Below are 72,089 nucleotides of genomic sequence, written 5' to 3' on the forward strand. Positions count from 1 at the left end.
TGCAGTGTGATGTTCAGGGACATCTTTGTAGATGAGGTGTTGTTAACACTCTTGTCTTGTTGTCTTCATTGCTGACATAGATCATGTGTGCAAAAATTCAGTATGACTTCCCTTCATGTAAGTATACTCAGAAAGGGTGATTGATGCTGTGTTTAGTTGTGTTTGCTTAGATTATACTGCATACTTTCATGTTTTAGTATTGCATGGTGCCTACATTTATCAGCCACCATTAGTTGACTTTGATTGCTATAGTAGGAGCATTATTCTGTCCAACACAGCATAATTGTATGTGGTTTGTCCCTTCATCAGTTATTCTCCTCAGGATGGTCAGGCTATGATGCAATCCTGGCCACTGCACAGATGTATCAGACTACATGATGTCAGGACAGTTGTATTGACAAGCTACATGGTTGTCACACAGGCACTTTAGAGTTATCTACTGCACAGTTGATGTGTTAAATAACACAGAGACATATTAGGTGTGCAAGTGCTATTTATTGATAGGTGCTGTAGTGCAAAATGTACATTGTCCATATTTGCTGAGTCCGTTCTGGTGCATTCTTACATGGTGATCCTACAGAAGGGGTGTGGATGATGCTCCTGACATGCTGGGGTGATGTAACAGCCAGTGCAGAGGGACAGGATTTGCCGAATAGTAGGAGAGAGACATTCACTCGCAATGCTGACAGGTCATACAGTGGTTAGCAGAACAGTCATTGAGTATAGTTGTAGTGAGACTGGCAATTGACAAAACGTAGGACCTTGGTCAAAGTAGGCCATGGTGCAGGGACTAGTGCTTCCGGGTACTCTTCCGTGTAAATGTGATCTGTTCCATGTCTTCTTCTTCTGATGTGTGTGTTGCCTGCTTTGTCCTTGTTGTTGTTGGTTGTGAAGGGGCAACACACACCTCAGTTTTAGAAGACGTGGAGTCAGACATCCCGGTGGCTGCTCCCTGTGAAGTTCTTAAGGGCAGTACTGCAGCAAGGAGGGTCTGCTGGTTTTTGAGAATAGCAGCTACATCACGATGGTAGGCAGCCAGGTCAGCCCTGAGGGAGTCATGATTGCATTCGTGCATGCAGTGGAAAGTTTGGGGTGCGAGGTGTTGTGGCAACTCCCTTACTGCAGTGGTGAATTCCTTTATAGTTTCTTGTAGTCCTTGCAGTATGGATGTTAGGGCTTGCATAGCTGCTGCCTGATCTGCAGATGACATCATGCACGAGCGCACCCCCTCAAGGCTGGCTGCCATAGTTTGCATCCCCACTCGCACCTCCTTGGCCAGCTCCAGCTGTACTCCAACTACAGTTCTTTCAAAGCTGGTGCCAGTGTCGTCAGAGTCCTCAGCTGTGTTGGAGCTGGCAGGTCTTGCAATTGGGGTGGTGGGTGGTTCTTCTGTGATGGCTGCTTGTTCTGTGCTCCTCCTTGTGACTGAAGGCGGGGTCTGGAGGGTTTCAAGGACCTTTTGGATGGTCTCCTGGGGAACGTTTATGGGCTCGTCATCCATGTCATCAGGGAAATCAGGGACAGGCATATCGGCAGGAGATCCATGTTCCTCTGCAATGAAACAGGGTACAATTAGTGTGTCTGTGTTGTGACAATTTTGCCGTAACATGCAAGCCTTTGGATGAATTTACTTTGTGATCTTGTTTGGTATTGGTATCTGCTGTCCTTCATATGGGCATTGTTATAGGCCTATGGCCCACCTGTGTGTCGCATGTATGATATAGAGTTATCAGACTTGTCTGCCTAATCGTCTCTAGGTGTTGCTTTGTACCAATTAGGGAATAGCCATTTTTTTGTCCTACTCGACGCTCCGTGTATATCTATTCTTATGGTGAGACCTTTCACTGGCTGTGGGTGTTGTGATTGCCCTGGCAGCACACTTGCCTCTCAGGACCTGCCCCAATCTCTGATTGTTCAAATTGACCTAATTGTAATTGTTATGTGGCATATCCTATGCATGGCAATGTTACGATGTGATATGGATGTAGACATTGTTAATGTTTCCAGCTGATGTTGGGTAATGTGTGTTTAATTGGATTGCCCTGTTTATAGTATCAATGTCCTATTTGGTCCTCTGACTGTGCAGGTGTATTTCAGTGACCAGTTGCATGTGCCCCCTCCTCAATGTTGTTGTCTGAGCAGTATGACATTTGTGATGTTGCCTTGTTAGCCAGGCACGTGAAGGACCCTGACATATGCAGCATGTGTGTGTCCTTAGTGCTGTGTGGCTCCTATTGCTGTTTACTTTGGCTGATGTATGTGACAACTATGGGCATTGACATTTGAGTGTACTGGTGCCTTTGTCTTGTTTCAGGAGATTGTTGCAGATGTCATCCTCACCCCCTAATTTAGGTATGTATGTTCCATGGGGAGGTTACTGCCATTGGCTACTATAGCTGCACACAGATCAGAGGTGTTAGTGTCAACTGTTGTTGCAGTTACATTGCAGTTGTTGTTTTGGCTACTGGATTACTGATAGGGAACTAGTTGATGTAGGAGATATTTTGGCTGACGAGTGCCAGGATGTAAGTTTGACGTTTTGGCCTTCCCACCTGTCGAGGATTTCCCTTAGCTCCATTGTTGTCATGACAGGATGCCCCCATGGGACTGTTGTTGGTGTTGTGTAATGTCGTGCCCCAGCTTCTGTCTGTGCAGGGCATGCCCCCCTGCCGTGCCCCTTTACCCATGCCACTCCATATATATGCTGACTTACATGCATTGTGTAGTAGGTATTTCCCCCCCTGCTTACAGTTAACATTAGTGCATTTCAATTCCCCATGCGACTTACCCTGCATGTGCGTTGTCTCGTGGTAGTCTGCGCTGTCCTGTCCTTGAATCCCTGTGACGATCTCCTCAGGGATGACGGCTGCGACCATCTCCTCCATGTGGTCCAGGGCCTCCTGGTGTGCTGGACTCCCCCCTCCAGTCTGCAGTGCTGCCTTCCTGTTCCTGGCCATTTTTTCCTTTGTCCTACGTTTGCAGTCATGCCAACGTTTCTTACACTCGGTGACTGTTCTGCGTACTTCAGCCACACTGTTGATCTTGTCAACAATTTGTTGCCATATGGCCTCTCTCCTGCTGATTGGCAACTTAGAGGTGATGAACAGTTGGTGCTGGTGTTCCGTCACCTCTTTAACCAGGATTTCCTGCTCCTCTGCACTGAAGCGACACTTTCTTTTTTTTATATATATGTCCTGGTTCCTGTATGGATCATCCTGGCTGGTTCCTGGTCTGCTATCATCTTCCTGGGGTCTGTAGTGGCATCTGGGATCCATTTTGGCTCTCCTCTGCTGAAAGGGCAGTGTTCGCGGGTAATTTTGACGCTATTGCGTCAAAAAAAACGGCGCTTTCCGGGTTGCGCTGTCGTAAATCGACCCACAGTCATTTACGTCGCGTTAAGGTCGTTTTCCTTTACGACTTGACGCTGCGATGTGCGTAAAAAAAATGACTCCCACCTGGTGGTTGCGCCGCCGTGCGTCAAAGTATAAATTTGACACCCGCACAGCGCATCGAGATGGCGTTAGCCGGTGGTAAAATTTTGGACTCAAAACTGCGCCGGCGCAGCTTTGCGCCAAAAAGTATAAATATGGGCCTAAATGAATTCAGAGGAAAGTGTCAGCATCACAGAAAACTTTGGTAAAGGTTCTGTTCACAGATATGAGTAGCATAAAGCCACTTAGTCTAATAAAGGAAAGGAGATATATGTCTCCCTTAAGGGTCTGCCCTAGCCAAGTGGCAAAGGGAATCTGAATCTCAAGCTAACTAAACAACACTTTAATCAACCTCAGAACCTTCCAGCAGCTGACGTCACAACCAATGAAATTTCCACTAACAAGACACTATTGTGAATTATATCCAATAAACTTTTATCCTCTTCTGAACACATCTGCTCTACCTTGGATTACATCCAGACTCAGGAATTTAAAATGGGAGTCGTTCTTACAGCTCCTTGCTACCAAGTCACGTTCTTGGCAACCAAGCTCACACTTCCTTATCTATCACCTGCAGAGATAAGAAAATAATGCACAAAGAAAGCAAGATTTATGTCAAAATTAAACACAGGGATAGTATCGGTCTTAAATCCAATCTGAATAATGGAACTTAAATGCACAATTTAGTTATACCCTTACAAATGCAGTTCTCTTAAACACAAAAAATGAAGAGTGATTATAAAACATATCATTCATTAAAAATCTATGATATAAATACATTTGGTTAACATTGTATAATGGCAGTTTACATGTAACACATATCTTTACTCAGAAAGGCACTGTAATGTAGCGGTCTTTTAATATGCCACATTTACATGGATGTAGTTCACACAGTATATATGGAATTATGGCCCAGATTTATGCTGGCCTTGCACCGTTCCATTGTCACATTAGTGTAATTTTTTTTATGCTAATGTGGGGTTGGAAGGGGAAAAAACGCTGCGCCATATTTTCAAAGTGGTGCAATGCTTGCATTGCTCCACTTTGTAACCCCTTGTACTACATTATGTCTGGTCCAGGCATAATGTATGCAAGGGGGGCGTTCCGGTGCTAGGGGGGCTGTAAAAATGGTGCAAAGGAATCTGTGAGATTCCTTTGCGCCATTTGTATCAGTATTTGTTTATGCCTGCTAAGTGCAGCCGTTAAAAAGAGGCTCCCTTTGAATACAATGGGCCTCTGGGTGCTTTGCAGGACTAGTGTCATCATTTTTTACGCTAAAGCTACAAGGTGCCGGCCAGCATACAAAATTATGACCCTAGTCACCCTAACTAATGCCATGGTGCACCGTATTTTAAATATTGCGCCCCCATGGTGGCATTAGGGGGGCGCTGAGGGTTGAAAGAAAAGTGGTGATGCACTAGGTGCAGCGCCACTTTTCATAAATCTGCCCCTAAATGTTTCATTACTCTTCTTCCACCAAAGCATAATGGCATATCCAGGTTATGCTCTTTCACATGCTTACAAAGTACCCACCATGGATCCATGCTGCCCCTGCCCAATTTCTGTATGGATTGTTATTAAGAGTTAAAAACCTCAGTCAAAGTGGGTGACTCTTTGAACAGGCTCCTCCCTCCTAATATCCTATTGATTACCCCCTCCCTCTCTCTCTCTCTCTCTTCGTTGTGTTAATCTTTGAGGCAAACTGATTGTGTTACTCACCTGGCTCTGGAAACGCCCCTTGACTCCTTAGTGCCTCAAATTTCAAAATTAAGCTTCCAAACTTTTAACCTACGCATATTGTCCCTTTACAGTTATATCAATATCTTGTCGATAAGCAACTTAAAACGGTCACCCTGCAATCTGCAATAAGTGTATTTCTTTAAAGTATTACACTAAACCAAAGTATTTATTAAATCACACTAGTTTTTGCCAGAGACCTACATAGTGTAATACTTAACTATAAATGTCCAGTTTCAGTGTAGCCTGAAAGTTTAGGCCTATTCTGCGGTTCTGTTTGTGTATGTTTGGAAACAGAGGTACTAAGGAAGGAATATATGTTTTATTGATAAGACACTGTATACAAAAATACAATGAAACTTTTTGGAATCGCAACCAGGATTAGCAAAGCAAGAGATGCTCATAGGACATGAGGCATTACCCAGCCTGTTACGTTCCTCCTTTGGATGCTCCCCCAAGAGTTATTGATTTCACAGGTATTGGCAATTGCTTGGGTAGGGAGAATGATCTCCTTTTACAAATCGCACCCCGAGGGTCCTATAACAAATGGGGAATTGCTGAGGGAATCAAGATGCTACAACCAACTCCTGCGGCAATTTACCATTTTCTTCTAGTGCTGCAATCGATTTTCCCTTTCAACAGCTGAGGTGTCCGGCTGGAAATACTAGGCACACAAATAACCGTGCGATTTCCCTACCCTATAGGGCCGATCAAAGTTACTGTGGAGCTCATAATGTGGCCTGCGTGACATCAGAATTTCCCTGATGTGGCTACAGCTGATTATGACAAATGGGTGCATATCTCCTGTTGTGTGCTTTTAGGTATAGAGTGGGGTGCCTTGATGGATGCATCAATAAAGAACATTAAGGCCCATATTTATACTTTTTTCATCCGTATTTGCGCCGCTTTTTGACACAAAAGCGGCGCAAACTTGCAAAATACAATTGTATTTTGTAAATTTGCGCCAATGCGGCGCTAAAAAAGTATAAAAATGGGCCTAAGTTTTAATAATTAGAAATACGGACATCCATGTAATGCCTTTTCCCTGCTCCTTTGACTGACACCTTTGGAATCAGGTAAATCATAGTGGGCAAAGACCTGTTTCCAGGATGTACTGTTATATCCTGTACAATTGTTTCATTGGTTCTCCTGTACAATTGTTTCATTGGTTCTCTTTGAGGGAAATCTCATTCACTATTAGGAAAAGAGGGGAAGACAAAGAGAGTGAGTTAGAATGAACGCATTTTTGCAAACCTGAATTACGAATTAAAATTGTAAGCATATTGCTTATGATCAGTTTTATAGCAATTGTAATATGGTGTGGATTTGAAATAAACATTATGATAACCACATAGCTAAATACAAGTGGACATTACTTATATCGCAATCAAGGCCAGTGTTTAATCAGTCTCTAAGCGCTTTCACTATTTGAGAATTTATTAAATGAAGCACATCATTGTGAGGCATCGCACGCAATGTTCAAGTAGCCAAGCTGGATTCAGATTTAAAATTTCTTCCTTCAAAACCAGACCTTATGCAAAGGTAATATTTACTAATTAGGGTAATTTAAAGACCAAGAGAAATATAAATTGGGTACTGAGAGTTCAAGGTTACCTGGAGTATTCTAGAATGTTACTCTGACAGTGAGTAATGACTGCATTAAATAACCACGTCAGTACAAAACAATTCAAAACTCAAAAGTACGAAGGCGCAAATAACAAAACGAACACACAAGCTGTGTTTTGGTCAAAACAAAACAATCCCCACTGACCGCAATACCACGAAAAAAGAACATTTCTGTGAGTGAAATGTTAGTCCTTCCGATGTGAGAGCTGGAATCTCATGCCTTAAGGGAATGCTTAAGGTTTGAGGTCACCAGAGGGTGGCAAATTCTCAGCCTTGCATCATTTCACAAGCATTACATGCATGTTTATGTTTTGTGTGCGTGATTGTGTTGTGCCACTATGTCAAAATGCATTTCAAATAGTACTAGAGAGGACAGGCATGGCAGGCTAGCCGAGGTGACATTCTTCCTTCTGCCTATGAAACAGCTAAAACACTGCCCATAACGATGACTCTTGTTCAATGCAATTTTGGGGATAACATACCCTAACAAAAACGTCCATGCAAATGAGGGCGTCAACTCCCATTCTCTCCAATCACACTACATTTTGTAGTGTAGATGATCCATAATAAAATTAGCAGAAAGAGCAATTTGCGGTACAACTGTACAGTCTATACATTATGGCTATTCTTCCTAGACCAGGGCATAAGTCCTAAAAAACAGAAGTGGGGGAACTAAAGAAGTTAGGTAGTATGCAAGTAACATCATGGTGCGTGACATCAGATCACGTGACATCACAGCGTGTGACATTGCACGTGGCATCAGAAGATATGACATCACAGGAAGTATCGTTAAAACTCATGACCTCACAAGAAGTGACATTATGGCCCTCATTCCAACCGGAGGGCAACGGAAGCACCGCCAACAGGCTGGCGGTGCTTCCAGGGCCATCAGAAAAGGGGAACCGGCGTTTCCCGCCGGTTTTCCCCTGGCCCAGGGAATCCTCCATGGCGGCGCTGCTTGCAGCGCCGCCATGGGGATTCCGACCCCCTTCCCGCCAGCCTGTTTCTGGCGGGATGGCGGGAACGGGTGTTGTGGGGCCCCTGGGGGCCCCTGCACTGCCCATGCCACTGGCATGGGCAGTGCAGGGGCCCCCTAACAGGGCCCCATGAAGATTTTCACTGTCTGCTTTGCAGACAGTGAAAATCGCGACGGGTGCTACTGCACCCGTCGCACCCCTGCAACACCACCGGCTCCATTCGGAGCCGGCTTCTATGTTGCAGGGGCTTTCCCGCTGGGCCGGCGGGCGGCCTTTTAGCGGTCGCCCGCCGGCCCAGAGGGAAAGCCAGAATGGCATCCGCGGTCTCCTGACCGCGGAGCGGCCATTTGGCGGTGACCACATGGCGGCCGGCGACCGCCGCCCGCCGCGGTCAGAATGACCGCCTATGTCTTGACCTCACTCATATGTTTAGCAGATCTATCATGAGTACATTTGAGCACCTTATGAGATTTAACAAATGAGATTTGTGTCAGGGTTGTGCCAAAAAAGTGACGCAACACCCACACAAAATCTGGGCCTCAAAATATACATTTATTTTATAATATGGAAAAAGAGTACAGAAGCACACATAGAAGACCAGTATGAAAGATCTATGAGCCCAAGGACAAATTCCAAGAGGTAAGGGTGATCAAGAATTGTTTTTATTCTCCAAAGTCTTCGTTTTAGGGTACAAATCAAATGAAAAGGCAGCCAAAAAGTGTTTTGCCACTTTGACTTTTTCAAGGCTGAAAGTCTGTCCTTGGACTCACAGATTTTGCATACTGAACTTCTATGTGTGCTTTGGTACTCTTTTTCCATAAGTCTCCCGTTCTGGTACTTTTTGCTTCACGCCGGGCGTCTCACCCTTGGTGCTGTGGCTGGGTGACTGTAGCATGGGAGCACCAGTTTATGGACAGTCATAACAGTTGCTCATTACTGCACCACCTACTTTGGTTTATTTACTGAAATGCGAACAGAAGGCATAGCCACCATTGTGTGGTATGTGTATTTATTTTATAATAACTCTATCACAAAGAAATTGGCAACAAGGGGAAACTTGCCAGTAAATCTGTTCTCCTTAATTGGTTGCAAAGTTTGCATCATAAAATATCCTATGGGGTTAAAGTACATGCTGCAGAGATCTTTGTGTGCCTAGTAAATCTCAGGGAATAATAATAATGGTGATATAATTCTGGAGGTTAACATATTTGCTAAAGAGATCTGTGTTTTGTCTAGTCCTAGTTTTGAATCAAAGTGCCACAGAGGGTTGATGTGTCTCCTGAAAAGCACATCATGTAACATGCAGATTTGTATTTCATGTAGATAGGAGTGGGTTACTGTTTTTAACACAGAAATGTTTTTGTTACTTGCCGTTTATAAACTGTAATCCTTCTAATAAAGCACAGTGAGCTATGAAGAACATGTGACTCCTACACCTCGTAACCCTCACTGTCTTATGTAACACGTCTTGTACATTGTTGCAACACATATGATTTATTGTCAATGTATGATATGTACATATGATGTAAAGCATTATGACATCCTGCATTGGGATGAGGAGTTCTATGAAAGGAATAAAAACATATAGTGTTATTTAATTTATTTGTGTAAAAACTAGGACAGACCAGCAAATCTGGCATTCTTACAGTGCATGTCTAACTGTCATATACAGGGAATGAACACATTCAAAACCATTCCTCTCTTAAGTACTTATGAAGTAATAAAAAGTTGTGTACATTTGTTTCCCTTCCATTGTATTTGCTTATAGTGTGAGGCTCCAGATAGATCCAAGCGAGGATGCTCAAACAAAATGATGCCTGATGGCCCCTTTAATTAAGTTATTGTTTTGAGCCCACCTAGAATTTAAAATAACGAAGCCCCCTCCTTGCCTGCATGTTGCTCCTCGAAGCAATGTGCAAGCACTGCTGAATGTATCCTGGTGTCGGAAAATTACACTGGGACTTGTTTAGCATACATGGGAGGACACCATCTACCTATGTGTACCTCCAACTTGTGCCCTGCTGTAGACTCAAATCTTCACATGAAGTATTGCTAATAGCTGATGGGCCACACCTGGCTTTGATCTGGAGGCTCTATTTTGAGTACCGGGTCCACATCTATATGGCTTGTTTGTGACTGATTTAGACGTACTGCATGGAGTTCTCAATGTCCAAACGGTTACCATGTCTAAAGGAATCATTTGCCATACTTTGTCGCAATCTTGGGCAACCTTCATCTACTGTGTCTGGTACCGGCTGCCCCTTTTGGAGTGCTGTTTTCGAATCTAGAAGCCAACTCGGTGTATTGCATCTGGTTTTGGGGACCACATCTGAAGGTTTGCATGCAGTTATGAAGATCACCCCTGTTCTGTTATCTGCAGTCTTGGAGGGGTCATGTGCAGAATTGTGGCAAGTCCCTTAAGCCATGTCACGCGTGGTGAATCAATGAATCGACAGTAAGTTGATCTATGGCGGATGCATGATGTTGAATGGATGATGGAAGGTGAATGAGTAATAGTCGCAAGTGAATCGATAGTAAATTCATTTTGAATGGGTAGTGGATGGTAAATGGTGATTAGATGTTTGATATGTTCCGACAGCATGCAGCAAACTTGACCCACTCAGTGGGAAAGCAGCGCACATTTGTGTCCATTTGGTCGTGGTCTTTAATTTGAGACTGCCAATACGTGATCATTTGCCTGTTAGCGGAATGTCTGTAAGGGATCACCTGAACACCTGGAGGCACCTCCAACTCATTTCACACACGCCACCAAAGAATGCCGACTAGCAACAGTCTGGGGTTGCTATTCACATTTGCAGTCTGTCTCTGAACGCCTGAGGAGGGAAGTTCGATGCACGGTCACGAAGTCAATTATACGTCATTGCCAGGAAAAACAAACTACCGTTGCCATTCAGGGAAAGGGAAAAACAATGTTATGCCAGCATTCCAATTAAAAAAATACTTCCTCATTTAACATTTGTTAAGTAAGTGTAGGGCGAGCCATCGAGGAAAAGGTGGCAATGGTACTGTTGAATGTGTTTTTTTCGTTCTGTCTTGGGCACCCATAAAATCCCTATACATTTGATTGGCCAGACCCTTCATTGGGCATTTGTCAATTTCAAGGTGTGGTTTAAAACACCCAGCTAAAAGTATACAGGGGCATATTTATACTCCGTTTGCGCCGAATTTGCGTCGTTTTTTTCGACGCAAATTCGGCGCAAAACTAACGCCATATTTATACTTTGGCGTTAGACGCGCCTAGCGCCAAAGTATGAGGAAAGAGCGTCATTTTTTGCGTGAACGCCTTCCTTGCGTTAATGAGATGCAAGGTAGGCGTTCCCGTCTAAAAAAATGACTGCGACGCAAATGCGTCGTATTTATACTTCCGGGCAAAAATCACGCCCAGGAGTGGGCGGGCCAAAAAACCCCGCATTTGCGCCGGATTTTAGCGCCTGGGTCAGGGCAGGCGTTAAGGGACCTGTGGGCTCAAAATGAGCCCACAGCTGCCCTGCCATGCCCCCAGGGACCCCCCCTGCCACCCTTGCCCACCCCAGGAGGACGCCCAAGGATGGAGGGACCCATCCCAGGGACATTCAGGTAAGTTCAGGTAAGTATAATTTTTTATTTTTTTTATATTTTTTTTTGGCATAGGGGGGCCTGATTTGTGCCCCCCTACATGCCTCAATGCCCAATGACCATGCCCAGGGGACATAAGTCCCCTGGGCATGGCCATTGGGCAAGGGGGCATGACTCCTGTCTTTACTAAGACAGGAGTCATGTAAATGGCGTCTGGGCGTCGTTAAAAATGGCGCAAATCGGGTGGAGGCGATTTTTTGGCGTCAACCTGACTTGCACCATTTTAAGACGCCCTAACGCCATTTTCCCCAACGCCGGCGCTGCCTGGTGTACGTGTTTTTTTTCCACGCACACCAGGCAGCGCCGGTCTGCTAGCGCCGGCTAACGCCATTCAATAAATACGGCGCCCGCATGGTGCTTCAGAATGGCGTTAGCCGGCGCAAAACTTTTTGACGCTAAACTGCGTTAGCGCAGTTTAGCGTCAAAAAGTATAAATACGGGCCCCAATTCTTTAAACCAGGCATACCAGATGGTGCCAAAGAGGCACAATGCAATGCCAGTTGTGCATATACCATTGTATATTATCTGAAACTGGCACTGTGTTTTGCCACTTTGTAAATACATCACTGTTTCACATGACTAGCATATGGCGTTCTCTTGCATTTATTTTATATACAGCTGTGCTACGTAGAATGCTCTTAGGTCTCCTGCGGCCATGCTCAGTCTGTTGTCTTTTTTTTTAAAACAGGGAAAATAAAAAACCTTAACAATTGATGTGTCTATTACTACGGAATTGTACCAAATAAGATTTTGCAGGTGGAGGAAGTGATGGAAAATTGAGTTTGTCATGACAAAACTGTGGGTGAGGGCGGAGGAGGACCTGCGAGGCCTACGCTTGCTAGTGAACATGCTTCTTTTTCCTTTCAGAAGGGTTGAGGAGGATGAGCCATGGACATCAGGTAATCCCAGAAAAAAAGTACAAACTTTCTAACTCAGAAGATAATCCAGGAGCTGCCAATACCTTTCCCAAAAGTGCATGCTACCTGTACTACAAACGCTGGCTCCCTTGGAAGGTATGACCCAGGACAGCAAATAAATATGGTGTGTAATGTTATAGACACAATTGCAAAGATGGTATATAAGTGGTGGCTGCAGAAAGTGCACTACGAGAAGAGGTGAGGCTTGAATGTGAGAAGGAAGGCACTCTCTAAACCCTTTTGCCAAGGGCACTGCTCTGGTGACAGGAACAAGAAGAAGCAGACATCTACGTTTTTTGCCAAGTAGACAGCTTTAATCTTCAGTGTCTGGTTTTGGTTTGAGCAAAGGTACTACGGTATTTGAGTAGAAAGTGCAGGGGCATTCAAAAAAAGTTGAAATTAACTGCATCTGCTACTTTCCAGGTCAAAGAGCTCACCACTTAGAAACAGGGTTGCCTCTGTTCAAACATACGCTTGATTCTGGAGAATGTGTCTGAGGCTGACTCCAATTGTAGTAAAGCTAATACCAAGCCACAGGATGTCCTATTCCTCCTAAGTACCTCAAGTCAATGGGCTGTGTTCTTCTGATTGTTGTGACTTTTTTCAGATGTAGAAGCAGAAGGGACCACATATTCCTCCTTAAATAAAAAATGGAGGTGGGCTGTGATACAGAAGGAGCAGTGGAGTGGGAGACAGCACATAATCTATATGGGTCCACCAGTTCTCTGTCCAATATGATAATAACTAAAGCTATGAAAGTGAGGAAAAGCAATTAAGTTTAGTAACTTTTTAAAAAATAGTTTGGGGAATAAATGTTAATCTGGTTGGGCCAGATCAGAAGTGGTTGAAATTTTTCAATAGGATAGCTGATGCTGAATAGCAACTCTGAAATGTGGAATTCAACTGCCCCCTAGGAAAAAAGCAACTGATATTGTCCATAGGAAGCTGTTACATAAAACAGAGGACTTAGAAAATATAACTTGAATGTCTAATCTCCATTTTACTGGGGTTCCAAAAACAACCAAAGAGAAATTAACAATGAAGGAAGTGATATCGAATTTATTTATTTTTTTAAATACCCTTTCACCAAATGTTACAGTTGCCAGTGCTGCTAGAGTGGCCTTTGTTAAACCTAAAACTAGCCCTACTTTGAAATATAATTGCGTAATTTCAGGATTTACAGGTTACAGATTGACCAGAATTATGTCTGGGGGTATGCAGTAGTGCAGCCGTTGGGACGTACTAGTGCTTAGACAATGACAAGAGGCTATGGTGTTTATTGTTTGATACTGATATGGTTTTTGTTAGTAGTAACAATGTGATAAAAGGTGGAATAGAAGTCGTGGGTGAACCTGCTGCCCACACTTTTTTCCTGGACGAAACAGCAGCATTTCTGGGTCTACAACATGGAACTGCAACGCCAGGCATAACCAAATCCAGGGTTGCTGTAAAAGCAGAGAATGTAGAATGGTGTGTGATGAGTGTGGCCGGGGGAAAGCAGAGGAAATTGAGTGATGGATTTAATGGTAAAGAAAATAAAATTTAAAGGATAGGTAAAGTTTATTATAGTGAACGTTAATGACTAGAATGTGTCAAAAAAAGAGAAATCTGTTAATGCAGATGCTGAAAGACACTAAAGTGGAGATACTTTTACCACCAGAAACTCGTCTCCCCTTTGGGCACCGAGATGTTTTGACAAAGTAGTCCTACATATTGGAAGGCAGGGACTCTAACACATCAGCACTTGTATATGGATGGAATAGTAATTGTGATTAGAAAGGGAAAACTTGTGTTAAGAAAAAAATGATAGGACAGGCAGGTGGCTTTTACTTGTGCTCAACACAGGAAATAAATACGTTTCAGTAGGGTGTTACTATGGAACTATTATTAATGTCTCATATGCGGTGGAGGAATTACTATTGAAGCTACTGGATTTCTCTATTCTGGTGATATTTAGTGGGATTTTGAACATGTTTTTCCAGAAGTGTAATACGAAATCTATAGGGAAAATAGGGGCACTTAAGCAAAATATTATAATGAGAAAAAACTAGCTCCTTGTTGAAGAAAAATGGTAGCTTGGAAGCAACTAGACCTTATTGCGGAAGGCTTTACTATTTTTTGTGGCAAACATAAAAGCCAGGTGGGTATTCACTATTTTTTAAATTAATCGATTTTAAAGTGTTGGGAAGCAGGTGGGAGCTTCAGTATTTTTGGATAATGCACCTATTTTATTAATTGTGAACTTGGGGAAGTACATATTAATAGGGGTAGCTTTAGGTGGTATCTGGATATGTCAATACTGCAAGAGCAGAAAGCAAGGGATAATTGCAGGGACCAAATGTAATAATTGTTTGAGATTAACAATGGATCTCTCAGTATTGGAATGATTTGGGAAACCTTTAAGACTTCTCACTCATCTCCAAGGAACTGTACTACTAAAACTGACAGAGATTGAAAGAAGAAGAGAGAACAGGTAATAATTCTAGCTGAAGACCGCAAACATCACAGATCGGCACCCCAGGTGAAACCTAAGCCTTCAACCAGTCTAGACCCACACCCGCAGCCATATGCTGACGCAACCCATAGACAGGGTAATTGTAAGGTCCCATTGGGGTATCAAGCCACATGACGCTCCAAATCGATGGGGAAGGGTTGGAGGGGTGGACGTTTACAAACTTTTTGTTACACATGGAAACAAATAATGTTTATCAGTTGAAGCTGGTGTTTCCGACCCATCCTTGACGGAATAATGTAAAACCTACTAAAGCTTGGCTGAAAAAAAAGAAAACTATTGAGTATTGTGGGAGGTGGCATCTAATCCCACATCAGAAAATGTTGATCAGATCACAAATTAAGGGCTGGCGTTAGAGGTAAAAGACCCTGGGAAAGCTGAGTATACTACTCTTTTTGTTGCCTTTCTTAAAGAGGTCCATGATGAGATTCTGTCATGGGGAGAATGTCCAGCCTCATTCAAGAAAGGAGCTTCAACAACTTTTCTGAAGCCAGCCATTTATATAATTAAATGTAGACTATACAATTCTTTCGAAGGAACTTGCAATGTTTTCTCACAAGAAGTTCTAAAGGGATTTCTACGAATGAACCTGGGTTTATCTGTGGTAGACATTTGGCTTCAAACATTTACTATTTCTGTTAAGTGTTCGATTACGCTGAGGCTACCAAAGAACCCCTGGTGGTCTGGTTCTTGAATAAAGTGAATGCTTGTGACCTTGTGAACTGAGCATTCCTGGTAAGAGTTCTAAAAGCCACGGGCCTACCCACCCAGTCCACCAGGACACTGACAAATGTTCATCAGAGGTCAACAGCCAAACTGGGATAAGATGGACCAGTTGTGAGCTTCATAATAATCAACAGGGAAATAAGCAGCAAAACCCCATGTTTTATGCCCTGCTCTTTGTACGATTCATAGAACCACTTTCAAGATTCATAACTAAAAGATTAGTTTAACCTAGACCAAACATCCCTTCCACAATCCAGATACTCCTGTTGCAGATTATGTTTCTCTTATCCTGGCTCCAGATAACCAATTTTTGAACACTGAATTCAAGATAATCAACAATTTGTTATTTATTTCAGGTTATCAAGTCAATAGAAATAAAAACTGAAGATATTCTGATTAACGCACCGAAATCCGAATTAAATCTGAATCCTTAGCAAATAGTAACAATTATCCTAGTGAGACTGATAGGGCTAAAGTTGAATGGCCAGGCACCAGATACGCATACTCATCTGTTACTAAAGAAAGGGATTTCAGGATATGGAGATATGTGATGTTATGAGAGATTGGACAGATCACCTTTGTAAAAATGTTGACACTTCCACAATCTTCATACTTTTTCCAAAGCTTGCCTTGCAAACAGGAGAGTATATTTTTTCTTGTACAGCATAATTTCCTCCTCCTTTTAGGCCAGTAACATGCTCCGATTGTCACGGAGGACTTGTTTAGCTTGCAGGAACATTGGGTTGGGCATTGCCAGAACTAGAGGGCTATTATTGGTTCGCTTCTGCTCTTTTTATTCAGAAAGAGGTTGTCCCCCGATTTGAATGCTGTTGTGTTTCAGAAATATTACTTAAACTGACAGAGGGTTAGGACAGTGGAGGTGAATCACTAAACTTCATGGGCAATACTTGAAAAATATCGAAAAATAGTCTAATGAACAGGGACAATTTTTTTAATTTCTGCTGTCAGACCCCGTATTGGGGACAACAGGTTATACTGAGTCCCAAGTGTGGTGGTTGTAGTTGTTTAGCCCCTGCGGTCCTTGAGCCTGCCTTTCTATGGTTCTTCAAGCAGGGCCCCGTACAATACTTTCTAGACTTGACTCTCATTGTAGCGGGACAAGCAGTCAAAGGCTTCCCAAGACGACAAAAGCTCAGACCTCAACAGTCATACAGCAGACACAATAGTATAATGTCCAGCTCAGGGCTTATGTTTTATGAAAAGAGAGTACTTTTAATCTCACAACAAAACGCAATACAAAACAAGCCATTTGTTTCTCTTTAGAAGATCATCACAAGTTGCGCTAATCGAACAAGGTACTTACCGTCGGTAATGCATTATCTGGTAGAGACTACGGGCCTGATTACGACTACGGCAGAGGGGATTACTCTGTCCCAAATGTGGCAGATATACCGCCTGCCGAATTACGAGTCCATTCTATCCTATGGAACTCGTTACCGCGGGCGGGATATCCATCACATTTGGGATGGAGTAATCCCCTCTGTTGAAATCGGAATCAGGTCCTATATCTTGCTGCAGATTTCTTACCTTTGAATTTCCCAGGTGTCAGTCTGGATCCAGATGCTGTTGGGTGAACAGTACCCCTATGCGCCATCAGGTGGCATAGTTCAGTTCCACGCATCGGCGTGGTTGGTGCTGGAATTGACATTACATTCACCTATTTAGGCGTCACCCAGGAGCACAGACGTCAGTTACTTTTCATGACTTTCCATGTCAGGAGCACAGAGCCATGAAGTGAACAGACAAATGTGTGTCCAAAGTCGGGCCCTGAAAGGGATCAACCTTAACTCTAGAAATCCTTACCTTTGAATAGATACCCAAGCCGTATCCTCCTGGGGGTGGGCTTCTGACAAATTTTCTAAACTAGAAAGTCCTGCAAGACCAAATGGGCAAAATGGCCATTCCTGCGGACCCAACTGTCCAGACAGTAGTGTTTGGCAAACGTGAGCGTGAGCAGGGACACCCACATTGCTGCCTAGCAGATGTCCAGGAATGGGACTTCACAAGCTAAAACCGCGGTCACAGCTTTTCCTCTGGTGGAATGGGCCCTTAAGCCCTCAGGTCGCTGCTTTTTAGCCATGGAGTAGCAGATCTTGATACAGAGAATGACCTAGCTTGAAATGGTTAATTTCTGAACTGCCTGACCTTTTTTAGCTCCTACATAGCCCACGAAAAGTTGGTCGTCAACCCACAACCCTTTTGTTTAGTCAAGGTACAACGACAATGCTCTTTTTGGGTCCAGATGGTGGAGTAGCTCTTCTTCTTTAGAGGGATGTGGAGGAGCGTAAAAGGTGGGCAGGGTGAAAGACTGCACAAGATGGAATGGGATCACCACCTTTGGCAGGAAAGAGGCCCTGGTGCAAAGCACTACTTTGTCTGGAAACACAGATAGATAAGGAGGCTTGGATGATAAAGCCTGCAGCTCACTCACCCTCTGGGCAGATGTTATTGCCACTAGGAAGGCTGTCTTGATGGTAAGCAGCCGGTGGGAACAATTGTGCAGCAGCTCGAAGGGAGTAGACATGAGGTATGTGAGAACTAAATTAAGATCCCAGTGAGGCATGATAAAGGGCATACAGGGAAACATGTGTACAAGCCCTTTCAGAACCTTACTTACAATAGGGGACTTAAATAAAGAGGATTGGTCAGCCAGCTGCAGTAAGGCGGACAGAGCAGAGAGATAACCCTTAACAGTTCCCAGAGCAGAGCCCTCCTGGGCAAGGGTAAGAATGAAGAGAATATCAGAGAGACAGGAATAGGGTTGTTAGACTTTTCAGCACAATATTTTAAATTTTTTTGCCAAAGGCAGGCTTATACCGTTTTAATGGAGGAACGCCTGGCTGCCAAGATAACATTGCAGACTTCGGGAGGAAGGTCAAAAGTTATCAACTGTTGCCGCTCAATCACCATGCAGAGCCCTCTCCTGCTGCTGCGACAAAAGATTCTTCTGAAGGGAGAGCCTGATCAGACTATCAATGCTCATTTTCAGAAGCTTGGGATACCAGACTTCCCATGCCCAGTGTGGAGCCACAAGGATAACTTGGGCCCGGTCATTCCTGATCTTGTTGAGAAATCTGTGCAGAAGTGGTATGGGCGAAAAGATGTACAGGAGGCTTAAACTCCATTCATGATGGAAAGTGTCTCTGAGCGATAGCTGCCTTGTAAACTCCAACGCACAAAACTGCTACCATTTTGCATTCTCTTCGAAGGTGAACAGTTCTAACTAAGGCTCTCCCCACTGCTGAAGGAGTCCTTGTGCCACCTCCGAATGGAGATGCCATTCATGATTCGCTAGGCACCGACAGCTGAGTCTGTCTGCCCTGGTATTGAGAGAACCTGCCAGGTGTTGAATCTCCAGGGTTTTGCCCTGCTGCTCCAGCCATGTCCAGAGACACAGCGCCTCATGACAAAGTATCCACGACCCCACCCCGATCTGCTTTTTGCAATACCACATGACAGTGGTGTTGTCTATGAACACTTGCACTAACTTCCCCCTGGCTGAGGAAAGAAAAGCTTTCAATGCTAGCCGGATCGCACCGAGCTCCAGCAAGTTGAGGTAGAGTCTGGATTCCGCCAGAGACCAGAGTCCTCTAATCTCCACTTCTTCCAGATGGCCACCTCATCCCAGAAGTGACACATTTATCACTACTGTCAGATCTGGTGGGGGAAAGGAGAGGAGTCTGCCTCTGACCCAATTGCAGTTGTTTAGCCACCACTGCAGGTCTTTTGCAGTTCCCTCCGAGATCTGGACCATTTCAGAGAGATTCCGCTGATGCTGCACCCACTGGAACTTCAGGTCCCGCTGCAGAACCCATGTATGCCATCTGGCATGATTCACCAGCAGGATGCAACAGACCATGAGGCCCAACAGCCTCAGAATCACTCTCACCAAAATCCGGGATATAGGCTTAAACATCAGAATCGTAACCTAAAAATCATAGACTCATCGTTAGAGGGGATAGGCTACAACTGCACTGTGTCCAGAATGGGCCTGATGAAAGGGAGCATCTGGAAGGGAGCCAGGTGTGACATTAGCACATATATAGTGATCCCCAATTAATTCAGGAGGTCTGCTGTAGTCTGGAGGAGGGAAACAACTGCTTGGGGCAACCTCTGCAGATGTGAGGCAACCACCACCATGACTTTTGTGAACATCAGTGGGGCGCTGGTGAGGTTGTATGGGTGTATAGCAAATTGGGAGGACACTAGGCCCACCATGAACTGCAGGTAGAAGCTGTGGACTGGTAGGACAAGGATCTGTAAATATGCGTCCCCCGAGTCCAACACACCATCCAGGCTCCAGCGTCCAGAGAAGATAAGACTTAAGCTAGAGTGAACATTTTGAACTTCTTTTTCAGGCCCAGGTGTAGGATAGGACTGAGACATCTGTCCTTATCGGCACCAGAAAGTAGCAAGAATTGCAACCAGGACTTACTTCTAATATCAATACCCTCTCAATGGCTTCTTTGGCCAAAAGAATCAATGGAGCAAGGACAGATGGTCCATCGTTAGCAAGTCATACGTGGGTGGCATGGATGGAGGGGTTTCCAGGAAGGGGATGGAGTAGCCCATCTGGATGACTTGTCTCATGTTACCAACTTCCAGTGGGGCAGGTGATGTCAGACCCTGACTCCAACTTGATGCCCATGCTGGAATAATGGAAAAGTGAAGGAGTTTTGGGGCTGCTGTGGGAGTAGTGGTTGACCTGACCTCTGGCTGGCGGCCCCACATGATCTGTAGGAACCATGTCTACAGCCACAAAAGGGCTGGAAACCCTGTTGCTTTGGTGGCTGGGCAGGAAAGGACGCAGTTGGTGGCCCCCAACATATCCCCGCAAATGGCAAAAAGCAGGCTGTGGTAGGGAAGGGGCCATGAATAGGTCCAAAGACATGGCCTTAGCTCTATCTTTAAAGCACCCAGCACTTGAGTCTGCCTTCTGACCAAAGAGGTGAGCGCCATCAAAGGGCATGTACATGAGCGAAGCTTGGACATCCCCCGAGAAGCCATTGTTTCTCAACCAGGCATGGTGCCTCAGTGCTTCTGAAAATTACATTTCTCTGCCAAGTGAGTTGGTCATGGCAAGCCCATATCAGATAGTAACATTGCTGCATCTCTCCCATCAGCAATTGCTTTAGAGAGTATGGCTCTGGCCTCCTCCAAGACTATGCGTACCACTTGCGCAACCGAATCCCACACAGTGTGTTGATGTCGGCCCAAAAGGTACAAGGTGTTCACCGGCTATAGTGCTAGGCTGGCAGAAGAGAAAATCCTCTTTTCAGTGGTATCTCGCATTTTGAATTCCCTATAAGATGCATTGGTAAGGAACGTGCTGCAGTTGATTCTGGAAGTGGAGGCTTGGACCACCAAGTTCTCCAGGGTGAGGGGCTGATTTAGGAAACTAGGGTCACCAGAAACGGAGCAATAGCAATGGGCAATTGTCCTATGCACAGGAGCCCATGTGCAGGGATTGCACCAGGCCCCAAGGAGGACATTTGTAGGGGCTTCATTAAATGGGAGTAAGGGTTTTGAAGGAGCGTCTCCCGACTGAAGCATCTCTGTCAAAACATTCATCTTGACTGCCACTGTGGATGGCTGAAGGTCGAGGTCCTCAGCTGCCCTCTGCATCACCGTTGCAAATGATGCACCCTACTCCATAGCCACGGTGGCAGGAGATAACAGACCAGTGCCTGGTAATGTGTCCAGAACACTGGCATCCACCAGTTCCTCATACTAGCTGTTCCCTGTATTATCCATCCAGCGAGTGATGGTAACAGCAAGGGTCTTCAGAACGCTCCCAATCTTCACCCTCCCCAAGCCTGTCAAGGAAAAAGGCATTGGCTTCAACTCGAAAGGCATGGTACCGATCTGCGCCAGAGTCAGCGTCGGGTGATGCCTGTGCTGCTGCGGGGCATCTGCAGTGTTGGGAGCGACAGCACTGGAATGGGCCGCAGGGATGGTCTCGGTCTTGTGGGCAGAACCACTCCAGATGCACCACTGGATCCAAGGGGCATGACTGGCACTGATGGTGAACTTGTCGGTGGAGATCCACTAGGGGCACCTCACATACCCGTGGGGCCAATAGGAGCTCCAGAGAAGTCAGACTGCACATATATGAGGTACATAGCCTCATAAAACTCTTTAAGTTCGGCAGGAGGTTCATTCCAGGTCTGGAAATCTCTGGGAGGTGCAGAGCTGACCCTGGCAGAGGCTCCACTGTAGAGCTAGGCCTACAGTGCCAACACTCCTGTACCAGGTCCGATAACTTGGACCTGCGCAGAGAAGTCGAAGAGTGCTGCAACCAGGGTCAACATGATGATCATAGAGAGTAGCTCTGCAAAGTGGTCCTGTGACCTTCTTCCCAAGAGCTTTGTAGGGTCATCTGATGTCAGCCAGTGAGGTGCCTGAGGGACTGTTCCATCAGTGCCTTTGGGTTCATGGTGGGCAATCCTCACTCATCTTGGAGTTGTGGTCCCACTCCAGACACCATAGGTAAACCAGATGTGGATCTGTCTCAGACATCTGCCTCTGATAGGCACAACATGCAGGCCTGTCACAAACACCTGCCTGTGACAGGCAGAACATGATTTGAAGCATGTGGTCTTCTTGGGGGACACCCCCAGCACACCAGAAGATGCAATCTAAAAAAAAACCAGATGGTGTGCAACGTTAATGTATAATTAAATGTCAAGATGTTTACGATAATATATACATAAAGGGGCAGATTTAAGAGCCCCTTGTGTCAACTTAGCGCTGCCATAGCATCATTTTTTTAATGCTAAGGTGGCTATAAAGTGGCATTTTCCCCATGCCATATTTACAAAGTGGTGCAATGCATGCATTGCACCATTTTGTAAACCCTTGCGCCACATTATGCCTGCGCCAGGCATAACGTATGCAAGGAGGGTATTCCCCCATTGGGGGGTGGGGGGGCAAAAAAATGGTGCAAGGAAATTCTGCATTATTTTTTCAGCACTTTTAATGCCTGCTCAGAACAGGCCTTAAAAGGGGGCTTCCATTATTTATAATGGGAAGCTATGTACTCTGCAGGACTAGTGCCAAAAGGTTGGCACTACTCCTTCAAAGTACATCAATAGCATAATATAAATGACACTATTGCCCCCTACCCTCCACCATGGTGTGCCGTATTTCTAAATACAGTGCACACATGGTGGTGGTAGGGGGCGCTAAGGGGCTCAAGGAAAGTGGCACTGCACTAGGTGCAGCACCACTTTTCTTAAATCTGGCCCTAAGTGCCCCAGCATTGCTTAATAGCAAGAAGTTTTATAGCACAGCTCACTAAAGAATCTAAGTTCTTCCTTGCAAAGCCTCCCCACCCCTTGAATCAAGGAGTGTAACAAGCTTGGAGGTTTTTATGTTTAGAGTTTGAAATGATGGCTATATTGGAACCTTTGATGTTAACTGTGGAATCTACAGCACACCATGCTGACATACGGGGTGCTGACATACGGGGTACAGGTAAACCCATCATGGCCCTGTAAGCAGTTCTCCTGGAGCACAACTGAAACCCTATACTAAGTCAAGGGATCGCTGGACGGTGGACCTCTGCCTCCCATTAACAGACAATGGTGCCAAGCTTTGAGGCAAGTCAAAGACTTCTCACGGAACTCCTGTTTTCGTTTCACTCAGTGTACCTACCTGCACCAAACCTACCTCACTGCTTGTCATGCATGTTTCTTACATCCAGCTCAGACTGCCCACGATGTGGGGTCACGGATGCAGGGTTCTTCCATATGTTATGGGACTGCCTGGGAGTGCGGCAAGTCTGGAAAGAGGTGGAGGAGACTACTTCTGCCCTGGTGGACACGGCGGTCTTACCCTCACCAAGTGCTGCTTACTCGGTGTCCGGCCCAGGGCCAAGGGAGACAAGTATCTCCATGGATTCATTGATCTGGCATTCGTGTTGTGTAAACGCCAGATCACAATGCCCTGGAATTTGCGGGCTGCACCAGACAAATCGGTCAGGCTCCACACTATGCTGCACTGGGCGAGGGCCGAGGCCATGGTACTATTGGATGCTCTGCGGAGCGGGGGGGCGAGCAGGGATTCACATCATGGGACATGTACTTGCAAGAGCTGGAGGCGAAAGGCTGGAGTGGAAAGACGATACCAGACAGCCATGGGTGGGACACGCATAGTAATCTGGCCTGGAGCTGCCACACAACGCAAAGGGGCACACCCACGGACTACACTGTGAGGGCTCAATGAATATTACACACTTGCTTAATGCACGACTGTTTCACCTGCTTGAACTGGGTCAATCTACCTCCAGACCGAGAATATGTTAACACTAGGATAGGCACAGGGGTGCGCACCAACACAAAGGGGCTGCTACTACAATCCACTGCTACACACGAAATCATAAACCCAACACAAACTAAAATTATGTTTACTGTGATGCGAATTGTATGGAAAGTTGACCGAAGGAGCCCACACATGTTTGTATATTTGTCGAATATGACAATAAAAAAAAGATTAAACAAAACTGTGGAATCCACAGACTGGAAAAGTGGGTTCACATCCATTGCATCAAAAGAATTTTATGGTGGGGTTGTGTTCAGCCCCCGGTGTGCATCTTAATTTTCTTTTCGGATTAAGTACTAGTTGTTGATGAGTGTTTCATAGATTGATGGCGATGTTATTTTGGATTGCATGGTGCAGAGTTGTAGTTACCAGTACATGTCAGACGTAATGTAGAACATGTTCTTGGCAACGTGGTATTGAGAAACCTGCAGGACAGTTTGTCGATTGGTGCTATGATTGCGTAGACACCAAGTCATTTTGCATGGCTTTCTTTGTAAAATTTTTGAATGACATAGTCTGGGGCATTTGTTGTCTTTTGTTGTCCTCTGTGGACAGAATTACGAATTTCAAGTTGATTGCACGGGGGTCCAGTTGAGCTTCTATAGAGGTCGTTGAGTGATATCGGACTTTCGGTTGCATATGGCATCTTATGAGTTATGTTTCCAGTGAATTCCAGACAGTAACAATTAAGTTAAAGAAGGTATCTTGTGTGGTCTTTGAAGAGGACTCAGGGGGTCGGGTGAAGTCATCAAGGCAGATGTTGGTCCATCTGTCAGAGGCTTCAGTGATGAGGACCACTATCTTGCCGATGAACACAGGATTTGCTTGGATGTTGATAGAGCAGGTCTGTGAGGTGGTCATTAAAAATTTGCAGTCGGGAAGTGCAAATTCTATAATGACAATGGCCGCTGGAGGACCAGTGGATGACACCAACCACCTCATGTACGGTTTAGCCCATCAAGGTGTTTAAAGACGAGGGTGACGGCGAACAATGAGCCGGGTTTATGCAATGAAGATTGGTCCAGATTAATGGTAGTGATGAAGGTAGCCATCTTTGCTTCGTTCACCAATACTGCATATACACCGATGACTGTGAGTGCACATGGCTGTTATTAGTGTTTCATAAGGGAGTCTCAGGATTAAATACTGTCTCACAGGGTTGAATCCAATTATGCAAATATCTGTGTTGCTAACGGATATACGAGGATGGAAAGATTAGGCAAACTGCACAAATTGTACATATATATTTTCAATAATGTGTGCTTAGATCTGTTTTGCTTTTTTCTTTAAAAAAAAAAAAAACTTAGACACTCGCAATTATTCGTTTCCTTCTGAGGAAGAGCCTCGGTCTTTTGAAACGTATGGCAATTTTTTAGATTCCCTTATAATATATTTCCATACAAGGATACAATGTTATATGGATTTATTTATCCTTTAAGAAAGGAGGAATAACTAAACGGAATATGGTTGGTGGTGTAAAGTGGCAAGTGTTGATTGAATTAAGTGGGTCGGTCACAAAAGAGACTTTCAGCACCGTAAGGGGACACAGCAGCTGTGCATGGGGGCGTTATACAGATGTGGACATAAAACACTGCAGTGTGTTTTCTGGGCGGCTGACTTGTGACCTGTTGGTGTGTCTTGTGCGAGGCTGGCATATCGCTTGTGGGTACACACATATTTGAAGTACAGCGGCAGTGGGATATAGGGGATGTGACTTATTGGACCTTACATAAACCTAACCGAATGGACCCAAATAGGGGATATCCTGCTCTTGTGTTCTCACCACTCAAAAGTCCATGGGATAAAAATGTTCTCCAGTACTAATGTGTGCATAGTGATGCGTTCATAATACATGTCATGTATATTGACATATAAAAAAGGAAACGCGCGTGTGTGACCCAAAACACAAACTGACATGATCAAACATTGTAGAATACCTATTGTTGTGTTAGAGAAGCAGGACTGGCCACCGAAAACTGTTTATTTTCTCTATACTGAATGGCTAGGCCTTTTTACAGTGTGTGGATGTGGAATTCACACTCTACAGACTCCAATATGTCAAGCCCTTGTAGAACTACTAAATCCAGGAATCGTGGTGGTCATTGTATCGTTCTCTTGACTGATCAGAGGCTGTATGTAGCAGGTGTTCCTCTCTATGTTGTGCAGCCAGGTTACACACACAGCTATGGAAGAGACGATTAAAAAACACGTGCAGAGCCGGCCATTATGCCACTCTGGCGTTTTCAGGGTATATGATTCAGTTAGGGTGGCTTTCAGAGATGGAAAGGTTCCTATAACCAACCCAAAGTATGAAAGCCCTCGGGACCCTACTGTAGATGAGGCGCCCTGGCTTTAACATTTGTTGACTTGGCTTTTTTTAGTTTCCAGTCTGGCCCTGTCATTGTAGGCCAGTTTGTAGGACAGTATATAAGCATAACCAGTGCTTTAAATGGGCCGGTACTGTCCGGTACTGAGTACCGGCACTTTTTTATTTTGAGAGGGAGAGTACCGGCACATCTCAAGAAAAGCGTAATGCTTTTAATTGCAGAGTACCGGCACTTCTCGGAAACAAGCAGGTACTCTGGCACAAAGTACCTGCACTTTATTTTTTCCATTTCAAGCACTGAGCATAACCGTTTTTTGCACTCGTGGGAACACAAAACGCTTGTAGCATACTTGGAGAGATGAACAGCGGATGTATTTTTCGTGATAGCGGGACCAGGAGGCATTTCCCTCCCCAGCACAGGAGGAGACTGCCATCAAGTGGCTCAAAAGAAAATTGCATAAAATGTCGTTTTTTTCAGAGCTCTCAGTTTATTCGCTCCACAAATCCCAAACGCCCGAGTAGAGGAATAGCAGAGATGTCGAGCCTTTCTGGATCTAGAAGGAAGCTTTGGGGGAATCATGCCACTCACACAGCACTGCTGCAGAGATATTTCAGGTCGCTAGTTAAAATTCCACAATATACTACCCAAGTAGATGAGATCGGTCCAAATCCACTGAAACAACATTAATACAAGCAGAAAGAAGGTTTTGCCAACTGAACTGTAAGGTAAAAGGGGTCACCTCGGATCAAAATCCCTTACCTGAAACAAACGAGTTCTTGAAATTCAACGGAATTAAAGTCCGGAAGCACTTTAGGAGAGTCTTTTGAACAAAACTCTTTCCATGTTGTCATGAGAGGGCCGTGTGAACATGAGCTTTCACAGCAGTGATAAAAGTGCATGCTCACCCGGCCCTTTATTAAAACAGGGACATTTATCTATTTTTGTTTAAAGTGTCGGGACGCCGGGACAGTTATTTAAAAAACGGGACTGTCCGGGCAAATCCGGGACGTCTGATCACCCTATTTTGAGCCCAAGTACCAATCACCTTCATAACACAAACCAACCAGCACGGATGAGGTACCTTTCACTACAACTGCACCATCTTCCTCCCCAAAGTAAAATATGTCCCAACCATCAGATCCTAGGTACCTGGACCCTGAAAATAACCAACAGGTAAAACATTTTTTCCATTACCTCACTCCACACTCCTAGTGGAGAATCTTCAGAGAGTCACCGCTGAACCCAACATTTAGAAAACCTTTCTTCTGTAATTCAGACTACCAGCTTCCAGGATAAAACTAATAATCAGGACCACTGGAATTATGCGAATGTGCGCCTGCAGCGATTTTCGCATAATTACAGACTTGTTGCATTTGCCACATAATCCATTATGTGCCGCAAAATCTGCAGATTTTAACAAAAAATGTTTCTAACTCAAACGGTTAACAAATTACTAAAAATGCAGCAACGTGTTGCAGCGACGTGTTGCAGCGCCGTGGAAGGCCCTTTTCATAGCTGGACTGGTCACCTTCCTGTTGCTGAATGGTGAAATAATGAAGTAATACAATTACAAAATGTGACGCATTATGCCACATAATTTGCCTTTTCTTGCCACAAAATTTGCTCAACACTGCCGCATAATTTGGACCTCTCCTGACGCAAAATTCCAGTGGCCCTACAAATAGTCCACCTATTTATCAAAGCTCAGCATAGCGTCCTTCAGGAAACAACTCATAATCCAGCTGTTTCTCAAAGGCAGTCTTATAACCACCAGACAGCATGTCGCTTTTCACAAAACAATGCAATGCACAACTGATTCCCTAAAACACCTGTCTACTGGTCTTCAGAATTCACTCAAACTCACCAGTCCCCTACCCACCATAACTTCTAAAAAGTCTATAGCCCTTCAGAAAAGAACTCCTAACTCCACAGTGTTTTAAAAACCCTGCTCACTGGCCTTCAGCAACAACTCGAAATCCACGTGTTTCTAAAATAAAAATGAACTTAACAGCCCTCTGAAAACATCTCAAAATTCATCAAGACCCTTGCCAGATAAAAGCCCCAGTACTGAAAGAATGATTGACCTTCTGAAACACAAAAACAACTCAAAACTTTGCTAAAAAAATTCTACTGGACTCCAGAAACAACTCCAAGATTTATCATGTGGAGTAGATCTTGGAATGCATCAAACTGCTACGCCTTCCCATGGGAGGCATGACAAGGAGAAATGTATTTATTTCTCCTAGTTTTTTCCTCTTTCTACATGTGCTGCATTCTGAAGCACACATAGAATGAGGGAACTGCCTCATATGATTGTTTTTGGGCAGAAAGGTGTCACTTCCTGCACAAACACATCCTGCTTTCAACGCAGGCACCCTTGCACTATGAAGCAAGGTTGCTGCAATGGCACTAGTCAGCCAAAAGTGCACAAGGAGAGGACCAGAATATGCCAGATAATGTTAAATACGGTGCATTCCTGCCCTTTGACGCAGCACAGCAAGGTGTCTTGCATGAAATATTGATAAAACGGCTCCCAACTGTATTGTACTGCTCAAGGGGGAAAAAAGCACAGAGCAACATCAACTAAGAATCAATTGTCCTGCTGCTGCTGTCATCCTCTACACTGGTGCTTTAATAAGGCTGCCTTGCATGACGTACAGCCTTGCACCATGGTGCAGAGGGGAGGGGAGCTGTTTAGTGTGGGATGTGTACTGGCAGCACACCCTTCCAGGTATATGCCTAGACAAACTCAGAAGAATCCCATGCATTAAATGAGTGTTGTGCACTGCAGCAAAAACATTTATCCGTGTTAACGCCTGCTTCAGGGAAGTTTTACTTTTTGATGCAAAGCCACCCAAATATTGTTCCCATGATGTAAAGCACACCAAAGTACTTTTTCTTCACTCAGAGCAACATCTACTAAGAATTGTCCTGCTGCATCTTTCCAGTGCAAAGTACCTTTTGCATTGGAAAGCAAATACCAATGCATCACTTTGCTTCACTTTGCAACAGCACAAAACCATGGTAAAGTGGTTTTTCTTGCAGATAAGCTTTTGTGATCAATAAATGATGATACCAATGCAAATGTAAAGGGTTGATTTGAAGATTTCATGGAATGAAGTGGTGCAATGAAGGTCATATATTGCAAATACAGTATACTATCTCGACACCGCACTCGCCGCAAAACAACGGCATTTGGCTGAACATTTCAGAACGAATGTCTGTTTATTTCCAGATGATCTGCAAAACAATTATATATGAATGCTAGTTTCCGTGTTATCCCCTATCATGGGTGCTACTGCACGAGCCCACAGTGCAGGCTGATATTTTGCAAAGGCAATCTGTGCACAATCTTCGTATTTGATCCTGGGCCAGTCCCTGATAAGCCATTGTGTGTTCTCTAGAGCTGTGCTCCCATCTGTAGCTTGGATAAGCAGCTCCCTGCTGTCGCCCACTGGCAGCTATGACAGGCATGAATAATGCAGGAGTTGGTTACATTGAAATGTGCATGTGTGACCGAGTTTCACATTGACTCGTCACTGGTGATTAATTAAAGCCACACGCTGGTCTCGCAAAGCAATCACGTCATCCAGCATTTTAATTCCAAAATACAACGTTGTGAGTAATATCTCACACTGCCACTTAGAATCAGTTTTCCATTCATCCACTCGAGGGGAGGGCAGAAGAATGCCTGCAGTCAGAATAGAGGCTCTCGGCGGGTGGGGGGGGCGGCAACTACACAACCAACTTGTCATTTGCATCTGGGTGGTCTTCAATTCACGTTACAACCTTAATACTGATGCTGCGTGAAAACATTCTTTTAACGCACAAACATGCCCCATCCTCAATAAAGTGTTTGGGCTGCCATCTCCTCTAGTAAAATGGCTATACAACCCCATGCCACCCACCCCTCCAAAAAAAAAAAAAAAGCAATGAGACGCTTTAAAACATGAAGGTCCTGCCGGGTACCATCTCCATGTCACTGGAATATGTTGCAAGATACGCCTCAACGAAGTCAAGGTCAAGGTAAGTAAGTACGGAAGTACGGACTGTGTGATTCTTCGTATCGTACACATTTTTATTTTTGTTAGTCTCTCTTCCACATTGTTCCTTTACTTCAGGGGGTGGGATTTGTGGGGAACTTGTCTCCACCCATGCGATCCATGTGCTTTTCTGCCCTATAGTGCCTGTTCTTGTACGTCACTTCCTGTCGAGCTCTCAAACAGAGATAAGCAGTGTTTTTCTGGTGTCCTTGCTGGTGACCTAGGAAGATCTTCAAGCTGCAGGGTCCTGGTGTCCACCTCACACCACAAAAAACATCTCTACTGTTTGCCCATGTCTTCTAAATTGGCAACTGTAATCAGGTCCAGGTTAATAAAATAATTATATCTCCGTGTGGGGGGGCGCGGGGGCTTGGATTAAGTTATTTCCTAAAGCGTGGAACACATCTACGATAAATGGGGGAGGAGGGGACGTTGACAAAGCTAGGCAGCTGGCATCAGAGAACCAAGTGCAAACGTCCTGGTTTCGGTAAGGTACTTAGCCAAATTAGCCTGAGTTCTGATGCAATGAAACAATGTTGGCAAGCTTCATTCTGTGAAGGGTGAAATGGGACGATTAAACATGCGGTCACATGTTTTTTTATCCCAAGGGTCAGATGTATCAGAGAGGTCCACCATTGAGCACGTCATCCAAGGGTAAACACAGAACTCTTACACTTCTGGTGGCCCAGAGGTCGACGTTGAAGAGATCTATGAGGAACAATGCACCCATACTTTTTTATTTTAACAAAAAAAAAACACAGGTCTTGCACCTTTTGTTAAAAGCTAACCACCCCTAAATAGTTAATACCGACCTTGCGATACCTCTGGCTGGAAGGAAAAGGAAGGGGTCTCCTGTTCTCATGAAGACGAAGGAGGGGCAGAGAGTTAAAGAAGTTGCTTGCCACCTGAAAGAAATGTAAACAGGTGCAATTGAATAACCACCAAAAGTAATGGTTGATCGGGAGCCAGTATTGGTTTTAATGGATGCAGTCACTTTATGGTGATAACGATGTATTCCTATTGAAACGTAATGTAAGGGTATTACCAGCTGAGTAGTGGAGTGCACCTTTTTAACAAACACTTACAAAAAAATGCCTGCAGCAGGTACAGTCCGATTGTGCAGTACTGAAATATTTGAAAGCACATTCTGTTACCTGAACCACTAACTCTTTTGTGGAGGAGGGAAAACAGCACCACTACCACCTTTTGAGTGTGTAAAAGGCCGCTTTATTGGAAACAGGTGCACTCACAATTCAATACCCTTGGCTTCCAGCCTTACAAAACTAAAACCTCACTATACATAAATTCACCTAACCAAAATGCTCCCCCCTCCCCTACTCTACCCTCCCCCTCCCTTCCCCTTAAACTTGCAGATCGTTAATCCCGTCCTCCTTAGCCGTCAATTACCTTACAGTCATTTGCTGCCGTCTATCTCGTGAACCTGCAAGTCTTCAACCCTTATTGCCCAATTTGTTATCTCTGTTTCCCTGCTGCAGTCCACCCACTTTCAAATCTGCAATTGTCTTGGCATATGTCCTGTCCATCCGTTATCGTTATCACGTGAACAGTCTCTGTCTCCGCCCGCACCTGTTCCAAGCGACGACGTACATACCAAAAGAACCCCCATGCACCCATGTCACAATAAATCGGCCCTTATGCTGCACTCCACAACAACCCACCCTTCCCAACCGGTGATCTCGTGGGAGGGAGGATGGGGAAAAACCAGCAGCGCATAGCCACTGTGTCACCACTTAAAATGGTGACCACACAAAATGGCTCCTCCTATTTAAACCCCCTTTTCCCGCCTACCAAAACAGCCCGAAAAGTGCCTAAACGGCGCCGCGGGCTGTACCACCCTCCACAATCTTCTCCGGGGGAGGGGGGGGGGAAGACCTCCTGTCCTCGGCTCCCCCCAGGACCCATTTTGCGCATTTTACAGCAACCTATCTTATAATGTGTGTGATACTATTTTTAATGAATGCCTTGCATATTCACAATTCATGATCTCACAGGTTGGGCCCTCTTAGCACTATAAAGCACAAGTCCCTATTCCCGACTGTGCCAACCAGTGACTCTCTGGTCACTCTCAAAGAGTCACTCTCTTCACTCCATGAGATGAACTTCCTGTATTAGATTTTATTCCTTGTTAATGCTAATCCCATTTGAAGAAATTTGGTCTATTGACTTCCCTAAAATTATTCAAGGAAAATGTCTCCGAATGGACGAATCTCCAATCGCTTGCCTATAAAGGAGTACTTCTTAAGTCTCATGAACTTAGGAATTAGTCACACATTGAACACAGCCGCAGAGTTCTTAGGTATCACCATTCACCAAAATATACTATGGAGTTACAGTCATTATCTGAGTCAGAGAATTTCAGAAAAAAACGCAGGTATGTAGCAACATATCAGCCAATCAGGATATGTGATTTCTCAAAATTCTACATCTTTTACTTCTAGCTTTGCATTCTAAACCAGCATTTTATATCAAGTCACGTTGATTGTTTATTGCTTTAAACCACACTTCACAGAAATCTGCAATAGACAGGGAACATCTCAGGTAACCAGAGATGTTTTTTCTGCCATCCTTTTGCATATCTATAAGAGCCTTAAAATAAGGTTAGTTCGCATGTTCGTTTTGCACTTGTCACGTTCCTATTAGTAGGCACGCCACAAAGCTGTACTATTCATCTCATTCTTCAGTGTATCAATATTTATTCTTTCATAGCTTCCACATGCAAAGTCACAGGACAGCGGACAGTGTATTTATTGTCTGTCCGTTTATGTGTAAAATCAAAGATCATCTAACCTGTTTTGCCCAATCGTCTATTTTGAAAAATAAAACAGTTTTTAAAAATATCGCTGTATTTCAAATTAATGTATTTTTAATGTCATGTTTTTATATTTGTTTCTAAAATATGCTTTTATTTTATGACGCTACAGACAGGGGACTCCTTAATGATACGTAAGCATCATTTTTGAGTTTTGTTTAATCAGAGGCCACTATTTTTTTTTTTTAAACTCCCTTTGCTTTCTGGACGCACCAGCATCTCTTTCTTCTTTCTTGTGCACCTGGCACATCAGTCAGAATCAACAACTAATACAAGCCTCTTTCCCATAGTTAAACTTCAGTTAACAAGGAGGTGAGATGACTGTCTGGACTGCCCCCGAATTATGCCAGGGAGACCTGGGCTGTAGTGTCTTATCTTAGCTCCTAGGTGGGAGCAGACATTGCCCCAATCCCTTTTTTTGCTTATGGTATTACATTAACATAAAAAAAACTAAACAGGAATCGGAAGAGGTGGCTGTTTCAAGTCGTTAATAGCCCGTAAAAGAATGTGTTCTAAACGTACCCAGGCCTTTGAAAGGCGCCCACCTGTACAGGCGGCACCAGATGAGCTGGACGCTTCTCCTTTGAGTTTTTTCCTTAATTGACTGGTTGATATTCGGTTAACAAAACATCTCTTTGCAGACAGGATTAAGAACTGTTACTTTTAACAGTTCAGTTCAGAAGGAAAAGGCCCCTAATTTAATGAGTGTATATAAATTTTCTGTAAAGCAACCTTTCATGTATGCACAAGCCCTTCTTGATAGCTTACATTTTCTGTAGTTTAATAAAATGAACGCCGTTTTTTAAAGCAATTTATCATTCTTTTCCCACTTCACCTAATATTGAAACTGTGTGCAGTTTAACTCAATGTTGCATTATTCTAATGAGTTAATATTGTAACTTCTTTTAAAATATTCTGTAGGTTTTGATGGCTAAGAAGGACCACGAAGGCGAGCTATTTACCTAGTGCTAAAGGTTCTTTTTTAAATTGACTTTATTGCTTTAATTTCCACCACTTCTGGAGTATCACAGTTCCAGCTTTTCCGTGACAAAAGACTAACAAATGTTACTTGTGTGTCCACCCCTGCCTCCTCATTTTTAAGTCTGGCTTGGCTGCACAGATACCTGGTTACCTATTGCTGCTAATGCTTTAAAAAATACATAAAGCGTGTTTAGGCTCCACCCAGACGACTATACATCTCTCCCTGCATGCCATTGGCTGTTTGGTATATCATTATGTCTCGCTGGGAGGGCTTGCATGGTACTGCATCAGGAACTAGTTTATACGTCAAAAGCACACTGAGTAATCACACATTAAATTAATTACCTAAAGGATGTGTTGTACATAGAAATTAATTTCTGATTAGCTTTTTTCACTTCCCCATGTTTTTTAAAGGTTTTACTCAAGACTCAAATTCCAAACCACGCCTACCAACTTTGTCATTGCTCGTTTAGATATTGCTGGTATTTGTGCAGAATGTGGATAAAAATGTCGGTGTTTCATTTCTCACCATTACCAAATATATAGTGATTGCATGGGCTTGCAATGGTAATGTTGCACAGCACCCAAAAATTATCACAGATATCTGCAGCAGCTTTCAGGTCTCCTCTTCTAGACAGTGCTTATGTTCTCTGTTGTGAGACTTATTGTGGGGTTATTAAGAACATGCAAAACCTTGTCACTCTCATTTGCCTGCTTCTTATCTGTGCCCCAGCATGTCAAACCTGTGTTTGTCCCTCGCACAAAGTATTACCTATTTACTATCACTTTGATTGGTTGGCCTGTATGCTTTCACTGTTGCTTTTCAAGCACTAGCTTTTGCTTTTTTGTTACGCTTGCCATGAGAGTGCATGTTTTTTTCCAGGTGTTTATTTCTCGCCACTTGCTCTCTGTCATCCATGGGCTTCTCTCTTCCCTCTTCCATGTTGCACTTGCCATCTTATACTGCCCCCGTTTCTTTCTTGCCTGTGTGTTTCTCCCTGTTTGCTTCACAACGCTTCTTCCCCCCACCGTGCCCTCCTCTCACCTATTTCGTATCTTCCCCACCAACTTATTTCTATTGTTGCTTGCTCAAGCGTGTGCTTCTCCTCCCCCACTGCCATCTGTGTTGCTTTCTCTCTCCCCTGTGTTGCCTCCACCCCTCCCTTTGTTGCATTTTGTACTCCATATCCACCTCCCCACCATGTCACATCAGGATGCTGTGCAGCATGGCAAAGAACCACTGGCAAAGTCAATGGGTCCCAAAGCGAAGACCTTTAAGGATTTGCCAATGTTTGTTCCTGAAGAAAGTTACAAGTCTCATTCCAAGCCCTCCAAAGTAATCAACTTCAATCTTAAGCACAGTCAGCTCACCCTATAACTCTACTCTTTCAACTTCCTAAATAAACAGCAATCAGGTTTTTGCACATGCCACTCTAAAATAGATGCCTCTCATGCTCCACTCTCTCATATTTACCAGCAGCAATTACCTCTCCTCTTTTCTCATTTTCCTCAACCTCTGCTGTATTTGATACAGTCAATGACTTCACAGTGATCCGGATTCCTGCCTTTCCATGTGTTAGGCGTAAAGCAGTAGTCTGGTTCTCCTTTTGCTTCCCCACCCAGTCTTTCTTTGGCTCCTGGGAATTCTTCTTCTCAGCACCATCTCCCTTCCAGTTGGTGCATCCCTAGGCTCTGTCTTGGAACCTCTACTTTTCATGATCTACTCTACCACGCTTCGTGACACCAGCTTCTCATTTGGCTTCTCTTATTTATACACAATGACTCTCAAATCTTGGCCTCCTACCCTTTCTTTATGCCTCGACGCCAAAACTGTATTTCAGACTGTGTAAAAGCCATCCAGCATTAAACAGTACTCCACTGTTTAATGTTGACCTCTTTCAAAAGGAAATACAGCATTTCTGTTCTGTAACAACTACAACCTTTCCCTAACCTCTGCCCCATCACTTTACACTTTAACCCTTTCTCACTCTGCTAGGAACTTACAAGCACTATTTAACTCCATACGGTTAAAATGTTTCATTACATCCACCAGTACTGCTGGTAGGCTCCAGCTTCTGAATAGTAGGACAATTTGTTAACACCTCCCATTCAATAGGCTAAGTACCTCATCAGTTTATTAGTACACAAAAAGCTGTAATATGCTACTAGCTTTTTGACCCGATTCTCCCTCGATGCGATATCTGCTTATGGCGAAATAACTTCTGTGCATTTCAGACATTATTTAGTAGGTCCAGAATATTACTCACTTCAGTTTACCACCCTCAAGCAGGCTTGTTGTTTGCTAAAAGTAAAGAACAGCACGAGATGCTCACATTAGTATTCAAGGCCATACGCAGCACTGCTAACCCACTAAGTCTCATAACCAGTAAGGTTACATCCCATCACTTTCCTAACTACAGACCAATCTTCATCTCTGTGCTGCACCCACGTCCTTCAAAATTCAGATTGTTTGAACTATTTGGTCATCACTGGAATGCCCTACCTTAGCAACTCAGAGCCACAGTCTTCTTTGTTGCATTGCAACATGGTGTGAAGTATTATATCCTCAATCTAGAAGGATCGTGCCAGTGTTAACTACTTCTCCATCCTGTACCAATACAAAAAAACAATAATTACAGTTAATACATGCCTAAATGTAATAGATTGTAATGTCAGTGTTTTTTATTACTTACCTTGTCTGTTTCCCAGAACTCGAATGATCATGCTAGACCACTCTAATGGTACCACTTTGCTGCTCTGCAAAGGGCAAATACAATTGTGGGATTTGAACAGCCAAACACGGAGGAGGAGCAGCTGCTTCAGTGAGAATCCGGGAGTGGATAGGCAGCCAGTGCAGTGACTCAAGTACAGATACAATGTGTACCCTTGCGTACCTGTGACAAGGTGAGAAACGGAAACGTTTTCTGACAACATCAGACAGATAAAGATAGCATAGTTGATCTTCAACTGAATGAGACCATTAGTCATCTTGATGTGCAAATTGGAGTCGAGAGAGGGGAATACTTTTTTGAGATTTAACTATTGGCCAAAGAAAGTATGGGCTACTTTCATTGCTTGAGCGTCCAAAAACAAAAATAAAACCAGAAAATCCAGGTTGAGTGCCACTTTAGAGGGCGCTGGAGGCTCGCCCATGGTTTCCAGATACAGGGAATTTTCCCATTCTGCACAGACTACATCTGTTGTTTTGTTTAGCCTCACAAAATTAGTGGCCATCCACTACCTGAAGATTGGTAGCGTTTTTTTGCCATACTGCCTGAGCTTTAGTTGAGTGGTTTCTTTAACATTGGGCGGGATACTCTGAATATAAGCTAGGCGTTATCTGTGTACATGGAAAAGCGAGCCCTACTGAGTGAGGCAGAAGGAGTCGCAGATATTGATTAAAACATTAAAGGGGAAATAATGAACTCCGGAGGGACAGCACAGCTTGATGTTCTCTCTTAGAAGGAAAACAGGGAAAGTGCCAAGGCTTCCAGACAGAAAAAGATTTGAAATGGTCAGGAACACACCGGGGTATCCCATCTCCACCAAGGTGTTGAACAGGATGTTATTGTCGGAGGTCAGCGAGATCAGCATTGCAACACAGCCAGAAACATTGACTCCTTAAAAGAAAGCTAAATGGAACTCTTGATTTTCTACTTCTGAAAACATTCCTCTCCCTCATGCTATTTGAGCCAGGCTGCTATGCGGTGATGCTGAGGAGGCACGAAGGAAAATTAACTCCTCAGTCCAGTCGCATCATTGCTGCAGGAATTTGAAAAACTGCCCAATATCCTACGATATTTTTATGAGTTGAAGTAATCCGAGGTGACAGTTCTTATTTTCTGCAGGAACCATTTATGTTATTTAAATTAAGCTTTTTCAAGAAAAATTACCCAAAAAATACCATAAGCCATAATGCTTCATACTAAGCTAACTTTTTCATACTGGTCTAGCAGACGCTTTTAATTGGCAGAACTGGATTTTGGTTCGGGTCTGGCTTTCTGAGAGACACTATACATACCTTTACAGTTTAAACCTTACGATGCTAGAAAGGAGGGGTAACGCACACATGTATTTACATTACGTGGTCTGTTCGTGTTGGAGCCCCTGAAACACGTTCAGGAGAAACCGTCCATTTTTCTCAGGCCATTTACACTATAGGGAACTTATTCGCGGTTCTGGGATGGAACGGGGTTCTCTCATTAACCAAAAGCTCTAAAGCGAACATCATTCCGGGGCAACTATACGTCATTTGTGCTTGTGTGTGATTTCTCTTCCACGAACATTAGCCAAAGAACCAAAGTGGTATGGACTATCACAACATTTCCAACGCATGGAAAATTCTAAAATCGGGGCCTTACAATACCTAAAAGTAAACGAGCTCTGGGTTGAGCTTGTGGAATGAGAATTCTAGCACAGACACTGAAATGTACTGCAGTCAATAGGAGATATCCACATTTCCAGTCGTTTTTCCACCATGCAAAGCTCATTTCATTCTATTGTCTTAAAAAATCTTGTCTGGTCACCTTACAGCTATTTCACATTGGCACCTGATACCACAAGAGCTGTGTTTTGTTCACTCTTCCATTACCCGAGCTGTCCCACCGTGGAGAGATAACTACCCAATCCAGACGGTGACAACTTGTGCCATATTTTTAACCTCGTCCATATCTGCGCTCATCTGGTTGTATAATGAGGGTATTTCGAAGTCTGTTGGTGTGCTAGGGCCCTTTGGACCATAAAGCCAGTATCCCTTTGTCCCCGAGTGAGGGGGAGAAGAGTAGAGGAGGCGGGGCTGCTGCTTTGTTCCAGCAGAGCGGAACGACTGAGCCCCTAAGAGACCGGAGGAGGCCGGAAAAATCACTCCCTTACCATTTATTGTAAATTATAAAACTGATAAGGATAGCCGAGATCAATTGGTATGAGGAATATGAACTTTGGCTCTAATGGAACGTACAGACTAGTAAGTGTCTCGATTACTATTTCTCTAATGCAATGGGCTTAATCCAAAATGGGTCTGGGAATGTACATGGCAGGCTTGAACATAACCAGCACACTGTGAATGAGGCACTAAAGACCGCCCGAGAGGACTATAATCAAACAGGTTAAGACTACAGCAGAGCTGCCCAAGGGAGTACACGGCTAGGCTGTAAGTGGGATGAAAAAATTGGGGGCGGCGGGTCTCTAGAAGGGACGTGTCCTATATAGTTATAGGTGTAGCTTAACCACATAAACTATATTTGTTATTCCCATAGTGTGCCATCCAACTGGTATTTTTGTGACGGTCTGAGCTTTCTGTTGTTGCATCCAGATATAAAAACACAGCAACTGACCTACACCTATATCCAGCCCAGATTATTGGCTTTGCCAATTGTCTGTGTGATCTCCCCTGAGAGGCCAAGGATTGGATGACCATGTTTTCTGAACACCTTTATGACCCACTGACAGACATTGCAAGAAAGCCGTACTGCCTTCAGTCTAAACACTAGATCACTTAATTGTGACAGTTATAAACACCTGGAGGCGACCCATTTCAACGCATACACTATACAAGAGTGATATGCTGCAGTCCTTTAAATAGGCCACTACTCACCGGTACTGAGTACTGGCACGTCGCAATGTTCTCCCTTTGAATACCACAACTTCTCCTTGTGCTAGGACTGTACCGGTACTCCTAGTGGCAGTTGGGCTCAGGCTCTGAGGTATGGATTGCGCAGCTCAGGTACTGCAGCGAACTGGGCTTTCTGAGTGGAGCATGTCCATGCGCCTCTCTGACACTCGATAGGAAGTCTATTCCAGTGCTAGATTGCTGCTCCAGCCTTACACACTGACAGTGTGATTGAAATAAGATGTGGCCTGACAGCTAGAGTTTCCAACATTGAAGCAATCGGGCTGTCAGTTAGAATGTAAGGCATCAGCTGCAACATAGCGCTGGAATACTGTCAGAGCACATAAGGCCTGTTCAAAATGGGTTCTCTAGTTGGCAGTGGTTTGCATCCTGTCCAAGTAGGGACTCTCACTCTAGTCAAGGTAATGGAGTCTCACACAGCTAAAATAGCCCTTGCTCACCCCCTTGGTAGCTTGGCACAAGCAGTCAGGCTCATATCAGAGGCGATGTGTAAAGTATTTGTACACACACACAGCAACACAGTGAAAACACCACAAAAGTACTCCACACCAGTTTAGAAAAATAGCCAGTATTTATTTGAGTAAAAACGACTGCAGGAGTCTGCATGTCCACAATGTAGGTGACATTGCTCTTGAGCTCCTTCACCTCAAAAGGCCTAGACCAACGTTCTTGGAGGACATGGCTCTACCGGGGCCATCCCCCACACCTTTTTGGTTGTACCATCGTTTCATGTCCTCCTGGCTAGCTTCCAGATTCTCCTGGGCGAGTTTCCAGAAGCGGGCTGACTGGTTTCCGGAGGCCAGCATGTAACTGAATACTTCCTGAGGTGGGTTCTTAGGAGCTTGCTCCCAACCCTCGTTAACCAGCCTGAGAGGCCCTCTTACAGGGTGCCCATACAGAAGCTCAAAATAGAGCGGGTTCCAGTGCTCCTTGCCCCTCCAATAGGCACCTGGGCCACTGTTTCGAACTCAAGGTCCTTCTGATAACCCTCCTTGGTGGCTATGGTCCGTGTGTTCATGCACACCCAAGCTGGCAATCCTAACATCTCCAAGTGCGACATGAGCTTCACCTCAATCCAGGCAGTATGCTCCAGGTTATTCCTTTCATGGTCCCAGCTCTGGGCAGGGCTAGTCATGCCTTAGTTATGCCTTACTCACCCCCTTACAAGTGATATCAGAGATGTTGTTATTTTCTTTTCAAACACAGTAGCAGTTTGAATTATGTTATGCCTTTGAAACCTTGTGTAACTTGACAACTCAGTTATCAACATAATGGCAATGATTAACACCTTCGCTGCCAGGCCTTTTCCCCCTCAGGTGCCAGGCCTTTTTTTTGGCTGTTTGGGGTAGTTCGTGCCTAGGACCTCATAACTTTTTGTCCACATAAGCTACTTACACCAAATTTGCGTGCTTTTTTCCCCCAACATCCTAGGGATTCTAGCGGTACCCAGAGTTTGTGGGCTTCTCTCGAGGACACAAAGAAATTAGCCAAAATACAGTGAAAACTTCGGTTTTAAAAAATAAATGGGAAAAAAGGGCTGCAGAAGAAGGCTTTTGTTTTTTTCCCTGAAAATGGCATCAACAAAGGTTTTGTGGTGCTAAAATCACCATCTTCCCAGCTTCCAGGAACAGACAGACTTGAATCAGAAAACCACATTTTTCAACACAATTTTGGCACTGTACTGGGGCACACCCCATTTTTACTATTTATTGTGCTTTTAACCTCCTTCCAGTTATTGACAGAAATGGGTGTGAAATCAATGCTGGATCCCAGACAGCTAAACGTTTCTAAAAAGCAGACAATTCTGAATTCAACACAGGGTCATTTGTGTAGATCCTACAAGGTTTTCCTACAGAAAATAACAGCTGAAATCAAAAAATATTGAAATTGAGGTGAAAAAACAGCCATTTTTCTCCACGTTTTACTCTAATTTTTCATGCGATATCAGATTTTTTAAAGCAATATATCGTTATATGTCTGCTGGACTCATCTGGTTGCGGGGATATATAGGGTTTGTAGGTTCATCAAGAACCCTAGGTACACAGAGCCAATAAAGGAGCTTCACCTTGCAATGGGTTTTTATTGTATACCGGGTGTACAGCAATTCATTTGTTGAAATATAAAGAGTGAAAAATAGGTATCAAGGAAACCTTTGTATTTCCAAAATGGGCACAAGATAAGGTGTTGAGAATCAGTGGTTATTTGCACATCTCTGTATTCCGGGTTCCTCATACCAGCATGTGAATTACAGGGCATTTCTCAAATAGATGTCTTTTTTACACACTGTCTTACATTTGGAACTAAAAAATGTAGAGAAAAACAAGGGGCAATAATAACACTTGTTCTGCTATTCTGTGTTCCCCCAAGTCGCCTGATAAAAATGGTACCTCACTTGTGTGGGTAGGCCTAATACCCGCGACAGGAAGAGCAACATGGACACATCACATTTTTACATTAAAATATGACTTGTTTTTTGGAAAGTGCTTAGCTGTGGAATTTGGCCTCTAGCTCAGCCCGCACCTCGGGAAACCTGGCAAACCTACACATTTTTCAAAACCAGACCTAGGGGAATCCAGGATGGGGTGACTTGTGGGGCTCTCACCAGGTTCTGTTACCCAGAATCCTTTGCAAACCTCAAACGTTTCCCACATTTCTGTGTGGGATCACTGCACCAGCACAAATTTCCTACCACCCAACATTCCCCTCAGTCTCCCGTTAAAAATGATACCTCACTTGTGTAGGTGGGCTAACTACCTGTGACTTGGAAGAGCCAAATCATGTCGAAAATGAGGGGGAACCAAAGCTGGTCCAAAAGGGCAGTTGAAGAAAAAAAATGTCTTTAGGCTGGCAAGTGGGGCAGAATTTTTAATCAGTATGGATGTGACAATGCTGGGTGGTACGAATTTTGTGGATTCCTGCAGATTCCGGAAGGTTCCAACACAAAAATGTGGGGAAAATGTGAGATTTCAAGCAATGATGGATATTTGCAGGGCATTGTGGGTAAAAAAATGATGCGGGTGCATGTGAAGCACACCAACCTGGACTCACTCAGATGTTTAGTTTTCAGATGTGTCTAGGTCTTGTAGATCTTTCTACGTGGCCGTATCACAAAGTCCAAAAAATGCAGCCCTCACCATTCCAAGTGGGATGATTTTGAGAGTTAGACAAGCTCTCTTGGCCCAAATGTAAAACCAAAATAGTCAAATGTCCTCTTGTTTGCCATGGGATAATATGTTTTCGTGTGCAGGGGAGAGCTGAAAGACTGTTACCCCCTTCAGTTGGGGCGGGGACATAACCATGCCCATTCTGGTTGGTAGCCACCACCCCACTATTTGTTTTTCAATTCCCTGGCATCTAGTGAGCTTTCTGCCCCCCTCCTGGGGAATGGATTAGGGGTAATTGCGCCATCTGCCCACCAGTGGGCAGAACAACTTTGTCCCCATTTATTTGGGGTGGGTGTATGGCCGTACCCCGCCCTCTTCTTTTGAAAACAAAAATCTTCATCGCTCTCTGGTGGGCTTTCTGTCCCCCTTGGGGGCAGATGGGCCTTACAAAAATAGGCCAATCTGCCCCCGAGAGGAGTAGAAATGGCCAACAATAACGTGCCCCTATGGGGAGCAATCCTTGCCCAAGGGGCTGCCCCCTCCCAAACAAAACACACACAAACACCAATCCCTGGTGCCTAAGTTGTATCTGCCCTAATAGAAATAGGCCGATCTGCCCCAAGAGGGGCAGAAATGGCCTAAAACAAATTTGCCCCCCAGGGGAGCGACCCTTGCCTAAGGGGTCGCTCCCCTTCTGTAAAAAAATAAAATAAAAAAAATCCCTGGTGCCTAGTGGTTTCAAGATTGGCCTAATAAAAATAGGCCAATCTGTCCCCAAGGGGAACAGAAATGGCCTAAAAACAATTTGCCCCCCCAGGGGAGCGACCCTTGCCTAAGGGGGCGCTCCCCTTCCTTTCCTTTGATGCCTCTCCCACCCCCAGCCCATGATTGGAAGAAAAATGCTTTTGCATTTCTCTTCCGATCCACGCTGGAAGCTGAGCTTGCAGCACGGAGGGGCGGCCTCTGATGAGGTCATCGCACAATCCCATGCTGATGTCATCAAATGTCACTGGTGGGGTCGGAGGTGGAAGGGGAAGCGATTCCCCTTCCCTCCCTGCCCATGGGAGGGGGGTGCCAGGGCCTTGGGAGGAGCACTAACGCTTGCCCAGAGGGCCCATACCAGGACGTAACTGTTATGTCCTAGGCACCCGAGCAGTGCAGCCGAGGACATAACCGTCACGTCCCGGGTACCCAAGGGATTAAAACAGATCTAGACCAATTTTTGAAGTCAAGGTAACTTCTGAACACCTGGTCCTCACCCAGGTAATCCAGGAAGCACATGTCCACCGTCTACAACTGCTGGTTCTTTAATTGATACTCCTAATGGAAAAAAGACAGTTGAGAAACATGTGCAATTACAATAATGACTAACAAGTTCCTCTGTTTTTGCCATGTGTTTCCTTGCACCTGGTTCGGGCCAGCTATAATAGCCGGCATTTCAGACTAAATCCTGCTTAGCCTCATTTAACTTGGAAGCGACGCTTACCTGTCTCCAGTCTTCAACAGCCTTTCTTTCACAGCGGCAGTCCTCTCTTCGCAGTGGCATCCATACCTTTACAGCGACAGGCTTCTCACAGAGACGCGCTTCCTGAAGTTCCGACCTACTATTTCCAATCTTCTCCACAGTTACCACAGTACCTGTAAAAGGTGGACAGCTTGGAATTCATCTCTCACATCGTGCTTTCTTGCGCTGGCAAAAAGACACATCATCCCAAATAAGGTTACAAGTTTTTCTGTTTAATTTAGGATCTTGATCAGCGCTGATTAATCAAACTCATCTAAAGGCAGTAATATAATATGGATCAATCTCATGACTGAAAAGAGTTTAGAGAAAAGTTGTAGTTCTTGTAATAGCTGCACCTCCCTGGATCTTGTGCTCATAGTTGGTTTTCAATCCGTGTTTTCTCAATCAGAAGCTGTTGTTGGTGTTCTAAAGATTGTTGGGACAATTGAGAAGTGTAATGTGATTGCCATTGCATATTTGCATATGAACCTTGAACTCCTGAGATTCTTGAACTACTGAAATTTTTGAAGTAGTTTTGTTGTGATTAACCCAGTTATTTTCTCTCAGTGAAATCCTTGTACATGATAATTCCAGTTCATGATAATTCCGGGATCACACTGGGGAGTGTATCCAGTGTGAATTATTGGTATGTTGATTTGACGATAGGGAATGCCAAAGATCTGCTTAGTTTTTCCTGTTTTAAAGTGTGGTTTCATTAGAGGGAAATCCAAGTCCAGAGCCTTGTATCTGGATAATCCTGATTGCCAGTATCCTCAATCCAGAACCAGAATCCAGATATCCTTGAGCCCAGCAGTGCCCAGAGAAGAGAAATGCAAATACGCAGAAGTCCTGGTATTTCTCTCTTTCTCCATCATCCCAACACCCCCTTAGAAACTCCTAGGGTTGCAGTATATCCTTCACTTCAGCCCTGACAGTTCTCATTTAGATTTGGTGATTACTGTTGCCCCAACTGAACACCCAGAGTTGAGTGGCTCGCAACAATTCTCTAGCAGACATTCAGCAGGCATGGATGGACTCACAGCTACCCTCAAGGAACCTGAGACCATCCCCCCATTCAAAGGGAATCTGAGCTACCAAGCATTGGCGCTCACTGTTGTCTATCATTACAAACAGGTAGACCACATTGTAGATTACCTGCTCCTCAGACACCATGTGACAGCGGACAGTTGTCATACTGTCTCCTGCGTCTATCAGAGTCTCCACCAGCCTCCCATTGATGGTCACCCACTGCCTGTACTTTTTAGTGCTGTCAGCCGTGAGGGTTCTATGGACCAGCTCACCCTCACCCAGGGAGACGAGGGTCAACTGAGCTGTCTCCCTATCACTAACTGGGGCCAACTCTTCCCCAAGCGATAAACTTGCCACCCTAGTGTCTGCCCACTGGTGGGAGGGGGGCTGTGCCCACTTGGGACAGTTGGGACTCCATATGAAATGCCCTTCCTGGCCACAGGAAAAAAACTTCAGGAGTCCCTTCCCTGCAGGCTTTCCTGAAGGGAACCAACTTTTCTTTTCAACAGAGGGTTGAGAATCCTTACTTTGGGAACTGGTTTGGGGCACTTTTGAGAAACCCTTACTTTTATCCTTGTCATCCGCTCCTTCTTCTGTTGGGAACCCTGCCCACCCTTGGCTGAGTCTCCCACATACAACTTATTTTGGACACTGGTGCTGAGCTGGCGGTCTGCCTCCTTGGCAAGCTTCCTGGGGTCAGTAAGGTTGCTGTCAATCAAGTGCTTGCACAGCTCTGGAAAACAACAACTAGACAAGTGCACCCTTGTAATCACATTGTACAGCCCCTGGTAGTCTGTACCTCACTGACCTCCACCCAAACAACCAGTGTTCTGCAGAAAGAATCAACACACTCCACCCAAGTTTGACACCCAAGTTTAGCACTCTCCCTAAACTTTACCCTGTAATTCTCTGGGGTGAGACCATACCTCCTGATCAGGGCGTCCTTGATGGCAGGGTACCCCATCTGATCCTCTACTTCTAAGGTCAACAAGGTGTCCATCCCATCCACTGAGAAATACTTCCACAGGCCTGCCTCCCAATCTCTCTCAGGGGCCCTGGGCATCCTCAGTGCCACCTTATAACCCCTGAACCACTGCTCTATGACATCCCCCATAACAAAATCTTTCACCGCATCCTTGGTTATATGTACCTTCTCCTCAGATGGCACTGTAATACTGCTGACACCATTTGTGCTGGACCTGCCTTTTAGATCAAGCTCCTTCAAGTTCAGCTCTTGAGCTAAAAGCATTTTCTTCTCCTCTGTGGTGATTTTCGCTATGGTGATATTCTTTTTCTCTACATATTTTTCTCTTTCTGCCCCTCTGTTGAACCTGGCTAGTTGCAACTGAAGCTCCATCTCATGCTTCAGCTTGAGCAATTCCAGTTCCATCTGGAGCCTCCTAGCTTCGGCCTGTCCTTCAGATTCTCTGGGGTCAGACCTCTTCAGGAAACACTGCTGCTTACCCTAGAAGGTACCTTCCTCACATGCAGATCCTGATTCTCCAAAGAATCATCCTGCAGGTTTTGCTCCTGTCTCTCCACAATAGCATTCTCCTCCTCCTTGTGCTCATCAGCTTTATTTGCTGCAAACCAGGCCTTCAGCGCCTTTTGCAGCTCCTCCTTTTAGTGAGATCTTTAAAAGGTCAATTGAGCTCCTTGCAGAACTTTAAGTGCTGAGGCACTGATAGGTCTCGAACCTCTCCTGCTCAAACACCAACTCTGCAACTCCCACTGATGGCTCTCCAAACTGAGACATGATTGTGAATCAAACTAAAAAAAAGTGTAAAAAAAAGAGAAAAATTGCACAAGTATGTTGGGGTGTAATAGTCTGTGATATGGAAGTAGTGAACACCAATAACTGAATGTAAAGTACAAATACAAGTCCTATCCTCACCGCTGATCACCAATGTTAGAAATGGTGTCTCTAGGTGCACCTTCTCTCACTCTAGTCAGGGTAAGGGAGTCACACAGCTAAGAAAACCTCTGCTCGCCCCTTCGGTAACTTGGCACAAGCAGTCAGGCTTATCTCAGAGTCAATGTGCAAAGTATTTGTACACACACAGTAACAGTGAAAACACCACAAAAGTACTCCATGCCAGTTTAGAAAAATAGGCAACATTTATCTGAGTAAAACAAGACCAAAATGACAAAAAATACAACATACATGAGAGAAGATACACATTTGTAAAGATTAAATCTCAGTAAAATACTTCAAAACATACGTCTTGACAGATTTGCTCCCAACCATCCGACGCCACTCGCGAGGGAGTGCGTGCCGGTCACAGAGATGCAAAGACCCCAGGTACAGTACCTTTGGAAAACGTGGAAACAAAGACGTTGCATGGAGTCAGGGAAAAGCAACGTTGCTGGAGCCGGTGCGTCATTGGTTTCTTAATGCTACCGGGGAGGTGAGGTGTCATTTCCTGTTGGACGTGGCCCTTCATGCAGGGTCATCCCCAAACTTTTTGCCTCCTTCCTCCTATTTTTTTCTGGCTCTAGGACTCGGAGCACTTTATCACTGCTGATCAGTGCTAAAGTGCAGGTGCTCTCCCTTCTAAAGTTGGTATGATTGGCTTACACCTAATTGGCACACTTAATTTACCTGTAAGTCCCTTGTGCAGTGGTATGCCTATAACCAGGGCCTGTAAATTAAATGCTACTAGTGTGTCTGCAGCGCTGCTTGCGCCACCCACAGAAGTAACATTTCAAACCTGTCTCAGGGCCTGCATGTGCTGTTTATTGCCACAGGACATGGCATCTAAATTTACTTGCCAGGCCTGGAACTTCCCTTTTACTACCTGTAAGTCACCCCTAAAGTAGGCTCTAGCAAGCTCTATGGGCCGGGTGGTATGTATGTAGCGGGACATGTGCCTGGTTGTTTGGCCTGTTCTGGTAGTGTCAAACAGCCTATTTGGTTTCTCACTGCTGTGAGTGCTGCCCTACTCATAGGATTGCATTGGAAATGCCATGCCTTATTTCTAGGAGGTGCTGTCTGATTTATGAGGGGTGGCGTAGGCATATTTGGTATGGTTGTAATGGTAGTGAGAAATTTGCTTACTGGTGTAGGTGGATTTTTTATTACCATTATAGAAATGCCGCTTCTATAAGTAAGCATTTCTCTGTGCTTATGACTCTGGTGTTTTGCAACTCAACTTCAATTTCAGTCTGGGGCAGAGTGACAGCTGGGCTTTGTGCATACTTCTCAGACAGCCTGTACAGAGGGGGGGTAGGGGTGTCACAGAGGTGCATCTGCATATTGGCTGGTCTTCCTGGGCTGAGAGAAGGGGAGGCATTTGTAAAGGCTACTTCCTGACCTCACACAAAGGGCTAGTTTACCCACAACTGATGTCTGAAGCCTGTGCTGGAGGAGAGAGGGGACACTCCTAGAACGAGTTGTGACTGGTTGGAACCTCTTTTCCCCCTCTATGTAAGTGTGGTGCAAAACTGAGTACCAGTACAGGGGATTTTCCCCATGTTAAAAAAAAAAAACACCCTGAAATGAGAAGACATTTTTTGGGACACAGATTGCTGCTGGATGGAATCACCAGGAACCGCCTTGGACTACTGCTGCTGTCCTAACCTGTGACCTGCTGGGTCACTAGGAGGAACTGCCTGACTGCAACCCCCTTGTGCTGGCCTGTTTGTTGGGCCCTACTGCCCTGTGTGTCCACTGGTGTCACCAGGAGCTGGGTGCTGTGGCCCCTGCCCCCTGCATTTACTTGATTCCCATAGCGAGGACAGCATAATATCTGAATGCTCCTGTAATGGAGCTTAGCGTTTGCTCTGTTTAGAGCAGTTTACTAGAGCGCTTTAGATAACTTGGCCCCAGGGAGTGCAGGGTGCTTTGATTCATCTGGGCCAAAGTGTGTGGAGAGCGCTTTGTCAGTGTGACCGGAGCAAGCCTCACTGCCACGACCCGGGCGGGTTAGGAAAATCTGACACGCTCTTGGGTTAGTGACCCAGGGGTACAGGAGCTCTTGGAAGAGTGCCCCTGGGACACCAGCAGGAACCACTTTATGGCTGACCTAGAGCAGCTGTGGAGAGGTATTCCACTCACAGCAGGGTGGACCGAGGTCGGCCTCCCCACAAAGAGCGGCATCGGCCCAAGAGGCCCCCATTTCCTGTCCCCACACGGTTGGCAGACTGGGAGGGGAACCTCGGCAGATGCACACGGTTCGGCCGACAGAGACCTTCCTCCTCCCCCCTGCAGAGGAGTAATGGGCCTCTTTCTGCGAACCCCTGGGACCCGAGACTTGACCCACATCTGCACCTCTCTAGTAGGGGAATCCAAAAGGCAGCGTGACCGGCGCCCCCATTATGGAACATCCGACTTCCCCATGTAAGGAGGCCTCACACAGGAACAACTGGGAATCCTATGCTCAGAATGCAGGAGCACTTTGTCCCCGATACACATGGTGGCATTCTGGGGGAGTGATCTCTTTCGGTTTGAAATCCTCCTCTATTGTTCACAATACTCTTCTGACTAGGGATATGTCATGCCTTGATGGAAATATGTTTATGGTGGTAAGCGCATTTTTCTTGGGATCTGACATGCTCGGGAAATGTTTTCTTGATGTGTCCATTCAGGGAAGTACCTGGGCCCTACTGATGATGTGTTTAATGCACTATGTGCCCTCCTGGCAATAATGATGACCTGATGTTACACGCTACATTGTGCTTCTTCTGATAAGGGCACCAGGACTGTCCTCAAGGGTTGTGATCTTTGTGCAAGGGTGTGGTGTTTATTCTGCCATGTACATTTTTTGGTAACGTGTTTATTAGGACATGTGCATTCATTTAGTAATGTTTACCTAACTAATGATTATGCTGCATGATAACCAGTAACCTATGTGTTTTATGTGACTACTTCTAGCTTTTGCAGAGTAATAATACTGTGTAATGTTCTCACAACTGCTTGGGTAGCAGGTTATTACTGACGTGTTTGGTCTAAGGATGTTGTGTACACTACAATTTATTTTTAGATAACTTAGTGTTGGGTTTCCTTTGGGGTGGGGATAGTGCGTCACGTGGGTTGTGTGTGCTGTGCAATCGTGTTACACACTGCCTCTGGGATAGGCCTGACTGCTTGTGTCTTGTTACCAAGGGGGTGAGCAGGGGTTATCTTGGGTGTTTAACCTCTTCGCCCTGACTCGAGTTGATGGGTTCTGCATACCCTAGCCAACCAGAAACCCCAGTTCCTTACTGCTAGGTAGGGGAGCTGAGGCATCGGTTCCTTACGTTGCAGGGGAGGTGATGCAGCATTGGTTCCTTATGATCCGGCGGGGTCAAAGAATTCAGCAGGTCAAGACAGGAGGCGTCAACTTTGCGGCATCACATCACGAGGCCACCGGTACTACAGCAGTCGGGTGTCACGGATGTTGGTGACATAGCACTCATGGCTAATGCTGTGGTGGGACCTCAGAGGCGCTGCGTCGGCGTCAAGCCTGCAGAGTGGATTATGGTCAGTGCACTCAGCTGGGACCATGGTTCCAACGCAGGTAGCATTGCTGAGTTGGACATCGGTGCTGGTTTCGAAGTCACTCTTGAGTCGATGTACTTGGTTTCTTTTTGGGTTCCACGACAACTCACTCCCAAGGGCCCAGGAACTGGGTTCTGTACCACTTGGTGAGTCAGGACTCTCAGCAAGAGAGCCCAGGTGCTGGCAGATGAAGCCTTTGATGTCCCTGAGTCTTCTTAACACGGGGCAAGCTCAGTCTAAGCCCTTGGAGAACCTATGGAAGTGGGATGTAGAAAGCAAAGCCCAGTCCTTTTATTCTTAGGACAGAAGCAGCAGGCCAGCACAGCAAACCATCAGGCAGAGTGGCGGTCCCTCCTACAGCACCTAGCTCTTCTTCCTGGCAGAATGTCCTCAGTACAGAAGGATTCTAAAGTTGTGGTCTCAGAGGTCCAGTACTTACACTCATTTCTGCCTTTGAAATAGGTAAACTACAAAAGAAAGTCTTTGAAGTGCAAAAGATCCTGCCATTCCTGCCCTGGCCCCAATCACACTACAAGGGTTTGGTGAAAGCTTTGTGTAAGGTCAGGCACACCCCTATTCAGGTACAATTGTCAGCTCCTTCCACCACTCTAGCCCAGGAAGGCCCGTCAGGATATGCAGGGCACACCTCAGCTCCCTATCATCCTGACCCTGACGTGTATTCCACAACCAGCCAGAGGCACAGAATGGCTAATTGAGAAAATGCCCAATTTCTAAAAGTGTTTTTTTTTCAAATTTACAATTTAAAAACCAACTGCACCAAATATGTATTTTTAAATTGTGAGTCCAGAGACCACAAACTCCATCTCTCAATCTGCTTCCAATGGAAAAGTACACTTAAAAGATTTTTCAAGGCAATCCTCATGTTAACCTATGGAAGAGATAGGCCTTACAACATTGAAAACCACATTTAGCAGTATTTCACCATCAGGACATGTTAAACACAGTACATGTCCTACCTTTTAAATACACTGCACCCTGTCCACAGGGCTGCCTTGGATCTACCATAAGGGTGATTTACATGTAGGAAAAAGGGAAGGTTTAGGCTCAGCAAGTGGGTGCAGTTGCCAGGTCTAACTGGCAGTTAAAACTGCACACAAAGACACTGCAGTGGCAGGTCTGAGACATGTTTACCGGGCTACTCGTGGGTGGCACAATCAGTGGTGCAGGCCCAATAGTAGCATTTGGGTTACAGGCCCTGGGCACACATAGTGCATGTTACTAGGGACTTACTTGTAAATCAAATATACTAATCCTGGATGAACCAATCACCAATACCATTTAGACAGAGAGCACTTGCACTTTAGCACTGGCCCCAGAACCATGCCAAAAAATGACAGGTCTAACAACACTCTTGGGCCGATTTCGGCTCATGTGTGTAGTACCTAATAGGTACTTTTTTGGAGTTTTATATAGCACAAACGTAGCCCAAGGACATTAAAGTGCTTATCATGAGAAGCACAAGTTCTACTTGAAAGCATACATGATTCACTAAATCTCTATATCTCCCAGAGCCGTAAAAAAAAATGCTTTTATGTAAAACTTCTGCTGCTCATGTAAAGCGCTTTATTGTCCTCAGGTCAATTCTATATATAAATCTGCAAAGATATACTAACGATGCCCTGCACATATGAGCGGACTTTGGCTGAAGGGCACTAGGGCGCTTTGCTTGGTAGAAGAAAATGCTGATATTGTTAAATGCCTGCTTTGCAGCCACGCCCCAGACACACCCCTACCAGGCCCTCAAGATCCACCCTAATTAATTTGTTGAGTATCAGCACTTCTCTTTTTCCTTTTAAAGCACTGAAATGCTGAACTAACAAATAAAAACACAACATCGTGGCAATAGGTCAGACTCTAATGGAGAGCAAGTTTCAGCAAAATGTGAAATAAATGGGAACCAAATGACTGACATGGATTAACTCAACATTTATTACATTAATTGTCCAGAGATCGTCAGTGTTTTTGCTAGTAAAGTTAAGGACATGAATATAGGGCTCAATAGAGACCCGTTTTAATGTTCTTTCTAAAATATTATCAGGTCTGAGATGACCCAGCCCACGTAAAGCCCTACTACATAGAGTGCTAAACAATTCTTGTGTTGGTGCAGCAGAACTAACTGAACTATGCAATACTAGCACTCCCTATGTATGACTGCCAACTCACCCCTGTTGAGGAAGAAAAAAAAAAAAGTACACTTGAGGTATACATCGAAAGATAAACCAGTACACCACCCTGAATGAGTGTATAAAAATGTCAGCGAGGTCGCTTGCCCACCATGTGAAGTAACCAGAATGATAGCTTACCATCTCTCAACTTGGACAACCAACTTACATTAATGGAAGAGTGCTTAAAATCAAAGTTTGTGTCTGAGATAAACAAATTAAATCCATTGAGTCTATTATAAGCAAACTCTATGAAAGTGTAACTAATCTAGGCCATGACATTATTCTTTCAATGCCCTGGTTGCATACAAAACAAACAAACTACAGGGATAACAGGTACAAATGACTGAAGAAGTTCTAGTGAATATATAGGAATGCAATACAAAATGGATATGGGGGAAACAAGAAGAGGAAGCAAAGAAGATGTAAGATTATCTAAGGATACCCCCTTATAGATTGAGGAAGTACACCCGTCACAGCATCTGCAACAATACAAGAGAATTATATCAGTTATACAAAGAACATATTGCATCTACCATATAAAGCTACACCTATGTCCTTGTCCTAAAAGATGTCCCACCACTTCTTCATAAACAGTCTTCGACATGACATTTTTTTAAAAATGTGACTATCCATTGGCTATCCAGTATGGTGGGGAACACGCAACTTTTTAAAATGAAGCTTTGATTGTATGGAGAGTCCCCTGGATTCGAAAAATTCATGTGAAGAAAACTGCATTGCCTTAGGCAAAGGCTGTTTTCTGGGGGCAGATTGGCCTCATTTTCGAATACCACTAGACAGCGGGGATTTTAAATAATGTATGTTGGGGAGCAGTCCCGAATTATAATAATAATTAAATATAATAGAGGGTCACTCCCCATTATTCAGGAAGTGTTTTAGCCATTTTCTGCCCGCTAGAGGCAGCTTGAACTTATTTTTAGGCCAATCTGCCCTCGTGTTTGGGGAGGGGCAAAAAACACTAAACCCCAAGGATTTTATATAAAATGGCAGGGAGCAGCCCCTTAGGTACCAGTCACTGCCCATTATATGGGACAATATTATGGCCATTTTCTGCCCCTTCCGGGGGCAGATAGGCCATATTTGTAGACTGATCAAGTGGGGCAGTAAACCACTGTACACCAGGGATTAATTTTTCATGTTTGTATCAATGAGGGCTGTCCTACATGGGCATGACCATACCACCCCGCCAAAATAGGGAAAAAGTATTTCTGCCCCCCTGGGGGGCCAGAAGAGGGCAATTACCCCATCTGCCCCCGGGGGGGGGGTGAGGCAGAGAGTCCACTACACTCCAAGAATAACTTTTTTTTAAATTTGTATTGGTGCGTGGCTGCACAGCATGGGCATAGCCATGCCCAGAACCCACTGTTCCAAAAGAAGGGACACAGTCTTATGGGCAGATCAGATGGAGGAAAATATCCACATCTGCCCCTCGAAGGAACTCTCTCTCCCCCCTCCCCTTCACCCCCCCCCCAGGCAGAAAGAACACTAGACACCAGGTACTACTTTTTTGTAGGGGTGGGAGCTTCCCAGCATGGGCATGGCTATTCCCCCACCCCCTCAAAAGCATTTCTGCTTCCCTTCAAGAAAGAGGATATTTGATTCTTTTGGGTGTTATTTATAATTGGGCCAGGAGAGCTAACTCCCATTATCATCCCATTTGCAATGGCGAACAGCTGCACTTTCTGGGCTTGGGTAGGCTGCCTCCTGGAAAAACCTACCAGACCCAGACGTATCCAACCAATGTCATCAGGAGTCCCCATGCAAGCCCTTGGTTTGATAACTTCTTGTCACTAGCACTGGCTCAGCCACACAAGTGAGGTACCATTTTTATCAGAAGATGTAGGAGAATGTTGGGGGGAAGGAAGCTTATGGCTCTTGGCAGATTCCATACGTTTCCATCACAGAAATGCGAGGAAATTTTGTTTTTTGCCAATGTTTGCGGTTTGCTAGGTTTCCCTAGGTGCCAGCTTAGCTAGGGCCCAAAAACCACAGATACCCACTTTGGAAAAAAACAGTCAGTTTTGCAGGGTAAATTTCCTATATCCATGTTGCACTTTGGCCGTTTCCTGTAGCAGATACTAGGCCTACCCACACAAGTGAGGTACCAATTTTATTGGGAGACTTAGAGGAACACAGAAAAGCAGAACAAGTGTTATTATCAATTGTATTTCTCTGCATTTGCACCTTCCAAATGTAAGACAATGTGTAAGAAAGATAATTGTCAGAAATACCCTCTAATTCACATTCTAGTAGGGGTACCCACAAAGTCAGAGATGTGCAAATAACCCCTGCTTCTAAACCCCATATCTTGTGCCCATTTCAGAAATACATAGGTTCCTTGATACCTATTTTTCACTATTTATATTTTACCATATGAATTGCTATACATCCGGTACACAATGAAAAACCATTGCATGGTGCAGCTCAGTTATTGGCTTTGAATACCTTGAGTTCTTGGAAAACCCACAAACCCTATATTTCCCCACAGTCAGGAGGGTCTAGCAGATGTAAAGGCATATAGCTTTTGTTTCATTGGCCACCATGATGAGAACTTACAAATGAAAACGTTGTCACAAATGCCCATATTGTCCTACTAATTTTCAATATTTTTTATTCCAACCCTTGGTTTCTTTGAAAAAAAACCTTGATGGACCGCAATCAGGTAGGACGACGCAGCCCCATTGCGGAGGCCATGACTGTGCCTAGGGAGTCATGGTGAACTCTGCTGCATCCCAACCATCCACGAGGGCCTGATTTGAGGATAGGGCAGCCCTCCTCAGGAAGCTTAGGAAGCAGCTGCGCAAGTGAGTCACACAATGCATGGGAGTAATGGCTCAAGAAGCGTGTAGTGTTCACCAACTGCAATGTTAGGCTTGTGGAAGAAAGGATGCACTTTCAAAAGGTGTCCTGTCTCTTGAATTCCCTGTCCAGTGGTCTGGATGGGAATGCGTTCGGGTTGACCTTAAGATGTTAAGGCCTGCAACCCCAGGTTCTCATGGGAGAGATGCTGGAAGAGGAAGGCTACTTCCCCTGTGGCAGGACAATAGCTTCTGGCAATCACGCAGTATACAAGAGCCTCCGTGCAAGGTTTGGTCCAGCATCTAATGAGAGGTTGGTGAGGGCTTCATTAAAGGGTAACAAGAGCTCAACCGTGCCTGCTCCTAGCTGAGGCATCTCTGTCAAGACGCTGGTCTTGACTTTGACTGCTAACAGCTGCAGGACAAGGACTTCTGGTGCTCTGTACATCACAGTGGTGAATAATGTGCCTTCCTCAGGAACTTGGCCCAGAGGGGAAATCATGTCCAACCCACTGGTGTCACCCAGCTCTCAGTACCAGTTCTTAGCTGGATCAGAGTACTCCTCCATAGGAGCGGATTCAGAAGTGATCCAGCTGGGGCACCTCGCAGCTCCGTGCGGTCAGAATGAACGCCAGAGGGAGTTGGTGGCCCAAAGATGCTGTGCATGGCATCATATAATTCTTTTCATTCAGAGGGTGTCCCTCCAGCTCTGGGGAACTCGGGGTAGTGGAGAGTGGGCCCTGATGCCAGCTCTGCAGGTGAGGTGCAGCAGCAGGGCCTAGAAGCACACCATTTGGAGGGGAAATGCGGGAATAGCTCAGAGAGCGCCCCCCTACAACTGGACCAGGACCAAGAACGTTGCAGAGCATTTTTTCTGCAGTGCCAACTGGAGTTTAATTGCTGCTAACTAATCACCTTGGGTGGCATCCACGCGTACTTACCACAGACCTTGGAGTCGTGACTCGACCCCTGGCACCAGAGACAGACCAAGTTGGGATCAGAAACAGACATCTGTCTGAGAACCTCCCCCCACAAGGTTTAAATTCAATCGGTTTAGATGGGGATATGCCCTTAGCACATAGGGAGCAACTGCTCAAAAAAAGGGTTGAAAAAGTCCCAAAAACATTGGTCAAAAATGATTAAGGTAGCTCTTTTGGTGTGGAAAGAAAGGAACTGATGTTAGCATGCTGGAGTGGTGCTTATATGAGCACCACAGTGTCACTTATGACCTGGAAGATGGTGACGCATAGGTGATCGATGCTACCTACCCACGCACAGAGGCACTGCTCAAGATTTTCAGTATTCAGTCTGATGCCAGGGGAATATTCTGAGGAGAGGACTCTATAGTTAGAAGTCGCTATCAGACAGGTGGATTAGCAATTTTGGTTTTAGTTTTGCTACCAATGGATATGCTTTGTGCTAAGTCAGACTCCATTTTATCAGTTTTTGAGCTTGGACATAAGTGGTAGGACAGAACTGCTATTAAAACATTTTTCATAATGACAGTTTTGATAATCAAATGGTAGGCATGATAGAAACCCTCAAATATGATCTGGAGGAATATATTGTTGAAAAGAAATGTTGTTGTCCGGGCAGGGAACCTTAATGTCTATCTATGTGCACTCCCTCAAAAAGAGGTTTGTGGAAGAATGGATAACTGAGGGGAAGGAAACCCACATTTGTGCATAGTATATATGGAGAGGTCTAGATAAGGTTTGCATGAGATTCAACCCGAGTTTTGCTGCTGATTTACCTTGCCCAGTGTCAAATACAATTCCTACATTCACTGGGAGAGGAGCAATAAGCAAAATTGGTTACATTTTGGTGTCAGATAATGTAACTCCCTTGACCTAGGGCTATAAAGTTATTCCAAAGTGTTTGAGTGATCATAATTTGATTGTGCCTCATCTGAATATAGCTCCTAATGTAATCATTGCTCCAGTTAAAGATAATGTGGCAAAAGGCAGGAAGATAGAGTTTAAATGTATCCAGTTACTTTTTCTGCTTGTGAAACAAAATCGCAATTACTTGGATGGGACAAACAGGTCCGAGTGAGGTTGGCTGGAAGAAGGCCGTGACTGAATGGATGGCAGCTGAGGAAGTCCACCTCAAACGATGCAGGTGAGATGACAGGACAGCAGAAGATCTGCAGATTTGGGGACTAAGTATGAGGAGGGTGAGGGAGAGGAACAGGTAGTCTTGGCTGATGAAGGGAGGTGACCAATTATGGTGGACACCCACCCTCGGAGACCCGTCCACCCCCGCCAGCAAAGCCCACAACCTCGGAAGCATCTTGTACCTCGACCTCAGCATGAACCATCAGATCAACTCTGTTATCTCCACCTGCTTCCACACCCTCCGCAAGACCTTCAAACGGATCCCCCTCGAACATAGAAAGACCTCCACAACACCGGTCCAGCCTACCTGAACCATCAACTTAACTTCCAAGTACCCAACAGGGCCCTACGCTCAGCCCAGCTCTCTCTTGCAGAAGTACCCCACATCAGGAAAACCAGAACAGGACGCTCCTTCTCCTACCTCGCAGCCACTGCCTGGAACGCCATACCCATCCACATCAGACAAATCACCTCCCTCCCCAGCTTCACAAAGGAACTGAAGACATGGCTTTTTTAATCCACCTCTCCGGCACACGCTACACCCCCCACCCACCCCCAGCACCTTGAGACCCTAACAGGCGAGTAGCTGCACTTTATAAACACTGATTCACTGACTGACTGATAATTTGAATGGACCCTAGGCACTATTAGGAAGGAGAGTAAGGAGATATATGCATAATGGATATTTGATTGTATGTATTGGGCATGTCACAGAACTCTGATAATATACTTATCTTATATGGCAGTCTGGTTGGGGATGGCAGTGATCCTTCTCTTTTGAATGGTTTAATGTTTTACTATTTGCCTGTACTCTTTTGACTTGTGAATACAATAAAGAGATTCTTTAAAAAAAAAAAGAGAGAATAAAATGGTGACTATCGGATGCAACAGAAGCACAATTAAATGCTCAGGAGTGGATCCTTTAAAGTTCCAGAATTGGTCTTCTTTAACTTAGTAGATATTTTTGTGTTTCTAGAGGATGACCGTCGGGACCCTGATGTCAGAACTTTCTTTGAATATGTGTCAGCATGAAAGATATGCTTACAAACAGAAATAGGGTTAATAGGTGTGAACACAGAGGATGGTTTTACTGAGCCTGCAAACAAGCTCACAAAAAGCTCAAGGATGCCCCTAACCTAATCCCTAAAGAAAGGACATTGATTGCCACATGTAGATTGAGGTACAAATAGGTTCTGAAAAGAAGGAAAAGAAAAAGAAGGGGAACAGCATGGGAAAATTTCGTTAGGACAAGCAAAAAAAAAAAAAGATAACACTTTGTTCTGGTCAACAATTAATGTCCCATATCTTAGGATACTGTCAGCACCATCGGCTTATAAATGATGCTTGAAGCATACTGTGATAATCATTTTTCAAATGTCTTTAACCAGGATCATGATGACATGAACACAACAGTAATGCTATAATCTAACCAGTTATACATCATTCTCCATAAATAAGGTAATTTCCTTCCTGTGTAAGTGCTGTCAGGTAGGGGCGTAATGAACAGTCCCACAGCCCCCGCAGTGCGGGACGGCCCCCAGTTTTCTCTACAGGATGGGAGACCCTTCATCTCTCTCTGAAGCATGTGTGCTGCACTTTGAGCTGACAGAACGAAAAGAAACAAAAAAAAGATTTGTTTCTTTTCAGTCTGAGCCTCCCAGGAACATTACTGGAGTGGGTGGGGGAGCCCCTAAGAGAGAGCCTCCTCCCAGAGCACTGCTCCTTTTAGAAGGAAGAGGCAGCACAGAACTTACTGGAGTACTGGTAGGATTGACACCTTTCCCAGAGAAAAATGCCAGCTTGCTCTACACATTTTAAGATTCTGAAAAGGCCTACACATAATTAAGTGAAACTTTATATGAAATAATCTGTATTAATTTAAGCATTGCCTTTATGCCTTTGTTTACTTAAATTAGCCGTCTGGGGGTCATTAGGAATGCTGTAACAACACATTCTGAAGTGTTTTCCTTTTTTCATTAGCCGTATAATAATGTCAGTCATTGCCATGTTGCATTAAAATAATCTGATGGAAACCTAGAGTTTTTACTTCCCCCTGGCAATCCGCGAATAATTTGAATAATGTGCCAGGCCAAACTTAAAAGCAATATGCAATACATATAGTTTAAAAATAATTGACAAATATCTACTAAAAAAAGCAAAGCATTGTAAAGTAAAAGCGGCCATCTTTACTGACATATTTACAAGTGCTTCACATATTTATTTTAAACCAAGATAAACCCTCTATGTCACATAACAAAAATCAGTGAATTAAATATTTAAATACCCACAGTAAGTTGCAGGATGATAACGGAGAGATCTCAACTTCTCTCATGTTAGATGTATCTTAATTTTCAAACTTGCCTCGTTACTGTGCTTTTCCAGTTATAGACAGGACTACAAGTACAAGAATGGAATGCATGAACTACTCATAGCTGAAATGGAAAAATACATGGTCACTGTGTAAGGTATAATTGATAATTTCCTGTACACATAAGGAGAATTGAAGCTTTGTCCTTCATTGTTTCAAAGCCTCGTCAGGGGTAGTAAGAGTTCTATAAACACAATATTTTCCACAAAATATGTTTATATTCTCATACTGGTAGCTGCCATAGAAGGAATGTACAGCAGCATTGGTCATTTTAATATCTATAATAAAATCCTTGCCTTGTGTATAAACAAGGCAGTGAGTGAGACCAAGGCAGTGTTTAAGGGGCTGCGAGGAAGGGGACAAAGCACATGATTTTATTGGGCAGGTGAAGATAGTGTCAGGTGGCCGTAAGAGAATATTTGCTGAAAGGGGAGTCATGATATTGTGAGAGGTCCAAATGAAGTACATTTGTATTGCTAGGTAAAATTCCTAACACAATTAGGATAAGTTATCCGCAAGGGTCCTTGAACATACATCAGGAAAAAAGACAACGTTTTCCATAAGGTGTCACTCAGAACGTCACACATGAGGCTTGAAAATGCCACACATTAGCTGCTGTAAACAGGGAAAATTCCAGTGGTCCTGTCCTTCTCCCACAACAGCAATTACTCAAATTACCCATGCCTGTGAGGGCTATTACATACATTTGCATTATGTTCTCTATGCATTTTATTATATGTGATGTCTAAAATACCACTAGCCAGACTATCATTGGTGTCCCTTGGAAGAAAACCTCAGGGGAGGGCATATATTAAATAGCAGATAAACTGGTGCTACACCTAGGCACTTAGAATAATTCATTACATGGAAATGGGAACTGTCAGTCTCATGGAATGGAATGGAAGCACAGGGAATTTATAGTAGATTAACTTCCTCTGCCAAAATAGAAATAACTTGCTTAATCTTCACCTACTGGTGACTAGATTTAATGTGCTTCTATACATCCCTTACAAACCTACTCCCCTACGTAGGTGTCAGTATTGGGGGAACATTCACTTAGCCCTTAAAGTTAAATTTTGTTAATAATATAATACTCAATATGAACACAACCATATTTTTAGGATGTATGTATCTTCTAGAGCATGCTAATCCTACAGGGATATTTTTTTTTTCTTTGACAATAAACATATCATGGAAACTCCTGCTGATGTCATGTGGACGAAGGAGGCAAAGGTGAAGTACTTCTACAAGGTGGTTGGTGACTGCGAGGGAATGGGCATTGTTGGGGCTCCCTCACCATTCCTTGCAGGGGGTGGGGGCACTAAAGTTTTGTAACACCATTGCTGATGTGGCATGGCTCCATGGCAAGATGTGGCGCCTGTGGATATTTACAACGCAAATATTAACTTTTTAACAACGATTTTACATCACGTTTTAATGTCCGAGGTTGGGACGGCAGGCCTCACAACTACATGGTCTGAATTGATAATAGTAGCAATTTTCAGACACACACTAGAACTGACTCAAAATACCGGCAACTTTCTCTACTGGGCTCTTGATTCAAGATACTTCGAATAATCCTGTTAGAGAAACTAAGCATGGGCATTGGAAAATTCAGTGTTGTATGACATACAGTATGGGATTAGGAATATGGCGGGTACAGTAGAACAATGTTTGAATTTGGAACTACTTATTGGTAGATACACCAGGGCCAAAATGGGCTCTAGATATTGGGATTGATGGACCTTAGCAGTGCATTTTATTGTGTCAGTCATGCAAAGCTCTGGCACATTATGAGATTCGTAAGGGCAGATGATGCAATTATACGTCTTCTAAGCCAACTGTACCAGAATGCTCCTCCTAAGGTCAAATATTGCCCTAATAGGTTATGCACAAAACCCTCCAAGGTCAAAAGGGATGTAATGCATAGGCCCCTTTTTAATTTACGTAGTATATCAATGGCCTTTGAAAATGCCCATGTAAGAGAAGAGATTTGCCTATGACTGCGGGGACAATACCTGCCCCACTGTACAGCAAGGACGCTGTTCTCCTGGCAAAAACAGCTAATGGTCTACAAAAGCTTTTAGATTCCTTTATGTATTTTATGGAAACATTTGATTTGAAAGTGAATCCGAGCAAATCCTTGTAATGATTTGTGGTAAAGGGAGTACCCACAACTTGTCACCGTACAATAAAAGATATTCACATTATCGCTTTCTCATACCTGGGGATACCGTTTGATCAATTGGGAAATTGGGTTCACCTAGGAACACCTAAAAGTCAACAACTGATTAGACACACAGAGGTTGTTTTAAGATTTGTCACTAATTTTGGATCAAGGCCTTGTTAAGGATGTGCACTATTTATACAAGTAAATGCCTTTCAGGTGCAACTTATGGCTCTGGTCTTTGGGTGTATATTGAATGTCAGTAACTACAAAGGGAGCGAAACTCCATTTTAAGAAGATTGCTTACTGTTCCCCGGTGTACTTCCTGTTATATATATTTTTAAAAATAGGGAAGGCTTATATTGAAGATACGAAAATAAGTTGTCCTATGTTGTTGTGGCATTCTATCTGGTCTAAGCTGGCAGCACGTTTTAACAGAAAACAGCCTAGAGTGCTTATTACGTTTTAATGTTTTCAATATAACCTTGTCGTATTGTATTAAAAAAAAACAACAACAAAAAAACTATGTAGCCTTCACGGCAAATCACTGAATAGCGAAGAACAAAATAACATCACTGCTCTTTCAAAACTATAACTGAAAAACAATCTATTGCTGGAAAGAGGTAAGTGTAGACAATCATGCAAAACAACAGCCAGTGACCATACTGTTGGGTTTAGTGGCTGAAGGTATGCAACCGTATCTTGTGAAAACTTTAAATGAACAACGATTTTTTGTTTTACACATTTCCGCTTAAATACCGTCCATTTTTGGTGGTCTTCCCGAAAATGTGCAAATGTTACAGAAATAGCATACCCTGCCCCTGCAATGGATGTTCAACGCTATGACCTTTATGCTCTTCAGTGAGTTCAATAAAGTTCCCAGGTTACGTTTTTTTTAACTTTTGTTATTCATTTTTACTCAGTGTAGACTGGCCCTCATGTTCATTCAATCTTTAGATTCATTGTCATTTGGTGATGCAGTACGAAGGTTTGTACAAATGGCTGTCAGAAGAAGAAAATCTGCCATTTGTGAATGGATTTTAACTATTTTACATTAACGTGATTTTAAAATATTTGACTTTGGCTTATAATTATTTAAATTTAATCTGTTTTTTTTTAAATGCATCATATTGTATTATATTTTTCTGAACTAAACCGAACTTGAATAAAGACTGATTGACTGTACAATGAGGGTGGAAGGACAGACAACCAAAGTTTGATGACTCATTTGTGCTAGAAACAAATACAATTATTGAAAGGCTTTAAGAAATTAAGAATCCTTGCAAATTGAAGGGTTGCGGTTCTCACAATTTCCAAAGCTCAATTTTGCAAAAATCAAAAAAGGGATTTCTTAATTAGTGAATAAGATATATTTTGCAAAATGTAAATATGTCATTTGTTAAAAAGAATAGCATTTAAGCATGGTTTTCCATTTCCACTGTACCAGCACTTCTGTGTTGCACTTTCTAGCACGTCCCATTCCTCTCTGCAACAGTGCATTACATTCATGGCAAACAATTAGCATTTCCTACAAGTGTGTACTTTAATTGGGGAGTAACATCCTTGCTTTGCATAACTGTGTTACTATGGGATATTGCCTGTCCTCTGCAGGCTTCTAGCTCTATCACGGCAAACCGAAGAATACGCCTGCTAGTCAGTGCTTCTCTCATGAGGAAGTACAAGACCTTCTCTGCATTACTTTCACAGCAGTCACTTTACTTCATCTGTGAAGTACATCCGTATGTCAGTACTGGCACTTCTCAGCTGGCATGTTATACTTTCAAGAGGGCAATAACTTCAGTTTCTTTGCCTGTTGTTCTCTCATGGGGAACTACCCATTCTTTCCAGTAATGTGTCTAGTACTTCACAGGACACACCTCCTGACCTTAAGCACCAGATTGTAAGGGCTTGAGGAGCTTGGAACCCACCAAGAATGTATGACAATTGCCCAAAGATTGGGCCAGGAACGTTCATATTGTTTACTGGATGACTTGCACAAGGTTCACGTATTGCCAGATGCTGCTTTCAGGAAGTCAAGATGTGAAAGAGTGATCAGTATTTGTAAATGGGACTGAGGTGAGTTGTCAGAGACATGTCAGACTACATTTCAAAGTAATTTCTCGTGCCTACAGCAACAAAACATTATAACATTCAAGGAAGAACGTTTACTTTACATGGGGGAAAAAACTACCCTTTTTAAATGACACAAACAGGTGTAACCCTTGCTTTAAAATGTCACTTTGGCTCATTTCTAAAGTCAACTCCTAAATAGTAGAAATACAGGTGATATTATTTCCATGGGTAACTGTTCTTTTTACATTCCCTTTTGGGATATCTACTTTATATTTTTACAGTGCATCTATTGGTGTCTTCAGGACACCAATAACAAAATATAATCATAAACCTTTTACACCCCTGCACATGGATTCTATATGGGCATGTCCACTGTATATCATAAATTGACATGCATATATAATACATATTGCTGGGGTTTTAACTTTATTTTTTAATTTAAAGGAGGGTGCAATAAGGCTTCTTATGATGAAGTGACTGATATATATTGGCTATGCTGACTTTTCCCCGATTATTGTTATTAGGCCCTGTTTATTTGTCCTTACTTTTGGTGTTCAAGAAATAACAAGCTAGGATGTCCAGCACTTGCTCGCAGGTATACAAAATAAATAAATAAGTTGCTTATTTGTGTTTCTGAGTTAGTGTGGGTTATTTCATTCCAAGGTATTTTCCATGGGCCATTGTGCATGTGATTAAGTGCATCCTGCAGGGCATTTTCCTTGCTCTGGCTCACTACAGAAATACTCATTTGACCTGGACTCCAATAATAATTTCATGAACCTGGCTCCTATGATTTTGACGGACTATAACTGATTAAATAAAGTAAATGCAACTGGAGTAGGAACATTGGCACTGGGGCCCACAGGCGAACCCACCACGCCCTAATTATTTTTGCCTTTAACTATCCTACTGGAATAAAGGGGGGTGCATAACTCTTGCTACGCTACTGTAACACCCGGCGCTAACATCTTGCCAATACAAACAGTGGAGCAAGCTCAAAGCTGCAAGCCTGGCCTATCAAGAATGACTATTCCCTGCATGCATTTTCACTCATATACCCTAAATCAGAGGTCTCCAAACTTTTTAATGCCACGCCCCCCCAGTTGAAAAATAAAAATCATTGGGCCCCCCTCAGAATTTTTCACAATTATTTTTATAAACAAGGCAATGTTTAAATATGTCTAAACCTATTTAAACATTGCAGTTAAGTACTGTTACCTTTTTAAAACTGCAATAACATGTTTCTGCTTAAAACAAAAGCCTGTTATCTGTATAATATTTATTTTGGCCAGAGTCTGGGGCCCCCCCTGGGATCACTTGAGGCCCCCCTAGGGGGGCCCGCCCCCCAGTTTGAAGACCTCTGCCCTAAATGAATACCACCTTACTCGGTACCATCAGAGCTTAATTTGTAAAAACAAATAAAGGAAGGGTCCCAAAGTTTACTTAGGACCCTGCCACCAGCACTGGTAAATACCAGGGATAACAAACATCAATATAGCCTAGTCTTGATTCTATCTCATGCCTCCTTCTTCCATCACACTACACTTCCTGTCTCTATTTTACTCTTAGAGGGTATTTTTCACCCCTTAAATCATTTTTTTCTCTTCTTCCTCGTCTCTTTCCATGCTTCCTCTCTGCTGCTCTAATTCCAAGTCTGATGAAGGAAAAGAAGTCCAGGTCTCCAGATAAGAGTGCGCATCGCCATCAAAAATTAAGAAGACCATAGCTCCAATCCCCATTACACCCGTTTTCAAATCATTATTAATATATGTTGTCTTGAGCAGGTCTGCTGTGAAAAGGGCGATCAAGCGTCCATAATTTGCAGGGACAACCCAGTTTATCACCTGTCCTAGCAAAACTAACTAATTATAGCACGTCCCCGTTTTCTTACAGGGTTGACTGAAGCACGTTTTCTTATGTTGATGTGCAGTAATAGTTATCAGCTCACAGGAGAATGCAATTTATTTAACACAGATGATGTTTTCAAATGTTGCATTGCCCGTGCTGTTAAGCGCTGTCAATAAGCCTTTCTAAGTCCATTGGTTGATTCAAAATAGTAGTTCTATTTCCGGGTATGTGGAATGTCCTGCTTTTTTTGGTCACACTAGCTAGGAGTCTAGTCCTTCGTTCAGTAAGTACCATTCCGACCGTGATATTCTTTTACGTTCACGCCTGAGCCTCTTCTGCTCGCCGTCCCCGCCTCATATCGTTAACATGTAACATACTACCCTAGGGACCACCCGTCCGTAAATTTCATGGACTGTCCGTAATTTCGCCCTGCTGTCCGTGATGAAAGCTTTAACGGACGGCATTTGTCCGTAATTTTAGCCTTTCACCTAAAGGGCAACGGAGGCAGGGCGAAATTACGGGCAGAGGAGTTTCCCCAGCTGGGCTGGAAGGCAGGGGGTCTCCTGTGCTCTGAGGGAGGGAGGGGCAGACAGATAAGAAAAGGCCTTCTTGCCAGGGGGTCTCCTTCCCTAAAGACATGCAAATGTGGGCAACTGGTAAATCTGCAAATACAAAGGGGCTTGAAAACCTGCATTGACTTTACTAAAAGGAGTCACTTGAAGTTTTCTGGTGGCAAAGATATTTATTTTAGAGAGGTATTGTAATGGTGTTCCAAGGTGAGCTGTGGAGTGTGTGGTTTTAATGGAGTGTTATAAAACATTTTTATCACTCGGTATAAACCGTATATTATTCAAATCTGTATTTGAGAAGCACTTTTTTTTTATTTAACCGAAATGTATTTGCGCTTTTTGTAGCAGCCTTAATTATGATGTAATTTTATTTTTCACAGTTCTTTCAGGTACCTCATAGTACTAACAAACATTGGCAAAGCCAATAGATCTCGTCTACGAAAGAGTTATTGGCTTTGCTAATGTGTTTTAGCCATTTGCCATGTTATACACCAGAGTAGCTGCTGTTCAGCATCGCTTAAAGCTAGTGGCATAGTGGTTGGTGTAGAGTAGAGTAGCATAGGAGTAGTGGCGTAGAGCCCAGTGGTGCAAAGTACAGTGTAGTGGGGTACAGTGCAGTTGTTTAGAGTGCGTTAGCGTACAGTGCAGTGGTTTAGAGTGCAGTGGCATGGAGTGGCATGGGACAGAGTAGAGTGGCATAGAGTGCAGTGGAGTAGAGTGGCATACGATAGAGTAGCAGAGAGAGCAGTAGTGTAGAGTGGTGCAGTGGCATAGATTGCAGAGTAGACTCACATTGCAGGGAGTGCAGTGGTGTAGTGTAGAATAGTGCAGAGTAGGGCAAAGTGCTTTAGAGTGGAGTGATGCAGAGTAGAGTGGCATAGAGTGCAGTGGCATAGAATGCAGTAGTACATTGGTGTATACTACGGTGGTGGAGAGTGCAACACTGCAGAGTAGAGTGTCAGTGCAGTGATGTAGAGTGGAGTAGAGTGGTACAGAGCAGTGGCGTAGAGTACAGTGGTACAGAGTAGAGGGCAGTGGCGTACAGTGCAGTTGTTTAGAGTGCATTGGAGCAGAGTGCAGTGGCATAGAGTGGCATGGGGTAGAGTTACATAGAGTGCAGTGGAGTAGAGTGGCATACAATAGAGTAGCAGAGAGTGCAGTAATGCAGAGTGGTGCAGTGTCAGAGTGCAGAGTAGACTCATGTGGCATAGAGTGTAGTGGTGTAGAGTGGTGCAGAGTGGAGTATTGTAGAGTGGTGTAGAGTAGAGTATAGTGCCTAGAGTGCAGTGGCATAGAGTAGAGTGGTATAGAGTTGCAGAGTAGAGTGTCAGTGCAGTGGTGTAGAGTGGTACAGAGAACAGTGGCATAGAGTACAGTGGTGCAGAGTAAAGGGCAGTGCAGTTGTTTAGAGTGCACTGGTGTAGAGTGCAGTTGTATAGAGTGGCACTTGGCAGAGTAGAGTGGCATAGAACCCAGTGGAATAGAGTATATTGGTGCAAAATGCAGTAGTACAGAGCAGAGTGGTGTAGAGTATAGTGGCGGCCAGAGCAGTGTTGCGTAGAATAGATTGTTTCAGAGTAGAGTGCAGTTGCATAGAGTGGAGAGGTGCAGGTTAGAGTGCAGTGGCATATAATTCAGTGGCACAGAGTGCAGTGGCATAAAGTAGATTATTTCACAGTAGAGTGAGGTGGCTTAGAGTGGAGAAGTGCAGGTTAGAGTGGAGTTGCATAAAGTGGCATAGAGTGTGATGGCATAGAGTAAAGTAGTGTAGAGTGCCGTGGCATAGAGTGCAGAGGTGCAGAGTAGATTAGAATGATGTACAGTGTATTGATGTAGAGTGCAGGGGCATAGAGTTGAGTGTTACAGAGTAAAGTGCATCAGCATACAGTGTATTAGCTTAGAGTGCAGTGGCGTACTGTGCAGCGTTGCAGAGAGTGGAGTTGTGCGGATTAGATTGGTGTTGCCTAGGCTGGAATGGTATGGCGTGCAGACGAGCAGAGTGCAGTGGTGTAGAGAGGCGCAAAGTGCGGTGGCTTAGAGTAGAGTAGTACAGAGTAGAGTAGAGAGGCATACTGTGAAGTAGCATAGAAAGCAGTGGCATAATGTGGAGTGGTTCCGAATGGAGAAGAGAACAGTGGCATGGAGTGGCGTAAAGTGGAGTGATACAGAGTAGGGTGCAGTGGTGTGGAGTGGTGCAGAGCAGAGTGGAGTGGAGCATGCATGGAGTGGTAACACACTGCCATTAGAGACAACACATTTTTGATTGAAATGACCATTACATTTGCACAGAAATACAGTTTTTCAAATCAAACTATATTGTGCACAGACGATGATATGTGGAAATTGCATCACCTAATGCAATGATTTGTTTTAATCATGTAAAGGTATTTGTTTCCAGCACAGTTCAGAATTAACAAAAATGTGCTTGATTTGTACTTCTAATTCTGATATATTCTGAAGTCTATTTAAATGTTGTCATGTGAAAGAAAAAACTCTTTCCTAACCCCAGTATCCAGCAAGATTGTTGCATAAATCCTCTCACTTTGAAGTCAGAGAAAGGAAAGTAAACACTAAGTTCCCACTGAAGACAGAGCCTTACATTTGACTTTGTTCTTTGAATGCACAGCAAATATGATAAGATAAGAACAAGATTTACAGGCCTGTTTACTGAAAGGGAGCACTCGGCAGGATACTGTAAATAAGGTTTTGGCAAGGGAAGGGACAAATTCAAGCTGCATAGCCTAAAACAAATAAAGCCAGCAAATTGAAAGCAACAAATTGTGAGTTACAAACCACAAGGCCAATGGCAAGCAACAGGCAGAATGCATTCACAAGGAAGCACTATGAATTTACTTAAAGTGACAGCTGTGGGATACTTTGTGGGGAAAGCCCAGTATTTTAGTCCATACCTTGCAGAGGTTTGGCTACATCAATCACCCAGGTAGTATGACAAGAAGACCTGGAGTGGTTTCCATGTTGCAGGATAGGTCTGTGCACCCATTCTATCAGTTTGCCACCATTTCCTATGGCACAGAGCTTCTGGCACACCTCTTGTAGGGTTAGTGCTAGGTGGCAGACATGAAATAGGGCATTTAATGATTATTTAAGGTGGTTGTAAGTAAGGAGTTGACCGGGGTGAAGATGGTAGTCTGCCAAAAGGGTTTGGAAATTTAGTAGCTCACCGTTCAGAAACAAATTCCCCAATTTTAAGACACCTGCAACATGCCACTGATGGAGTTGCTCTGAGCACAGCCATCCTGTGCGAGTGGGAAGGCTTAGCAAAGGTAGTGCAGGAGCATAGGGTTTCTTCGTGTCAGTGAGTTTACAGGTTCTGGCAAGGCAAGAGAAAGCCGTGCAGGATAACCCCGGATGGTGATCCGTAGAATGGTCAGTGGGAAACGATGAGCAGTGCATTAAGCCTTCCTTAAAAGTCTTTACTGGTAAACCCCATCTCATGCAGGGAGGTGGGCAGAAAGCCAGTGAGCCACCCATTGGACATCTGCAGCTGAATAAAAGCATTCTAAGTCTAAAAGATCTAATCCACCCGCAGTCACAGTTAGCTTTAGAGTGGAAAGAGCTCCTGATGGCGCCGCAGCGACCAAATCAGATGTGTGGCCTGCCTGAAGAAGGAATGAACGACGAGCAGGGGAAGGTTTGCAAAATAATACTATCATTGGGGTAGCACACCATCTTCACTAGTGCCACATGGCCTCTACAGAAAGCAGAAGAGAAGACCAAAAAGCAAACTGGGCTTGGAGGGACCGTTCGCTCTGCCGAGATTTTCATCCTGGAAATCAGTGTAAGAATGGTAGATATTAATCACTAGGTATCAAAAGGTAACTGGTTCCCAGTTCAATATGAGATCTAATTGTGTATGAAGGCGAAAACAGTGCCATATGTTAAAGAAACACTAATTAAATTTTAAAATTTGTAAATTTTGTTTGTGCAATTTACATCCCAAATATTTTGAAGATTCTATGTGTACTTGACACTTAGAGATAACCCAGATCTCTAGTTTGGCTTTTGCTCAATTTCAAAACCATATAAAGACATAGACAAAGCGGGCAATGGTCTTGCACAACCTTGCAAGGCGTCTGGCCCCTGCTCACCCTTCACAAGCACTAACAGCGGACCATTGCACCAGAAGAGTTTGCCAAGGTGGATGGGTGTTGATTGTTCAGCCACTTGACAGTGCCTCTTCTGTTTCGCTCCTGTGTGCAGACAACTCCCCAGGTACCCAATACCTTCAAATAGTCTTGGTGGACCCATCTTGTCTGATTTTAGGAATTGTCCCACCTTGTTCTTCTCTTCTTTATTTATCCAGTTGTTAGCAACAACCCTTTGAATTACTTGCCGTGGATCTCCCATTTGATCTTGATTTCATCCTACTCTTTTTCTATCTTTGATTGGTAGTCCGGGCTCCCATTTCTGAGATAAATGTAGAGTCCCAAACATACACTCTAGTGCAGTGAGACTACAGACAAGTTATGGGTACATCACATCCTGACATTAGGTGTGAGACTGTCACCCACACCATCTGCCCTGCCTCTTTAAAAAAAATTAGGTTGAAAGTCCATGGGCGGTTGGGGTAAGCCAGATGTTTTTGTTCAATTTGTTTAAACTAGCATAAGGTTAATTACCTTAATGTTTCCCAAATTGTTTGCCAGGGGGTTTGAAATGTTCAGAAACATAATCAAAATGTTGCTGTTACTTTCTCTTCAGGAAAGATCGGGTAGATTTGGGTAGGGGTGATGGCCTTGCCGCGAAAGGGAATTAATTTACTACTGAACAAGGACGTAATGTGACACCTGAATGTAGCACACCAGGAGGCAATCACAAAAGGTCCACAGTGAATAAATAGTGCTATGTTAAAAAAGAGTACATAAATGCACTGACAACATAGTGAGGCATGGCCTCTCTTGCGTGTGTCTGTAAAACTGACGTTTGTTCTTGAATTTTTGTCCTGAATTTTGACCCTTTGTCCTGAATTTTTGTCCTGAATTTTGACCCTTTGTCCTGAATTTTTTACAGTCCTGTCCAGAATTTGCCTCAATGCCAGGTGGTCACCCTATACGCCCTACTTACTCTCTTCCAGTTGTATCTGCAGGGTTCTT

Source organism: Pleurodeles waltl, chromosome 10 (genome assembly GCF_031143425.1).
Source record: "Pleurodeles waltl isolate 20211129_DDA chromosome 10, aPleWal1.hap1.20221129, whole genome shotgun sequence".
Classification (NCBI taxonomy): domain Eukaryota; kingdom Metazoa; phylum Chordata; class Amphibia; order Caudata; family Salamandridae; genus Pleurodeles; species Pleurodeles waltl.